General features: G+C 42.0%; 2 protein-coding genes across 4 annotated transcripts; both read left to right on the top strand.

Moving 5' to 3' along the window:
• The first annotated feature begins 22861 nt into the window (after nt 1–22861).
• On the top strand, nt 22862–24746 carry LOC147458260 (uncharacterized). Of its 3 annotated transcripts, XM_086512938.1 has the most exons (6): nt 22862–23083; nt 23164–23225; nt 23317–23348; nt 23487–23518; nt 24243–24272; nt 24349–24746. In XM_086512938.1, exons 1-6 carry the CDS (start codon nt 22921–22923, stop codon nt 24414–24416), a joined length of 387 nt encoding a protein of 128 aa, XP_086369064.1. In that variant the 5' UTR covers nt 22862–22920; the 3' UTR covers nt 24417–24746. The 3 variants fall into 3 exon arrangements, 1 of the variants encoding a protein (XP_086369064.1); XR_015188208.1 differs by lacking the exons at nt 22862–23083; nt 24349–24746 and having other exon boundaries at nt 23174–23225; nt 23317–23401; nt 23848–24272; XR_015188207.1 differs by lacking the exons at nt 22862–23083; nt 24243–24272; nt 24349–24746 and having other exon boundaries at nt 23174–23225; nt 23317–23401; nt 23487–23826.
• Nucleotides 24747–24901: 155 nt separating this feature from the next.
• Nucleotides 24902–57680, top strand: LOC147458259 (uncharacterized). Its single transcript, XM_086512937.1, has 13 exons — nt 24902–26016; nt 26101–26195; nt 26277–27096; nt 27207–27866; nt 27953–28043; nt 42516–43162; nt 53219–53358; nt 53447–54332; nt 55438–55783; nt 55889–56004; nt 56127–56217; nt 56295–56426; nt 56676–57680. Exons 8-13 carry the CDS (start codon nt 53601–53603, stop codon nt 57029–57031), a joined length of 1773 nt encoding a protein of 590 aa, XP_086369063.1. The 5' UTR covers nt 24902–26016; nt 26101–26195; nt 26277–27096; nt 27207–27866; nt 27953–28043; nt 42516–43162; nt 53219–53358; nt 53447–53600; the 3' UTR covers nt 57032–57680.
• The last annotated feature ends 14409 nt before the right edge of the window (nt 57681–72089 follow it).

The following is a 72089-nucleotide window of genomic DNA, read 5'->3' as shown; positions in this document are numbered from 1 at the left end:
TTGCCAATCGAGCCAAATTTGAACTTTTGTGCTTAATTTGTGAGTGTGTGCATTGATTGATTGGGTCAAAATCGTGTTAATTTTTTAAAAATTGAGCATGCATGCATATTCACTTATGCTTGATCGAGTTTGCAATTTGAGCATTGCAATGTGGAATTGATGTAATTTTTGCATATAATTTTGGCCTAAATTTGGGTGTGTGTGCCAATCAATGGCATGCGTAATCCAATGGGTGAATGAATATTTGGTATTTTTTACCAATTATGATGATGATTTGGCCAAATAGTTGATATTTGTATCACAAATTGGGTCAAATGTTGAGATAGATTGCTCAATTAATGTCCAATTGTGAAGAATTTTGTGTGTTGTCATGCTAATGATTGATCTAAATGATGAACATGGCAATCTTGCATTCATTTATGTGCTTAATTGTACCCAAAAATCACTCATGAGTAGCCACGCAAAGCAAAATGACAAGCCGATTAGGTTTGGATGATTAGGGTTATCAAATATGAGCAATTACTTTTACAATGATTGTTGAACCGGGTTTGAATTGGCTAAGGAAAATTGATCACTTATCGGGTGTGCATGCATTAACCAATTGATGGAACCGAAGTTAATTTTATGCATGCAATATTTCCAATTCAAAAGGTATGGCCAAGCAATCCTTAGTTGGAAGTCAAATGAATTGACATTGTGCTTGATGTTATTTATCAATGGGGTGCACTATTAATGGGGTCAAGAGTGGATCATGATAGTTAATTGAAGCCAAAGGAAGGATCGTTTGCATAATGTGTTTGCAAATAGTGTTTCATTGGTTGAAAATGGCATTCCAATTAGTTACTTGAAAATGATGAAAAATGGAGCCAATTCTGAATTCGAGAAAATATGCACATCTTCATTTCATTTCAATATGTGTGCTCAACGAATTATCATCAAGAGGATTTCGATGCCAAAACAAGAGTACTTAATGAATTTCTTGCAATTTGTGTGTAATGGATGCAAACCAAATGTGGAGTTCCAAAATGATAATGTGCATATGGTACATATATTCTTTGATTGGTGAAACTTTGAAATGCACACTTGCTTGATTGAGAATGATGGTAAGTTAATTAAGCGTCCCATAGTTGTGATTGAAAATTGATTTGAAGAACATTGTGCCAAGCTCTCTCTCTCGTTGAAGAACATTGTGCCAAGCCCTCTCTCTCGTTGTTCACAAACTTTCGCTCCCTTAATTGTCGTGGGAACAAGCCCCAAAGGGGATTTTTTTTCCACCCTGATGGCTCGCCACTTTTGGTGCTAGCATAATGACACACACACACGCGCGCGCGCAACTGCCTTGCCTGGCTTGGTGCACCTCACGCACACACGTGCGCTGCCCTGGCCCCTGTCGATTAGGCACATAATGACAAAACGAAACTAACACACCGAGGGCCTGCCTAGCTTGGCTCACAACATGTTCACTGGCCAGTTTTGGCGTTGACAAAACTCCCAACACACGCACACACACACACTCTTCTGTCGGGCAGCTTGCTACCACACACACATATGCTCCCTGCTTTGCAGCACTAGATTGGCTCACAGCACACGTGCACACACACACAGAGTTATGCTTGGGTCCCACCTTGCCTCGCAACACAAAACACGCACTTCTACTGCCTTGGTCTTCAGACCCCACACACACCCACTCCCTGCTAATCGTCCTTATCAAGGGAGTAACGGAGGCTTGTTGTCCCTTGAAAGCTGCATCAGCGACTACTATATCTCCCATCTCAAAAGCTTGAATGCCCAACTTGGTGGCCAACCTTATTGATATGAAGTTAAGAGTAGAGCCAGGGTCAAACAAGATGAAGGCATCATGCTCTCTTACCTTTCCCCAAGCATAGGAGAGTGATGATCCTTTGCAATGAGCATCCTCTTTTGGAGCTTCGATGGTGGAAGCTCTAGGAGTCTCATTGCGAGTATTCTTCTTGGGGCAAGAACGATAGCCATGTCCTTGCTCTCCACACTTGAAACACTTATGGTCCTTGCAAAAAGTTTCAAGCTCTTCAGAGAGAGTTGGTTTTTACCTTTGTAAACTCCCTTCTCCTTGGACCGATTGTTGTTGTTGTTGTTGGAAGTGCCTTGGGAATTATTTTGAGCATTGTATTTCCCCTTTGCATCATTTTTATCTTTGTTTTCCATGGGCTTGACATTACGTCTAGCCCCTTGATGGAAATTGATGCGTGAAGCAACCATGGTGTGGTGGATTACTTCGGTAATAGTATCGGGCCGTTGAGAGTTGATGTATTCGGCCATCTCTTCAGGTAATCCCGCACAGAATTGCTGTCTTTGCTCGGCAAAGTCTATCTTTTGAAAGACAGTAGCTTTGAGATGTAAATCCCAAAACTTGTCTACATACTTGTTGATAGACTCATGAGAGAGAAGCTTCAAGCCGCGCCATTCGGTAAGAACTTTATCTTTAGTATCGCTTGGCAGAAATTGCTTCATCATGGAAACTCGTAGAGTTTTCCATGTCTTTGGGGCTTCTCCATTTCCACGAAGGCTAGCCCACCATTGACGAGCTGATTTTTGGAAGTGCATAGCTACATGACGTAGCTTGGAGGACTCTGTGAAGCCCTCGTCCCCAAAGGCCGCGTCAAATTGCTGGATGAAGGCCAAGACTTTGTCGGTAGCACCAAAGGTGCCATCGTAGGTGAGAAAAGAGATACTCTTTCCTCCCTCCTTGAAATTCTTTAGCTTTTGTGACCTTCGCCATGCAGGAAATGATTTGCGATGTCCTCCCCTCTTGTATTCTCTAGGAGAATAGCCATAACTTTCATCGGAAGAGGAGGAAGGTGAAGAAGAAGGAGAAGAGGGTGACCTCTTCCTAGCCCTTTTCTTCCTTTGTTTCCTCTCTTGCCTTTCAGAGTGATGAGGAGAAGGACTATGGGTTGCTCTTTTCCTCTTGGGAGGAGTAGGCGATCGTCTAGACCGCCTTCTTCGTGGAGCCACATCTTCAGAAGAGCTTAGACTTTCATTGCTTTCTTTCTCTTTGGATTCCTCCTCTCGAATGGGAGAGAGTCTTCTTTTGGGGGTCTCTTCAAAAGGCCTCCTAAGCTCTCTCTCCTCTTGGAGAGGAAGGGAAATTCCATAGGCACGAAGTTGTTGAGTAACTTCGGCTTGCAAGGTAGGGTTGCCCATAGCTTGTTGCAATCTAGTCACAAGATAATTCACAAACATGGGAGCATCATCATTAGCACCTTCATGTGCAAAATCAAAGCTATCAATGTTCATTCTACTCTCTTGATTATTGTCAGCCATGCTAACAAAATTTTATGTATGTACTTAGTGTATGCTTTGGCAATTCAAAACCTTAGTTGCCACTCCTCTTAGCCTTTGAAAATTGGCTCTTAAGTATCTACACCCACAGCTCAAAGTGGTTAATTATAGAGAGTAGAGGAGTAGGTCTAACATAGCAGAGTTGCCAAGGGTTAGCTCCTTTCGGACTTCTTATGGCTCAATAATGGTAAAGCCGTAGGCAAGTCTAAAAAGACTCCATTATTAAGTCCAAAGCTCCCGAGGTGTGCACCATCCCCCACATAGTGGGCTTAACAAAACTGATATTAGATCCCAGTTCCACTTACCCTATTATAATTAACAACATCAACCATTTATAGGCTACTTAAGGACCTCTCTTCTTAAGCAAGAAAAGAGAAACCAAATGCTCTGATACCAATGTAATGGAATTAGCCTATTCAACTTGAGAATAGCGGAAATTAATGAGAATACTTTCGAGAAATAACTTTGTGAGCATAGCGGGTAGACATAATTGAAGATAGCAACATAATCATAGCAATTAGTTAACTTGGCATGAACAATACTTTTGCAAGAGAGAGAATCTAGAGAACATGACAACAGTTGAGGACCGGATTTATGTGGAGCTGGTCCCCCCTCCAATAGGCATTTGTATTATGATTTCTCCCATTAAGAGAGACTTGTTACAATACATTCTTTGTGTTCCTTGTGACCTAGGTGATGCAATGAAGATGGAAAGCTTCATGCATCACAATCATAGCATAGCATGAACTTGAAGAAAGCTTTAATTGTCCCAAGCCTCAGTCCCAAGACCTCAAACACCTTCGAAGGTGGAGAGAGCTAGCAGGGAATGAGGGTAGGGAAGAGGAAGAAGAAACATTTCATAGGAGAAAGAACTAGTTCCTCACTTATCATACTCTTGTTGCTAGCATACATAATAGCATAGTAATGAAGAAGAAGGAGATGGCAAGCTCAAGCATTGAAGCATGGCTCTTGGTTGGATTTGAACTCCATAGCCAAGAGTGTTGGTGTAGGCTCTCAACCTCTACTTGCTTGGAGAGGGAGCTCTTGCACTTTGCATAGCACACAATCAGAGTGATTGTGAGTGTGTGTGGGTGAGTATACCCCTCAAGCAAGCCCCTAGCTAGCTTGGGTCGACCCCCCCTTGTAGCTCATGCTTGAAGCTCATTGGACCCTAAAAAGTGGTAATCCAAGTCCAGAAATCACAAATAAGTGTATATTCATATACACAAGGTTACCAACTATGTATTGTGTATGTTTGGAATTTTTTGGCTTCAATTTGCTATTTTTCTTTATTTTATTTTATTTTTTATGATTTTCTTAATAAAAGTAAAAGAAAAATAAAAAAGCAGGTGAAACGAGATCAGAAAAAAGAAAAGAATGGATGGTGATGATCCTAATGACAAGGGCAACCCATGGTAAAAATTGGGTACAATTCTGAAAAAGTTACGGAAAGCCCGAAATGACAGAATTTTGGCAAAGTGGACAGATTTCTCAGAAACAGGTCAAACGGAGTCCAAAGTGAGAAATTTCAAATCCTAAAGTGCATTTCACGACGAGATAGGAGCACATGTCAAATTTGGTAACAAGTGATCTGGGAAGTCCGAAGTTAAGTATTTTTCACATCACTTTCAAGCTCATTTCCACTATTACCTTCTTGGAGAGAGCAAAGAGCACACAGGAGCATCCAACCTTCTACAGCCTTCTACGACTGCTACGAGAGCTCAGAGGACACCAGACATGAGAGGTAGACTCGTTGCCATAAGATTTTGATGCTTATCATTAACTATTGTCGCGAAAACTGACCAAAACCAAGAAACAAGAGCAGACGGGGAATGCGGTAGAATGCTAAGTAGTGGCACAACCGCCTAACCAAACCTTGCAAGAACTTATAGGTGGGTTACCCTAGTCTAGAAGATGGGTTTCTAACACTCAAAGCTCGAGAGGGAACGACTTGAAAAACCCTAGGTCAACAGAGCCTGCAAGAGGCAAACAGGAAAAAGTTGTCGAAACGACACAAAACTTCTCAGGAAGCTTAACAACATCGAGGGCAATGCAACCATGGAGTATCTCCGAGTTTGGATCACCAAAAGTGGGTCGGAACAACCGATTCGGCTGCGGACACACAAAGCGTCATTTTGGCATAACGGCTGAAATTGACGACCGAATGACATGAAACTTCACAAGCAGCTTCAAATATACATAGATGACTTATGTTTGCAAGCAAAACCCAAAAGAAAGCTGATTCACTTACCGGTGGTGAAAAAGACGCTTTCGGGCAACCAAATAGAGAAAGATGGAGAACGGGGAGCCAAAGTCAAGTTCAACCAAATAGATGGCTTCGCAACATATCCAATGAGCTGGAAATGCAACTCTCGAGAAGAAAAGTTGAAGAAATTCAACTCCAAGGCAAAGAGACGACTTCGGAGACTGAAATGCCTATAAGGGGGCTTTTTAGCTAAACTGATGACTTTTTAAGTTGAAAACTAGTTAGCAAGGCTTAAAGCACTAGCACAAAGCATTCTTTGCACAAAAAGACCAACATTTCAAGAAAAGACATCATACGCGTATGATGTCTCACAGCATGATTTTCACATCCATTTCAACATTTGAGTGCATAGCCTCATTCCACATGTTAATCACATCCTATGAACCAAGTATCATGAGAATTGGAGTTAGAAAACCCAAGGAAAACCAAAAAGACGCAAAGTAGGCCATAAAATTGATTTTTGGTCCTAATTTTGTCAAAATAACTCCAAACTCATTGAAACTTTGTAGGATTGTTGATTAACACATATACAAGCTATCTGGAACCAAAAAGCACCATTTTGACACAAAAGACATCATACGCGTATGATGTCTATTTGCACTTACAGAGCCAAAACTGCTCATTTGTCATCATACATCCATTATATATATCTAATACATGCTACATATGAAGTTTGGAACCATTTGGTCAAGTGGATCACCCCATTAGCCCAATTGAGGAAAAATCCTTCACCTAAAGCCTATTTTTGGCCAAATCCAACATACTCAAGTCCAAACCAAGATTTGAGTAGAAACAGTCCTTCACTAGTACATGGGGAGTCCACAGAACCAATCCCATGCAAAATTGATGAAAAAGACATCATACGCGTATGATGTCTCCAGAGCCATTTTTAGCCAAAAATCTATCCAAACTTCATAAATCCACTGAATAAGCCTATCTAAAGCCAAATCCAAGCTTATAGAGAAATTTGGTCCAAAAATACACTAAAAGACATCATACGCGTATGATGTCTCACTATGTGATTTTGGCACCTCAGGGCTTCAACCACCAAACAGAACTGATCTACATGTCGTTTGAAGGTGAACCACCAAGTTTTATCCAATTTGGATCATAAAATCCAATTCCCTTTCAAAATTTTGCCAAGAGCCTGAACTGGACTAAACTGGCCAAAACTTGACCAAATGGGATCCAAACTCAAATCCAAGCATATGATACTCATGTATACACTATCAGCTACAAGCACAACCAATATGAAGTCATTTTGACACAAAAGACATCATACGCGTATGATGTCTCCAACATGATTTTGAGCCTATTTTGCATATTTTTTCACCTACCTTGCATCCTTAGGCCCTGAATAGCTCATGTTTCAATTTTCAAGTCATTTGAATAGTTAAAAGCTTCATTTCGGCTTTCAGTACTAAAAAGACGCTAACTTCTGAAATTGGAGTTACAGGATCCATGGATTCCGCCAAGTCATCGGCAACAAAGAGAAAAAGACCGACAATCAAAGATGCTCTTGCAGAAGCAGAACCCTTTGACATTCCAGCAGAAACCCTCAAGCCAACCAAAACTTGGGTGGAGGAAGCAGTCTTGGAGAAAGAGGGAATAAAGATCTACCAGGGGACTTTGAGAGATCCTCAAGGGCAAGCGGTGGATGTACCGATGATCCCACAAGAATTGATGGATTATAGCAGGTCAGAGAACATCAGCAGGTACCTGGAAAGGGCAGACTTGCACAGATTCTTCACCTCGAGACCATCAGGTGTAGATACAAGAAGAGTGTATGAGTTGGCAACCTCCATTCAGAAGGATGGGAAAGCCAGATTGACAGCAATAGATGGAGAGAAAGTAGAGGTACAGATCACTCCACAGCTCATTGCAGATGCATTGAAGCTGCACAACAAAGGGAGCTCTGTCAGGGAAAGAAGGGAGGCCATAGAGGTCTATGGGTCCAAGAAACAGAATGCAACCTATGGAGATATGGCAGACCAAAGAGCGGCAACCCTTTGCCGACTGTACAACCAGTTTCTCCATGTTTGCAGTAAAAGACCGCAAAAGTATACGACACCACCCCATGCCATTGCGACCACCATAACATGGGCATTAAAGAGCAATATGCCAAAAGAGGTGAATTACGCTCAACACATCCATGAGCAAGTAATTGCCATGCACAACGAGAAGCCAAAGTACATAGGAAGAGCTGAAATTCTGACAAGAATAGCTTACGAAGCTATTGGAGCCCGAGATCAGTGGCCAAAGGTTCCCTCCCAGAATGAGTGGCTTAGAGAAGCCGATGAGGAGGAAGAACAGCCCGAAGTATCCAAGAGGGCGTCCACAAGAGCACGCAGGAAACTAGAAATAGTTTCAGAACCTGCAGAGGATGTGGACGAGCCGCTTATGAAGAAAGCAAAGAAGAAGGTTGCTCCCAAGCAAACCAAAAGTCAGAAAGCGGCAAGAATGGAAAGACTGGTGGAGTAGTTTAGAGCGGAAAGAGCTCTAAAGGGGGACTTTGAAGAAAAGTGGGTGCCAGACCCCACTAAAGTCGGAACTAGCTCAGCTAGGCCACATGTTGATCAATATGATCAATATATTAGAGCTTATGAGGAGTCAGAGGCTATACTGGAGCAGCAACCTGTCGAGCCATACACTGAAGAGGAGGTACAGCTTTTAAAAGCTGAGCTGAAAAAGGACGACAAGGGGAAGAAGAAAGTAGATGAGTCTACTGAACCTCAAGAGAAGGACGGGCAAGCAAACAAAGGGAAAGCCAAGATGACTGAGGACAATCAGCCCTCCTTTACTGATGTACCAAGCCCGAAGAAGACGGAAATCATTGTGGAAGAGACCACAGTAGAGATGGACACGGCTGGTATGGAAAAGCAGGAGGCCGGGACCAAAGAAAAGGAGATAGATCCAATTCAGCAAAAGAAAAACGATTATGAGGATTTGGTAGCGATAGGGTACACTGAAGAAGAGGCCCTTGAGGCAGTTTATGGGATCTCCCTACAAAAACGAGATGATCGGAGAGGGACAGAGGAAAATACAAAGAGTACAAAAGAAAGTGAAGAGAAACTGGACGAACAAAACGTACTAGAAGAGCCGAAGCCAGTGGAGGTGGTGGCAGAAAAAGCTTTAGAGTTGACAGATGAAGATGAAAAAGACATGCACATGGTGCATGAACTGCTCAGCAAGATCAAAGAAAGATCCAAGGCAAAGGAAGTGGAGATTGAGACAGCCAGACAAAGGGAAGCGGAGTTGCAGAGAAAATTAGAGAATGCTATGACTGAATCTGAAAGTCATAAAGCATCACTCTATGACGCGGAAAACGAGAGAGACGGCTTGATACTCCAGCTAGCCGAGGCTTCAAGAGAAGTAACAAGAGCACAGGAAGCAAGGGAGCAGATAGAGGATGACTTGGAGGCGGCTAAAGATGAGCTCATTGAGCTAAGGGAAAGAGTCGAGCTCCAAGAAAGAACAATCACTAGACTCAGGACTACCCCTAGAGCTAGCAGAGCAGGAACCGAACAAGAGGGAGCTCTCGTACCAGCTCTGGAAGACCAGGTCCGAAGTTTACAAAGAGAGCTAAGGTTAGAGCAAGTGCAAAGGTTGCACATTGCGGAGGGATCATTGGCAGCAGAGGAGAGGCTCACTTTAGAAAATCAAACACTAAGAACAGAGAATGAGGCCCTCCGCAAACAGCTCCAAGATCTACACGAGCAACAAAGAAGAGAGACAGAGACACCACAAGAAGAATCAGGTGGAGCAGCCATAGAGCTACCAGAAACTGGAGAGGCAACCACAACTTAAGATCCAGCCCCAGTTCAAGAGGTGGCCTCAACTTCAGGAATCTCTGAAGAAGAAGAACAAAGGCTCCATGACCAAATAGAAAAGTCAGTAGAGGAGAGTGCTAAGGCGGAAATGGAATGGGAGAGGAGACTCCTAATCTCCATTAGACTTCAGGGACTAGACAAAAGTGCTCCATGAACAGTGGATGCAACCCAACCTGCCTTTCCCTTTGATGAAATTTGAAGTGCTAAAGACGAAAAAGAGAATAGAGGAGGAGCAGTATGTCGCTCTTTACGAAGGTGACATCACAAAAGAGGAACAATCAAAGAAGATTGTAGATTCACAACCTAGATGGAGGAAAGGTTGGCTGAACAAATACCCAGCCTACCTCATCTACTTGGTAGAGGCACCAAAGGAGATTCGGGAGGATGCAACCTTCTGCCCGGTGCCAAGAGTTAGAAGCTGGAAAGAGCATGGCAGGATTGCAGAAAAGAAGCCAAATTGGCTTAATTACCCCAGGATGCCAGGACCAAAGGCAGGAGAGAGAATAGGTAAAGCCTACATGGTGAAAACCCTAACGGGCACCATCAAGCTCTTTACTGGCTCTCCTGACCTTTCATGTCAGATGCTCAAGAAAATTTGCAGGACTCTCTTAGCTTGCATTGAAGTGTTCGCGCCAGATAAAGCCACGACCTCGAGTCTACTATCGACGGCCGACACAGTGACTGATATGATGTATGATCTTTCATTGCAGCCTTCTCCAAAAGTGTTGCACCTCCTATACCAGAGGATTATGTTTTTGCCTAGCTTCCACATGCAAACATTCGAAGAAGCTTTCTACACCGGCTTTTTCACCCACGAAAGTAAAATATTCGGCCCCACCTTGAACATCGGCAACCTACGATACGAATCACATTTGCAGATGCTCACGACGACAGGACTTTATTGACCAAGCATAAAAGTCATGTCAGGGACGACATGAACGCGGAGGGGGGGAGTGTTGAGCCAGCAGAGGATCACACCCACATTTTGGCTCACACTCATCATTTTTGTAACCATTGATTGTAATAAATGTCTTTCGACATTGATTTTGATTTGAGCCATTCATTAAGTAACGGGACTCAATTGAGTTTCCAGCTTGTAATCCCGAAGTAATTTCACTTGCTGATGTAATTAGTTAGAAGATGTTCTCACCTCCAAGGCTGAGGTATATAAGCCAAAGTTTTTGTAACCTAAGGGGGGATTCAGATTATTGATCAAAGTGAGTTTTTGAGCGTCGTGACTGTGTCTGAGAGAGAGTGAGAGAGAGAGAGAGAGTCTCATCTACTTGCTACGCGAGCTACGGAGCCGCCATTGGAGAAGCGACACCGCCATTGTGTTAGCAACGGCGAGAGCTACGCACAAATACCAAGAGTGCGCGCTATCGGCTTCTATGTGTGGTAAGTTCCTACGAGCTTCGGTGTGAGTTTTCTTCCAACTCGTGTGTCGGAATTGAGCGTGCAGCATATCTATAGAACCACAACGAGTAGAGCTACACATTAGTACCATCGGGGTCGAATTTCGATCACCTGTAATTTTCGGCCTGTCTTCATACGCGTTTACCGCACGGAGTGGTTATAGGTTGATTTTGCAGTTCAAGTCTTTAGGGTGTTGTTCTTACCTAGTGTATAGACTTCCCCTTGAGTGTGAGATCGATTCAATGATTCTAGATCCTGTTTCGTATAGCATTCGTTCGTAGTACGGATTTCAGTCACTTGCGTATTTTAGAACTTAGATTTGATTTCCTTAGTAGTGATTGTCATTAGAAGGTCGAGTAGGTGATTTGACACCTACCTAGTTGTTTCCATGCGCCTGCGGGTCAAGCTCCGTCCTCGTCTGACAAATTCTGTTGTTGGTTGAGTTCTCGCTATTTAGCTTCCGCTAGCGGCGTAACCGCCTTAACAGATGGTCAATGAAAATGCGATTCATCATGCGTGTGAATGTAGCTGGTGCATTTGTCAAACCAAATGGCATGACAAGAAATTCATAGTGTCCAGTTTGTGTTCTGAAAGCAGTTTTGTAGACATCATGTTCAAACATTTTGACTTGGTGATACCCTGATTTAAGGTCAATTTTGCTAAAGATGTTTGTCCCTTTCAGTTTGTCTAGTAGATCATCCACTCTAGGAATAGGAAACCTATTCTTAATGGTGATCTTGTTTAAAGCCATGTAGTCGATACACATACGAAAGGTTCCATTTTTCTTCTTGACAAGAAGTACTGGAGCTCCGTATGGTGAACTACTAGGTTGGTCAAGTAAATCAGTGATTTGAGTTTGTATTTCCCTGTGTGCGGTAGGATTTACACGATAAGGTGCTCTACAAGGAGGTTCACTACCCGGTATGATGTCAATTTTGTGGTCTTTGGGGCGTGATGGTGGAATTCCAGGTGGCAGATCATGCATGAAACAATCTTTAAATTGTGAGAGAAATTCATCGTGTGTGGAATTACGTGAAGTTTCCATTTCAACAGAAATTTGATTTACCAATACTAGATATGTTTTCCCATGTTTTCGAGTTGCTCGTTTGGCTTGAGTGTGAGAGAGGAGTGGAAATTTTTGTTGTGCCAGTGTTGCTTGGATGGAGAAAGTTTTATTATTATGAGTGAGAGACATTGTATGTGTTTTATAATTAATCAACGGGTCAAATTCATGACGAAATGGCATTCCCAAAATCATATCAAGTCCATGCAATGGTGCTACGTGCTTGTGTGAATTCACCAATGCAAACTTCAACAGTGACTTGAGTTTTGCAATTAAAATGTTGATTATTAAAAACAGTTTTGACCTTGTGAGGTGATGAAATTTCAGAGAGTGATAGTTGCTATGCCAATCGTGTGGAAATGAAATCATGGCTACTACCATCATCTAGCAGAATGGTGACATTTTCGCCCTTAACAGTGCCTTGCACTTTAAACAAAGTGTGAGGAGATATAGGAGTACCTGAGGATGGGTTGTCATCGTTATCATAATCAGGATCATATCCCTCACCGTAGTTAACTTCCACTTCATTGTCGTCGGGTGTAGCATCTTCGATGAGGTTAAGAGTAGCTCCGTTGGGGCGGTTGTTGTTGAAGGGTTTCTGATTTGAATTCCCGTTGACTCCATTTGAATGGCCATTGGATTGACCATTGCCCTTAGCATGACCATTTGGGCACTTATCTGCATAGTGACCATACTGAAAGCATTTAAAACACTTCACCTTTTTGTTACCATTAGAATTTGGAGGAGAATGCTGGTTGAAAGAATTTTGGTTGCCTCGCTGCTGGGGGTTGTTGGTGTTGTTGCTCGTATGAGGTTGAGCAGTGGTAGGAGGATTGTCAAATCTTCATCTTTTGAAGAAAGTACGGCTTTGGTGTTTACTTCTGTTGTTGGGAGAAGAGGGGGAGATCGACCGCTTAGAATATTCAACATAAGCTTTCAAGCCATCACCATCAAACTGTCCACCTCTTCTTCCAATTTCCAAGCACACACACTCACCTAGACTATCACACACACACACACACACACACACACACACACACACACACACACACAGTAAACATAGAATTGACATAGACAAGCTTGTAAGAGATGTGTAAGAGATGGAGACTAGATTAGAGAGTACACAGCAAAATAACCATAGCAGAGAAGAGAATCTGCAAGAGAAAGGCCTAAATCTAGCCCCAAACTCCACGGAACCTCTCTTGTGGAGTTGGTATTTAATATATTATTTTGAGTTTAAGGTGCCAAAAATTGTGGCCCCTCTTTTACAACCACTTTCACTTTTGTAAATGAGTGAAGCTCATTAGTTCTTGCATGATCCATAAGGGGAGTTCCCACTACAACTATTTACAGAGCCATAGTGGCTTATTGAAATGATGTTCTAAGATACTGTGCAAATATAAAATGGCCAAGAGTAATTGCCGTCGCCTCTTCATCAACTCCGTGCATTCCACTCTACAAAATCATCATCAACTCAATTAGTAAAATAAATAGACAGCACATAATTAACCATTACGCCCAGCTATCCCAATTGCAGCTAACCACTACAACAGGAGGATGCCCAGTCTCGTAACATCTGTCAAAGTTAGGAGAAAAAAGAGGTCTCTTGTTGCGGTTAGTGTTAGCAGGTTGATCAGTGTGAGAGGAATGTCCACCTTTCTTCTTTTCTGCGTTGAGAGCCAAGTTAATGGCCTTTGACAGAGAATCTGGTTCGGACATATCTACCTCAGCACTAATTTGTAGTGCCAAGCCTGATATGTACTTTCGCTTCAATTTCCTGCGACTAACATGTTCAATAGCTTGCAATTGAATTAGACAATTCCAAAAACGATTCAGTGTAACCCTTGTTGGAATTAGGGTTGCAGAGAAACACACACAGCTTGAAGAAGACGAAGGAAGCTCAAGGTACACAATAGAGAGTGTATTCCTTAGTGTGCAATGGAAAGATAGATAGCCCTAGAGTGATGGGCGTATATACAATGCACGGGGGAAAAAACCTCCTAAAGAGGGAAAAAATGCCCCGGCGGTCCTAGTGTGTTCACACACATCACTACCACATGTATATGGTAACAAATCCCCCCTGGAGTGATGCGGTGAACGAGAGCTGGCACATGAGTAAAGGGAAGTGCCATGCCCTGAGGACAGGATCAGTCCACAAAGGGGAGTAAGCCCAAAGCTTTGCGGAAAGCTTCAAGCTTCTCACGAGACAATGCCTTTGTGAAAAGATCTGCAAGGTTGTCCTGTGTTGGCACATAAGCCAAGCTGATCTCTCCTGCTGAGAGCCTCTCCCTGACATAGTGGTAATGCACCTCAATGTGCTTTGTGCGAGCATGAAAAACTGGGTTCCTCGCAACTGCCAATGCGCTCTGACTGTCAGTGTAGATAGTGTTGGCAGTGTCCTGTCCAACACCCAAGTCAGCCATAAGGCGTCTGAGCCATACACACTCAACCGTAGCTGTGAAGACTGCCCTGTACTCAGCCTCACAACTCGAAGTGGCCACAGTAGGTTGCTTCTTGCTCAACCATGATATACATGAACTGCCAAGCATGAAACAAAAACCACTTGTGGACACTCGCGTGTCAAAACAACCAGCCCAATCTGAGTCCGAAAAAGCATGTAAGTCTGGCGGCAATGATCCCCCCTTGGGATAAAACAAGCCAAGATGTAAAGTGCCACTAAGGTAGCGGAAAATCCTCTTGACAGCCTGCCAATGCTTAGACCCTGGGCTATGCATAAATCTGCTGACCTGCGAGACTGCAAACTGAATATCTGGCCTCGTGTTGCATACATAAATGAGGCAGCCAACAGCAGTTTGGTAAAGAGTGACATCAGCAGGATCGCCAGCATCATGTAGACTCAACTTCAAACCTGTTTCCATGGGAGTGGCAATAGGTTTGCAATCCTCAAGTCCAAACTTACATAGCAATGTCTCTATGTAACTTTTCTGACACAAGGCAATACCACCATCACACTGCTTAAACTGTATACCCAAGTAATGATGCAACAGCCCCAAATCTTTCATCTTGAAAGTAGCATTCAAATCAGCCTTAAATTCAGCAATATGTCTCTCATTTGGTCCAGTGATCAGCAAATCATCAACATAAAGAACCACAATGAGAAATACATCATCCTCACGCTTTACATACAATGTGCTTTCTGATGGACTGTTACGAAAGCCTCGTTTAACCAAATGAGTGTCAGCTTTCTCATACCAAGCACGAGGAGATTGCTTCAACCCATACAAAGCCTTCTTACATTTGCACACTTTGTCCTCTTGTCCTTTTATGACAAAACCGCGAGGCTGCATTACATAAACTTCCTCAAATATGTCACCATTCAAGAAAGCAGTAACAATGTCTGATTGATGTACATCCCAACCAAAATGAGATGCCAATGCACATAGAAAACGCACAGTAGTCATACGACAAGTGGGAGCAAAAGTCTCTTCATAATCTATGCCTTTTTGTTGTGCATAACCCTTTGCAACAAGTCGAGCCTTATGGCGATCGATCTCACCATCCGGCTTGCGTTTCAACTTGTAAACCCACTTGGTACCAATGGCCTTTTTGCCAGGAGGCAAATCACATAAAGTCCATGTGTCATTCTCTATAAGTGCATCATATTCTGATTTCATGGCAGCAATCCAATTTTCTGAATTCTGTGCTTCATCAAAAGACAGAGGCTCCTCAACATCATGTAAACTAGACACAGCCAAAGCATAACAATCTGATGCATAAGATGCATGGCGAGAGCCTGAACGAGTACGACTAGATAAAGGTGCATCCAATTTACTGTCACGCAAAGTGTGCACCAGCCATTTTGGCATACCTCTAGCCTGCTCATTTTCAGCCCTTTCCTCATCAAGTACATCATGTACATCTGCATCAGTAATAGGCTGTTCTAAAACATTTTCAGAAACCCCCATAGGCTGTACATTTGCCTCATTGGAACTTACATTCGTATTTCCACCACTGAAAAGAGGCAACAAAGTGTCATAAATGTCCTGTGAGCTTACATTACTGTCTCTAGTACATGACAGCAAGGGTTGAACAGAATCTTCCACAAACACTACATCCCGTGAAACCAAAATACGTTTTGTTTGCGGGTGATACAACCTGTAACCTTTGCTTTCAGCACTATAACCAACAAAAATACATTTGACAGCCTTATCATCCAATTTTCTGCGCTGCACTTGTGGCACCAAAGCATATGCCAAACAGCCAAAAACACGCATGTGCTCAATAGAAGGTTTTCTATCATGCCATGCTTCATATGGAGTAATAGACTGCAAAGCTTTCGTAGGACACCTGTTAAGTACATAAGTGGCACACATGATGGCCTCAAGCCAAAAAGAATGCGGCAAAGCTTGACTTTTGACCATACATCGTGCCATTTCCGTTAGTGACCTGTTTTTCCTCTCAGCAACACCATTTTGCTGAGGTGTATAAGGCACTGTACATTGGTGTTTTATCCCACGACTAGCCAGAAATGCATTAAATTCATGAGACATATACTCCCCCCCTCGATCGGAACGGAGGGTGCCCATAGTACATTTTGAGACATTTTCAACCATAGCCAAAAATTGTTTGAAGCACATAAAAACTTCGGACTTCGCTTTAAGCGGAAATACCCACGCATGCCTGGAGTAATCATCAATGAAAGTCACGAAGTACAGGTAATTGCCCAAGGACGGAGTTTGCATGGGCCCACAAACGTCACTATGCACAAGCTGCAACCTGCATGTAGCCCTAACTGAACCATCCTTTGGAAACTTAGAACGCTGCATTTTACCCAGAATACAGCCTTCACAAACATGTTTGATAGGTGCTTCAAGAGGCGGCAAAGAAGCAACCATATCAGATTTCTGCAAACGCAGCAAACTGGCAAAATTCAGATGACCAAAACGTGCATGCCAAAGTTTTGCATCTGAAATAGCCCTTGAATCTGCAACAGCATTTGCAAAATTTTGTCCACACTTGTCATACAAAGTGAGCTTATACAGCCCACGACACAAAAGCCCAGATGCAACAATTTCATCACCAAAACTGAGATCATGAACTGTACATCTATCATCCACAAATTTGACTACAAGTCCAAGTCTAGCAAGTGCGGATACAGACAATAGATTCTTCTTGATCCCAGGTACATAAAGTGCATCAACAAGTGTGAAGGAACTGCCATTAGCAGCAGTGAGCACAATCTTTCCAACTCCCTGAACTGGATAAGAGGCGTTGTTGGCACAAGTGACTGAATTCCCATGAGGGACAGACTCGAGAGAGGTAAACAATTCACGATGTGAGGTAATGTGCTTTGTAGCACCACTGTCGAAATACCACACATGTGAATCTGCAGCAACTGACAAGCATGCATCATGGACAGCAGGATTGTAAGTGCACTCTGCGCTAAAAGCCCATTCTGCATCAACATCAGCATCACAATCTCCTTTCACAGAAGACTCAACAATGGCTGCATTTGTAGTGGAACCAGCATTTGCAGTGGAACCACCCTCTTTCTTCTTAGCCTCTTTGGCCTTCAACTTAGGACACGACTTGATCAAGTGATCATTGGCTTTACAATAATGGCAACGCATCTTCTTTTTGCCCTTATCACCAGAATTGCCAGACGAAGTGCTGCCAGCAGAAGCATTAGGAACAGAAATTTTGCCACTCGCAGCAGAACCATAAGAAGTGGCTGCATTACTGTTACCACCCTTTCTTTGAGAAGCAATAAAAGCCTGTTCAACTGCACGCTGCCTAGTCCTGTTTTTTCTAGAAAGTGACTCTTGCAACAGCAATGTGCATAATGCATCAAACTTGACAACTTCAGGATTTCCTTGGGTCATCAGTCTCCAAGTACTAGCAAAAGTCTGGTAGGAATCTGGTAAGGCATCAAGAACAGTCTGCACAAGGGAACTGTCAGAAATGACTTCACCTGCAGAAATGAGTTGCTCATTGATATCCTTGACACTAGCAAGGAAAGTGTCCATATCATCTTCCTCATGCATAATCTTCGACTCTAGCTCTTTACGCAGCAAAGCAATTTTAGCCTCATTGCGGCTTGCATAAAGACCTGCTAGAATATCCCAAGCCTGTTTTGCAGATTTTGCTGAACGGATGTGAGGAATAATGGTGCGCTTCACAGACAATGCAATCAATGCATGAGCCTGCGCATCCTTAACATCCCAACGAGCTTGTTCTGCTGTAGGCAAAACAACTCTAACAGCTGCAATCCTTGCAGCAAGACCTGCAACATCCTCAATATCGCCTACATCTTCAGAACCAGGACGTACATCAATGCCCTGCACAATGTTCCAGACACCTTTTGACACAAGAACGTGTTGCATCATATAAGCCCACATAGGGTAGTTGTCCCCATCCAACCTGTCCTCAGCAACAAACATCTTGAACACATCTGTGTTGTTGTTGTCAGCCATGGTAAATGCTGCACCTGATGTGAAAACTGCCCGAAAATAGGAGAAATGGAGCGGGAACAACTTGTGCTATATAGCACAAACCGTAGAAGACTATAAGGCACCTGTTATGCAGAAAACGGCACTGACAGAAAATCTGCACAAAATGACGAAATAGCCTGTGCAGTACTGCCCGTAGTGGAAACGGAGGCCGAAATGAGCCCAAATCAAAATTCTGAGCAGACCAAGCTCTTCGAGCTTACCCAAAATATTTGTCGACCTGCGAACGCTTGCCAAAGCTCACTGAAATCGGAGAAAGTGAGCAGGCGTGTGCTGGAGCAGCTGGCGACTAAGCCCGGGAGGACGTGACCTGCTCTGATACCAATTGTTGGAATTAGGGTTGCAGAGAAACACACACAGCTTGAAGAAGACGAAGGAAGCTCAAGGTACACAATAGAGAGTGTATTCCTTAGTGTGCAATGGAAAGATAGATAGCCCTAGAGTGATGGGCGTATATACAATGCACGGGGGAAAAAACCTCCTAAAGAGGGAAAAAATGCCCCGGCGGTCCTAGTGTGTTCACACACATCACTACCACATGTATATGGTAACAACCCTGTACATCTTCATTTCTACCCTGTCGAATTAAATCCCATTGACGTCTTGCTTTAGCTTTGTACTGTGTGGGCAAAAATTGGGGTAAAAACACTTTTTTAAATGCATTCCATGTGCGTGGTCTTCTTCCATGTTGTTTGGTGGCGTTCCACCACAATGCAACACTGCTAGTGAGAGGATTGGATGCACACTTTACCATTTCACGCTCGGGAAAGTCTTCATCATGAAAATAGTCATCTAGTTGACTAACCCATGCTAGAACCGTGCTAGCATCTTTAGTGCCATCAAAATCTTTGAAAGTGAAGGCCTTTCTGCTAATTTTGTTTTTCTTGGGTGCCGGTGCAGATTCGGTGCGTGCAGAATACAATAATTTATCTTCAAGTTCTTGCCTTCGCATGCGTTCATATGTGAGTGCCTGCTGCAAATTTTGAAGCTGCTCTGCAATCGTGGGTGCATGAGGAAGATGTGCCATGATGGCGTGCTTTTTTTTTAAAATAAATAATTAAGTGGTAATGCTTAAAAAGGCTATTTGGTGATATTTACAGTTGCAATGTGCGGCATAAAATAAAATAAAAAACAGAAATGTAATGTACTTAGCTGAAAAAGAGCGGTGGCGTCCAGTCCAAAATGGCGATGCGCTAGGAAATTGCCAGAGAAGAGACAGTCCGACGGTGCGTCACCGAGCCAGTTGAATTTGTAGTGTCCGGTCTCCCTTATCCTCCCGAAAGAAGCCAACAATGTCAATTGTAGAAGAGGAGTCCGCAGTTTATTCAATTGAGTGATAAGTTTTTTGATTAATTTGACGATGTTCGGATTCTCGCGGAATAAATTTGCAGCTCCATTGAGATAATCGGTGTCAAGGAGGAAGTAGTTGGAAGAGCCGATAATTTTCGTTGCAAAAATATTTAGCAACTCGGTGGTTGTCCTTCCACTTCTTGGTGGCACGAGTTCGATACCTCTTTGAAAACAGTAGCCCTTTGTGACCGAATGAGGGGGAGTCGATCGATTTGGGAAGTCGTCAAGTGGAGAGCACCATAGGCAGTAGGGGTGAATGGGAGTTAAGCAAGGGCGGCCGAAGTAACACGTGAAAGCCCTTTGGAGGTTTTTGGTAAAAAAAATTGGGAATTGCAGTGGGCGGTCGGCCAAAGAGTGCCTAGCCAATACATTAAGCCTCACTTTGTTTTTAAAGTGTGTAAAGGCTTTATATAAAGCCTTGCATGGTGGCGACGGGCGTGCAGGTTTCAGCAGGCAGCGCGATGAAGACAAGGCCGAGGGCGACCCACAGAAGCTCCTGCTGCTGACGTGCATGCACAGGAAAACAACCCTGAGGCCCAAGCGACCAGCTTTATGCAATCGTAGCTCGATTTGGCAGAGGTCGACAGGGCTAAGTAGTTGCGACTAAGGGCCTGCTTCCACGTAGATTGGAGAAGCCCGAGCCTCTTGGAGATGCTAGTTGAGGTCAGAATTTGCCTAGATAATAAGCTCTTGGAATCCTCTCGAATAGCTGCAAAATTTTCTCTTCTCTTCTTCGCCGCTTCTTGATTTCCTTCAATCTTCAAGTCTTTGTAGCAAGACTTCAAAGCTTTGCCTATTTCAAAGCTCCGCCGGTTTTGAAGTGTGTCGATATAGGTTTTCCTTGATTCTTGATCGAAATCTACAATTCCTTAATGAAAATTTTCACCCAAATTTCTAAGATGTACCTCTGCTTTTGCAACCATAGCTTCTTAATTGACGAATTGGAGTCTTCTTGTTCGCATAATTACTCCATTTGAACGGAACCTAGGCTCTGATACCATTGTTAGGAGAAGAGGGGGAGATCGACCGCTTATAATATTCAACACAAGCTTTCAAGCCATCACCATCAAACTGTCCACCTCTTCTTTCAATTTCCAAGCACACACACTCACCTAGACTATGACACACACACACACACACACACAGAGTAAACATAGAATTGACATAGACAATTTGTAAGAGAATGTAAGAGAGGTGTAAGAGATGGAGACTAGATTAGAGAGTACACAGCAAAATAACCATAGCTTAAGAGAGTAGAGAAGAGAATCTGCAAGAGAAAGGCCTAAATCTAGCCCCAAACTCCACGGCACCTCTCTTGTGGAGTTGGTATTTAATATATTACTTTGAGTTTAAGGTGCCAAAAATTGAGGACCCTCTTTTACAACCACTTTACTTTTGCAAATGAGTGAAGCTCATTAGTTCTTGCATGACCCATAAGGGGAGTTCCCACTACAACTATTTATAGAGCCATAGTGGCTTATTGAAATGATGTTCTAAGATACTGTGCAAATATAAAGTAGCCAAGAATAGTTGCCGTCGCCTCTTCATCAACTCCCCACATTCCACTCTACAAAATCATCATCAACTCAATTAGTAAAATAAATAGAAAGCACATAATTAACCATTACGCCCAGCTATCCCAATTGCAGCTAACCACTACAACACGAGGGTGCCCAGTCTCGTAACATTAACACTAACTATTGGAGGTCTTTAATGAAGCTAACCCTAAGGTCTTTTAAGCTCCATTATCTAGCCTTACTCTTCGATAGACCATCTCTCTTTTGGACCCCTTTACCCTTGGCCTCGTGTTGAGATAGGTTCGTAAGCACATGTCTATATTCTAACCCTTGTTCCCGTTTATTATCCCATATTAAGTGATCAGTTTAATATGAGAAAATCATTTGGGTTGCTTAGATATTAGATTTTATGAAAGCTTCCTTTCCATAGCCTAGCAAGAAACCCTCAATTTGCATCTGGTTAAAGCCAAGAGCTTCCTTTCCATAGCCATGTTGGGCATATCCTGCAATCAACATGCTTAGAGCCTTCTCGACCAGATTTGCTTGGCGGGCATATCCTCCCATAGGAGCACTCAAAGGATGTTGTCTGGTAATAAACCACTGGCAATAAACCGTCCCTTGGCATCTAGTTAAAACAACTAGGAGCTTCCTTTTCATAATGTGGCAAGAAATCCTCACTTCGCATTTGGTTATAATAGCTAAGAGCTTCCTTTCCACAACCATGTTGGGCATATCAAATGTCGCTTAGCATATTCCACAAGAAGTGTTGTCCAAGGGGTTACATCAAGTATCAAAAGCTCATCAAACACTAAGTGCGTTTATGAGAGTCCACAACACTTGGCATACATTGACATCCATAAGGGCATTCCAAGTATCTATATTAGGTGCTCGAAGCTCATCAAACACCAGTAGAGCATTTGAAAATGCTTCAAAGTTTGCATTCATGTGAACCAATGTAGTGCCAAACCCCTTTGCTTTCAAGCATGTATCTCAACACCTTTCTAAATTGACATTCAATCACAGATAAAGGCGATTGAATTTAGGGGAATACCTTGGTCCTACATTTGGATCCTATAAACTTCATCCAACAAAAAGGAATGACTGAATGCATCAAGAATCCTAGTGTAAGTATTGCACATGTGAACAAATCAATTTAAGAGTCCTTGACCAAAAATCTCATCATAAAGCTGTTTCTTGTTCACATTAATGTCACTGCCTTTGGCCTTGAGAAGGACGTCAACCACAACTCCTCAACATTGATTTGTTCAAGGTAGCAATGCACCTTCTGTGCGATGTGTCGACCTGCTCCATTTTTTAGCTTTTAGCGTAACTATTTTACCATGATCCAATTTTGTAGTTCCATGTGAAATACTATGCTTCATTATTCACCAAAAGCCTCTTAGATAATCACAGTAAAAATCACTTTTCGTCTTTTGTCTCCCTATCTCTCTTTTCCTCTGTATTAATTTCTTTCTTTCTTCTTCTTCTCTCTCTCTCTCTCTCTCTCTCTCTCTCGCACACACACACAACACACAGTGACACTTTTGACCGCCAAATTAGCCTTTGTGTGCTTTTAAAAACGAAAAATAATGTGCCGACTTTAGACGATGTGTGTATAAAGGGGTCCCAAAGCTACCAACCCTTGCCATACGTTTTTCGCGTAATACCTTCGAGGGCTTCGCTCACAGGTATGGCCGTTTGCGCTTCTCTCAGAGCTCGACCGTGCTGGCTTTTAGTTGTCTTGTCAGCAACTCAAGGTCGCGTTGTCTCGCGACCTCAGAGAGAAGGTTGCCTTGATCAGAAACGCCATAGCCATATCTTGCTCCCAACCCAATTTGACGGGGAAGCAACAGGTAAAACTCTACAGGGACGAAAGTGCAGTGTACAAGCACGTTCGGATGCAGGCAACTCGTCTCTGTAGAGTGCTTCTCAGATGGTAGTGTGCGATTTGAAGAGGGATTGAAAAGACATTGTCATGCAGCGATCTGCTTTTGTGTATGTTGCTGCCTTTCTTTCTTCTGTCTAGACCATTATCTTTCTGTGAACAAATCATTGGCGTGCTGATTGTTTCTCCTGTGGTTTGCAGGAAAGGATTCCACTGCTTGGCTCCATCTTCAGGTGTGGCTTGATCTAGAACTGGTGGATGTAAACCATTCATGTGTTTCTTTTGTGTATGTCGCTGCTTTTGTTTCTTTTGTCTTGACCTGCAATGAACAAAATCATTGGCGTGCTGATTGTTTCTTCTGTGGTTTGCAGGAAAGGATTCCACTGCTTGGCTCCATCTTCAGGTGTGGCTTGATCATTCTATGACTTAGACTGATGGATGTAAACCATTCATGTGTCAGATGTGATCCTTCCCCTATGGGTGCGCTCACGGGGTGGATCAATACATAATAGAAAAATATTTTTTGGGTGTCGGAGGGGGCCTTAACCCCCTCCATCGTGGTGTGCCTGGCTTGTGTGTGCGCTCTTCTTACATCATCATGATGTACAGAGAGAGAGAGAGAGAGAGAGAGAGAGAGAGAGAGAGAGAGAGAGAGAGAGAGAGAGAGAGAGAGAGAGAGAGAGAGAGTATATTGGTTGGTGGTTTTTTTATTCAACTTGGAAATCTCCACAGAGATGACTTTTAGCCGGATAGAGAGACATAATAGATAGTGATTGAAGGTTCCATGAATCGTGATTGTTTAAAAAGGTGGAACATTAAAAACCACTGCAGTAGTCCTCAGATCGCGCATCATGGTGTACTTGCCTAGCCTTGTCAGCAATCAAGCTGCTTTCTCTCTGAGGTTGAATGCAGGGAACACGCCGTCTACACTGCATACAATTATCTACTTTAGTGTACGTCTCTCAGGATTTACTCCTCTGATTGCTCCTCATGGTGTACATGTTTATCCTTGTCAATCATCGAGCTACCTTCTCTCTTGAGGTCGAATGGAGGGAACAGGCTGTCTACACTCCACTCTCGATTACTGCAAATTTTTTGAATGATGATGATGGTGCCTCGGTTTGCAGAAGACAGTCTTTTCAATTATCTGCTTCAGGGTATGTCTATTTCTTCTTGTTACTTGTTTTTTTTGTGTGAGCATGTGTGTTGATCATTAGAATTTGTGATTTGCAGGAATGGCTGCCTTTGTCCGGTCCATTTTGGGTGTTGCTCAATCTGAATGGCTTTACTGTATCAATTAGAAGTGCCGGATGTAAATCTCTCATGTGTCAAATGTGATCCTTCCCCTATGGGTGCGCTCACGGGGTGGATCAGGACATAATAGAAAAAGCTTTATTGGTGTCGGAGGGGGCCTTCAGCCCCTCTGCTGTGGTGTGTGTTGCTCTGGGTGGGGGCATTTGTGAGTGTGTGCCCGTGTGTGATGTGTTTTGTGTGTGGCTTGATGTTCTGGTGTGTGTGTGTGTGTGTATATATATATATATATAGAGAGAGAGAGAGAGAGAGAGAGAGAGAGAGAGAGAGAGAGAGAGAGAGAGAGAGAGAGAGAGAGATTTTGCTGGTCGGTGTTTTTTCCTTCTAATGTGAACATTCAAAAAATCGGTTGCACCAGGAAAGTAGTTAGAGAAATGTCTGGTTGAAATTTATGGACAGCTGCCTTTATGCGCAAAAGATATGCATGTGGGTGTATTCTTTGCTGTTGTCTTATTTCATTGAAACATCACTGGGTCAGTGATGTTCTCGGCGTTAATATCCATTTGAGGTCTTTTGCAAATGCCAGTTCTCTATGCATTCAGTATAGTCCAAGTAGGATTCTTTTTTTCCAGTCTCAAAGAGAATTAAATCTTTGTCACAGTGTTTATTTGCATCTCCAAGGCATCAATGAGCCTAGGAACTTTGTACTATATGTGATGAGTGTTTGTCAGTTTTTTATTTATAATTGCGGTAGAGCAGAGCTTTGGGAAAGAGCTTTGGATTTTTTGCATGTGGTGTGTGCAAAATCAGACAGATGCTAGGACAAGTTTTGAGTAGAGAGAGTTGCAGCTCTGGTCTCCTCTTAATGACAGCTCTCTGTTGTTGGCTCTCTCAATAAAGTGATTTGTTGGCTCTCTCTGTATGACTATAGTCGAATTACAGTCCTAAAATTGCATGTCATATGTCACACACTTTGAAACAGAACTAAAAGTTGACCTTAAAAATCAGGGGAGTATGCTACATGCAACTTGTGTAAGAATGTAAAGGGTAGAGGGTACAATTGAAGGGCCTTGCCATATGCTCTCTCTCTCTCTCTCTCTCTCTCTCTCTCTCTCTCTCTCTCTCTCTCTCTGGTCATGCCTGGTGCTACTAGAGCTCTCTCCTGAAGTGAAAGTAAGAAGGCCCCCCCCCCCCCCCCCCCCCCCCCAAACCGGTTGGCCCCCGAGCCGCTGCTGCTGGTCTCTTTCTACCCATTCAAGCTTCTAAAAGAAACCCAATACTCTAAAAGAAACTATAAAAGCAATTGAAATTGTCCGAACACTCTGCAACTTTAGGAGAATTATATACAATTATAAAACCTGCCATCAACTTATGTGTACATATGTGCAAGACAATGGAAGGCTGTTATTTGATGGGGGCCTTGAGTACCTTTGACTGCACAAGCAGCAGTATATGAATGTATTTTGGTTGCATATTTTCAATGTGTTGCAGGTAAGATGAAGGACCTGGATTTGTAGCTTCAGCAATTGATGCTTGCATCTCTGTGATTCAGAAGTCAAATGACAACTCTCTTATTCAGAGGCAGGATATTCAGAATACAAAATATTTCAGATGGTTGATGTGATATTATGAAGGTTGTTAACTAGTGAGGTATCAAACTGAGGCGATGGGCTCATTAGCTAAATGGAATTTAGCATCTAATGAAGACGACGATGTATCTATTTGTGTGTGCAGCAGGAGGTCAGAAGAAAGCAATTTATGTTGCAAGGTGGAGGTGCTGATGCTAAGCGATCAGTCTATGGGCACTGTAATTGATGACCTTCATCTGGGTATGCTCTTGGCTGCCTTTGTCGTTTGTTATGTTCTTCCATTGTGTAGCTGTTTCTGTAATGTTCAATTCTTCTGCATAGTTGCACCAGCTGAGAATCGCTGGTGTCCAGAGGTTTATGGAGTTCACAGCTTTGGAGGAATATCTACATTTTCTTAACGCTCAGAAGTTATTGCAGAGGGGTGGTGCTTTGATTTTCATCGAACAGCTGATGTTCTCATGTGAGGTGCTTCGAAGGATGCACACCTCAGTTGTCATATGCAGTGTGCAATTTTAACTTTCTTTTCCAGAAATTTGGCCTCTCTCTTGAGTAGTTGCTTTCTTGCTCCGTTTTGTGCACGTCGGAACATTCGAAGGAGTGTTGGACAGTATGAACCATAGCAGAGCAACTCTTTGTCCATATGCCGAAGTGATTCAAATATGGTGCTGCAAGTAGTCATGAATAACTGTCTTGCCATCCTCAATTTGCGAAGGGGCCAAAGGCAACAAAGTCCAACATCTAATCTATCAACCCCCTTGTGTGATGAATTTGTTCAAACTTGAATTGGTGGCAAGTTTCTATCCCTACAGTGAGTTTTGGCTGGATGATTTTGGTGCGAGGATGTGGGTATATGCTATAATATAGCAACGGAGGCATAAAGCTGGATCTTCATGTCACTGCATTGCTGACCTTGCCTGTGCTTGCCGGTTAGAAATAGACTTATGCATTTTATGCTTCAAACGGATTCTTCTATTGTAACAACCGGCCGGGAAAAGGCTCTCTCTCTCTCTCTCTCTCTCTCTCTCTCCAGGGTCTTGAGAGATCCCTCGGTATTGTTCAAATGGAACAGAATCACAAGCATATCCATCCAGATGGAAGATAGCAACCTAGTTGGACATATTCAAAACTGAATTTGGAAAGAGTAAGCGATTGTCTAGAGTTTACGAAGCTATTATAAATTATGTGTTCAAAATGTTTATGGTTGCAGGGTTACGAGTGAGATCTAACTTCTCCATCTTATTTCCTACACAGGCGATCTGCACCTTTGTTGGTATATTGATGTATGCATGCTGGTATATTGAGAGTAAAATTCCATGTAGCTATGCTCCTTGGTAGCTGAGCGGCAAGAGCTATTGATGTTTTGGTCAATAAGGTGTAGGTTCGATTCCTACCTCAGGAGGTTTGACATGTTGATGTGGATGCTCTTCAATTTTAAGATCCTATCATATTTGAAGACTAGGCACCTTTAGGAGTGCCCATTAGATAGTCATGTATCATACAAGGATATATTACTAAGGGCATGCCATGGTCAGTCTATATGCACTATCGCAGTGGAGGAGTTCCAATTTTGTGTCTTTCTTACGTTGTTAGCTTGCTCACATCCAAGCTCAAAGCTCTCCCAATAAGGACTTGGTGATAGAGGGGAGGTAAAGTAAGTGGACTACTACAGGAAATCATGTAGGTGATCTGATTCATGTGATTGTTAGTGCAACTCATTGTCGAAATCAGTAAGGAAGGTATGATGGATGAAGCACAGAGAGCTATTGAGTATTTTTGAAATACTTCGATTCAGCTTTGCACGACTTTCAAGCGAATTCTTATTGTTACCAAATGGAACAGAATCACAAGCATATCCATCCAGATGAAGATAGCAACCTAGTTGGGACATATTCAAAACTGAATTTGGAAAGAGTAAGCGATTATGTCGAGTTTACAAAGCTATTATAAAATGTGTTCGAAATGTTATGGTTGTTACAGGTTGGATGTGTTGGTTGCAGCGTTACAAATGAGGTCTAACTTCGTCATCTTATTTCCTACATAGGCGATCTGCACATAGGCGATCTGCACCTGACTAGATGTATTATAAAGGTATGGAAGGTTAAGTGAGATGGGCTACTAATGACTTTGGCATTGAAATGCAAGGTTATTGCACAATTGAATATTTTTATGTCCTGTTGTCTGAAGTGTATTTGATGACAAAAAAGAAAGGCATTTATGAATGAAAGAATCTAGCCTAATTTAATGGTTACCCTCTCTAAATCGCTACAAATGCAACACTCTAAATCTCCCTAATTCCTACAGATGGTATCAAAGCCATTAGCTAAATAAGCATTTTCTAATCTACTAAGTCCTAAGCACATAATCATATTCATCTATTTTGAAGTTCCTCTCGCTCACAAAATTGATTCAATTTCTTTGCTTGTGCACTAATTTTCCCTGATTACTCATATGTTGGGCATGTTCTTGAGCCACTATCCTACACGCAGTAATAAGCAAGTGCTTAGCATGTCCATAATAGGCTCTCTTAAGAGCACCTCAAAAGTGTGTGTGTAGTTTATTTCACCTTCATTAATCTTTTAACCTTGCATTTTATTTGTCCACTTTGGCCAATAATTGTAAGCCTCAATAATGTGTGCATTTATAAAATTGTAGAAGTTTGAGCTTATTTAAAACCTTGTGTATGTGACTTGCACGATTGTGCTCAATTTGACTACACGCCCCCTTCCTTTCTCCGAGGGCTATGGAGAATTCTAGAGAGCATTGAGGCTCTCTGACAGGAGCATTGAGAGGAAGAAAAAAACTCACAGCTAGATGGCAAAATGACTCTGCACGGATACACCTCACAATGGTCGTACATTGCAGGGGGAGGTGTCGTGTGTACTCTTTGTGGTGGACATTAGCTGTCCAGAAGGCGCCCTTCTCATCTCATGCATGGTGGCCTATTGAATCTGCTATCTGTATCTCCTTGGAAATAATAACACCCCACCATAGGAGAGCGCCTAAACTGCTATCTGTATCTCCTTGGAAATAATAACACCCCACCATAGGAGAACGATGATCATGCCTGAACTTTGAGCGCATTCTAATGATGATGAGCTGCAGCCCTTCATCCCTCTCTCCCATCTCCTTGGAGACAATAAAACCATCACAGGAGAGCGTCTCATTAGTAACAAATGAACGATGATCATGCTTTATTGTGAGTACATCCTCATGAGGATGAGCTGCAACCCTTCATTCGTCCCTCTCCCATCACTCATCTGCATTCCTCCCCTTCGTCAAGGTTGTGTGGAGGGAGACAGTAGATCCCGACCCTTCCATCTACTGTCCATTATTGGAGGTAATTTTCAATACTACCATTGGATGATTGCTAGCTTAGCCTCCAGAATCTCAAACACCAAACATTTAAAAAAAAAAAAAAAAACAATGTAAGGCGATAATATATTAGAAAAGAACTAAATAATTACATCTTTTTGCTCAAGGAGTGAGCTTGGGATTACATCACAAGGGCCGTTTAGGGCTTAGACAGACACTAGAATTCATGAGACCCTGAAGCCTTTCATCGGAGAGCATCCAGTTCTCCTAGCTTAGCCTCCAGAATCTCATCCTTCAATCATTGGCATCCAAAATAGCATGAGGAATTTATTGTACTACTGCATGCTAATCATTCACATCCAAATTAGCAAAAGGAATTTGTTGCGCTGCTGACATTCGTGTCCTTCGTAGCTCAGTAGCCCTTGGAATTCATGCGGATTGTGTAAGTGCAAGTGTCAAATGTTATCAAAGGACCATCGCCTTCAAACATTGTTGCTAGTTGGTTGCTTAGTATTGGCTCCCCTCTCCCACGACCATAGATGATCGAGAATGGTCATCCACAGACCATTCTCATAATCAACGCTCTTGGCCTCCACCATTCGCCCTCATTAGTGAGAATCGTCAGTGCAGGACCATTCCCTACCCCATCAAGGTCGGGTATCGAGGGGCAATGCATCGTGGCCCTCCATTTCTTGTCCCTCTTAGCCGAAATCTCAGCCTACAATCGATGGTGGCACCCCACCACATCAACACGTGTAATTTGTGTAGGCTGTAAGCCAATCATGCCACTCGAGGTCAACGCACAAAATGCACACACGTCAACTTCAGGAACGTTAGCGCAGCAAGCCAACCATAATTGTCGAGATTAGCTCATGGAATTGAGGAGGCTTTGTATTGTATCAGTTCAGTGTTGCAGTGCTCTTTGGCACCCCTTTACCTGACTGTTGATGGTTGGGAGTGATCATGACCATTCACATAATATGGACTCACTATGGCTCTCGACTCCCAATTGGTTGCCATGTGGTCGTCAATATTGTCATGAATATTACTTTCTCACCTTCTGAAAGTATATTTCAATTTAAATTGGCCACTTAAGTCCATGGAAAATAAAAAGAGAACTAGTGAAATTGATTAAGTGCTAATGGACCAACCCAGTCAAGGCTTGAGACCAAAAGGAAAGAAATCCATAAAAGAGCAAGGTTAATTGCTAACTAGTTATCTTCGTGAAATACACATGTCAAGGAGGGATAAATATCTCGGACAACCTTGATCAAAGGTACATGACAAAGGAGATAATCGAGAGCAATCATAAGAGTCTAAAAGTAGAAAGTGAGTGTGTTAAGCTCAAGTCATTAGAATAGCTTTTTAGATTCTAAATATGAAGTTTGGAAAGCCTTGGGTGAAATTTTAACTTGCCACAAAATGTCTTCGCGACACCTCCAAAGTATCATGCTAAGGTTTTGCACAGGAGGTGAAAGTTTTAAAGCCCAAAGGGTGAGTTTTATTTTACCAAAGATTATCCTAGTTTAGCACGTCCTAAATTAAGAGGTAGATTGTAGCCCCGTATCAGCTTCGTAAGCCTCCAAGGTTGTGCAAAGGTCTTGCACTCGAGCTAGTTAATAAAAGGGTAGGTTTATGGTTTTATTAAATGAAAGGGAAAAGCTAAAGACTAAGGTGGGATCATCCTTTTCTCATTTATTAAGTTGACTTTAGTCTTTGTTTACTAAGCTTGTCTACGCTTCATGTCCAAGGTAGCATATATTTGCTTTGTGTGAACTTAAACAAGTGTTGTGTGTGGTGTGTCTACTTGCCAATATGAGTCACAAGGGGGGGTGTACTCTTTGTGGGTGGACATTAGCTGCCCAGAAGGCGCCCTTCTCATCTCATGCATAGGGGCCTATTGAATCTGCTATTTGTATCTCCTTGGAGATAATAAAACCCCACCACAGGAGAGCACCTCAACCGCCAACAAATATGAATGATGATCATGCTTGAAAGTGAGCGCATCCTCTGATGAGCTGCAGCCCTTCATCCCTCTCTCCCATCTCCTTAGAGACAATAAAACCATCATAGGAGAGCGTCTTAGCCGGCAACAAATGAACGCTGATCATGCTTTAACGTGAGTGTATCCTCATGATGATGAGCTACAACCCTTCATCCCTCTCTTTCCCATCACTCACCTGCATTCCTCCCCTTCGTCAAGGAATGCAGTAGATCCCGACCCTCCATCCACTGTCCATTATTGGGAGGTAATTTTCAAAACCATTGGATGATTGCTAGCTTAGCCTCTAGAATCTCAAACACCAATCATTTTTATTTATTTTTAAACAATGTAAGGCAAGAATATATTAGAAAAGAACCAAATAATTACATTTGTTCACTCAGGGCTTAGACAGACACTAGAATTCAGGAGACCCTGAAGCCTTTTACCGGAGAGCATCCAGTTCTGCTAGCTTAGCCTCCAGAATCTCATCCACCAATCATTGGCATCCAAAATAGCATGAGGAATTTATTGCACTACTGCACGCCAATCATTCACATCCAAATTAGCAAGAGGATTTTGTTGCGCTATTGAAACCTCAACATTCGTACTCTAGCGTCTCCTTCGTAGCTCAGTAGCCCTTGGAATTCATGCGGTCTGTGTAAGTGCAAATGTCAAATGTTATTAGAGGACCATCGCCTTCAAGCATTGTTTCTAGTTGGTTGCTTAGTATTGGCTCCCCTCTCCCACGACCATTGATGATCGAGAATGGTCATGCGCATACCATTTTCATAATCAACGCTCTTGGTCTCCGCCGTTCGTCCTAATTAGTGGGAATCGTCAGTGCACGACCATTCCCTACCCCATCAAGGTCGGGTATTGGGGGGGGGGGGGGGGGGGGGGGGGGCAATGCATTGTGGCCCTCCATTTCTTGTCCCTTCTTAGCCAAAATCTCAACCTACAATTGATGGATGGCCACCATGTCAGCACGCGTAGGCTATAAGCCAATCATGCCACTCGAGGTCAACGCACAAAATGCACACACCTGAACTTTAGGAACATTAGCTCAACAAGCCAACCATAATTTTGAACTTAGCTCATGGAATTGAGGAGGGTTTGTATTGTATCAATTCAATGTTGCAGTGCTCTTTGGCTCCTTTACCCGACTCTTGATGGTTGGGAGTGATCATGACCATGCCCATAATATTGACTCCCACTATGGCTCTCGACTCCCAATCGGTTGTCATGTGGTCGTCTGTCATGATTATTACTCTCACACCTTCTAAAAGTATATTCCAATTTAAATTGGCCACTTAAGTCCATGGAAAATTGTTACCATATACATGTGGTAGTGATGTGTGTGAACACACGGACCGCAGGAGCATTTTTCCCCTCTTTAGGAGGTTTTTTCCCCCGAGCATTGGATATACGCCCATCACTCTAGGGCTATCTATCTTTCCATTGCACACTAAGTAACACACTCTCTATTGTGTACCTTGAGCTTCTTTTGTCTTCTCCAAGCTGTGTGCGTTTCTCTGCAACCCTAATTCCAACAATTGGTATCCGAGCAGGTTACGTCCTCCCTGGCTTAGTCGCCAGCTGCTCCAGCACATGCCTGCTCACTTTCTCCGATTTCAGTGAGCTTTGGCAAGCATTCGCAGGTCGACAAAAATTTCGGGAATGCTCATAGAGCTTATTAAGGTCTGCTCAGATTTTTGATTCGGGCTCATTTCGGCCTCTGTTTCTACTACTGGCAGGTTTGCACAGGCAATTTTGTCATTTTGTGCAGAATTTTTGTCAGTGCCGTTTTCTGCATAACAGGTGCCTTACAGATTCCACGATTTGTGCTATATAGCACGTGTTGTTCTCACTCCATTTCTCCTATTTTTGGGCAGTTTTATCATTGGGTGCATCATTTACCATGGCACGCAACAACACAGCACGCAACAAGACGTTTGCTGCCGAGGACAGGTTGGATGGGGACAATTACCCTATGTGGGCTTACATGATGCAACATGTTCTTGTGTCAAAGGGCGTTTGGAATATTGTGCAGGGCATTGATGTACGTCCTAGTTCTGAGGATGTAGGCGATGTTAAGGATGTTGCAGGTCTTGCTACAAGGATCGCTCCTATTAGAGTTGTTTAACCTGAGGCAGAACAAGCTCGTTGGGATGTAAAGGATGCGCAAGCTCATGCATTGATTGCCTGTCTCTGAAGCGCACCATTGTTTCTCACATTCATTCAATAAAATCTGCAAAATAGGCTTGGGATATTCTAGCAGGTCTTTATGCAATCCGCAATGAGACTAAAATTGCTTTGCTGCGTAAAGAGCTGGAATCGAAGATTATGCATGAGGAAGATGATATGGACACTTTTCTTGCTGGTGTCAAGGATATCAATGAGCAACTTATTTCTGTAGGTGAAGTCATTTCAGACAGTTCCCTTGTGCAGACTGTTCTTGATGCCTTACTAGATTCTTATCAGACTTTTGCTAGTACTTGGAGATTTATGACCCAAGGAAATCCAGAAGTTGTCAAGTTTGATGCATTATGCACATTGCTGTTGCAAGAGCCACTTTCCAGAAAAAACAGGACTAGACAGCGTTCGTGCAGTTGAACATGCTTTTATTACTTCTCAAAGAAAGGATGGTAACAGCAATGCAACCACTTCTTATGGTTCTGTTGCGAGTGGCAAAACTTATGTTCCTAATGCTTCTGCTGGCAACAATTCATCTAGAAATTCTGGTGATAAGGGCAAAAAGAAGATGCGTTGCCATTATTGTAAAGCTAATGATCTCTTGATCAAGCAATGTCCTAAGTTGAAGGCCAAAGAGGCTAAGAAGAAAGAGGTTGGTTCCATTGCAAATGCTGTGTTGCTGATGTTGTTGATGTTGATGCAGAATGGGCTTTTGGTGCAGAGTGCACTTACAATCCTTCTGTCCATGATGCATGCTTGTCAGTTGCTGCAAATTCACGTGTGGTATTTCGAAAGTGGTGCTACAAAGCACATTTCCTCACATCGTGAATTGTTCACCTCTCTCGAGTGTGTCTCTCATGGGAATTCAGTCACTTGTGCCAACAATGCCTCTTATCCGGTTCAGGGAGTTGGAAAGATTGTGCTTATTGTTGCAAATGGCAGTTCCTTCACACTTGTTGATGTACTTTATGTACCTTGGATCAAGAAGAATCTCTTATTTGTATCCGCACTTTCTAGACTTGGACTTGTAGTCAAATTTGTGGATGACAGATGTACAGTTCATGATCTTAGTTTTGGTGATGAAATTGTTGCATCTGGCCTTTTGTGTCGTGGGCTGTATAAGGTCACTTTGCATGACAAGTGTGGACAAAATTTTGCAAATGCTGTTACAAATTCAAGGGCTATTTCAGATGCAAAACTTTGGCATGCACGTTTTGGTCATCTGAATTTTGCCAGTTTGCTACGTTTGCAAAAATCTGATATGGTTGCTTCTTTGCCGCCTTTGGAAGCACCTGTCAAACATGTTTGTGAAGGCTGTATTTTGGGTAAGATGCAGCGTTCTAAGTTTCCAAAGGATGGTTAAGTTCGGGCCACATTACAGGTTGCAGCTTGTGCATAGTGATGTTTGTGGGCCCATGCAAACTCCGTCCTTGGGCAATTACCTTTACTTCGTGACTTTCATTGATGATTACTCCAGGCATGCATGGGTATTTTCGCTTAAAGCGAAGTTCGAAGTTTTTAAGTGCTTCAAACAATTTCTGGCTATGGCTGAAAATGTCTCGAAATGTACTATGGGCACCCTCCGTTCCGATCGAGGGGGGGAGTATATGTCTCATGAATTCAATGCATTTCTGGCTAGTTGTGGGAAACACCAATGTGCAGTGCCTTATACACCTCAACAAAATGGTGTTGATGAGAGAAAAAACAGATCACTTACGGAAATGGCACGATGTATGGTCAAAAGTCAAGCTTTGCCGCATTCTTTTTGGCTTGAGGTCATCATGTGTGCCACTTATATACTAAACAGATGTCCTACGAAAGCTTTGCAGTCTATTACTCCATATAAAGCATGGCATGTTAGAAAGCATTCTATTGAGCACATGCGTGTTTTTGGCTGTTTGGCATATGCTTTGGTGCCACAAACATAGCGCATAAAATTGGATGATAAGGCTATCAAATATATTTTTGTTGGTTATAGTGCTTAAAGCAAAGGTTACAGGCTGTATCATCCACAAACAAAACGTATTCTGGTTTCATGGGATGTAGTGTTTGTGGAAGATTCTGTTCAACCCTTGCTGTCATGTACTAGAGACAGTAATGTAAGCTCACAGGACATTTATGACACTTTGTTACCTCTTTTCAGTGGTGGAAAAATACGCATGTAAGTTCCAATGAGGCAAATGTACAGCCTATGGGGGTCTCTCAAAATGTTACAGATCAGCCTATTACTGATGCAGATGTATATGATGTAGTTGATAAGGAAAGGGCTGAAAATGAGCAGGCTAGAGGTATGCCAAAATGGCTGGTGCACACTTTGCGTGACAGTAAATCGGATGCACGTTTGTCTAGTCGTACTCGTTCAGGTTCTCGCCATGCATCTTATGCATCAGATTGTTATGCTTTGGCTGTGTCTAGCTTACATGATTTTGAGGAACCTTTGTCTTTTGATGAAGCACAAAATTCAAAAAATTGGATGACTGTCATGCAATCAGAATATGATGCACTTATAGAAAATGACACATGGACTTTATGTGATTTGCCTCCTGGCAAAAAGGCCATTGATACGAAGTGGGTTTACAAGTTGAAACACAAGCCGGATGGTGAGATCGATCGCCATAAGGCTCGACTTGTTGCAAAAGGTTATGCACAGCAAAAAGGCATAGATTATGAAGAGACCTTTGCTCCCACTTGTTGTATGACTATTGTGCATTTTCTATGTGCATTGGAAGCTCATTTTGGTTGGGATGTACATCAATCAGACATTGTTACTGCTTTTTTGAATGGTGACATATTTGAGGAAGTTTATGTAACGCAGCCTCGCGGTTTTTTCAAGAAAGGAGAAGAGGACAAAGTGTGCAAATGTAACAAGGCTTTGTATGGGTTGAAGCAATCTCCTTGTGCTTGGTATGAGAAAGCTGACACTCATTTGGTCAAACAAGTCTTTCGTAACAATCCAACAGAAATCACATTGTATGTAAAGCGCGAGGGTGATGTATTTCTCATGGTGGTTCTTAATGTAGATGATTTGCTGAGCACTAGACCAAATGAGAGACAAAGATTTGGGGTTGTTGCATCATTTTTTGGGCATACAGTTTAAGCAGTGTGATGGTGGTATTGCCTTGTGTCAGAAAAGTTACATAGAGACATTGCTATGTAAGTTTGGACTTGAGGATTGTAAACCTACTGCCACTCCCATGGAAACAGGTTTGAAGTTGAGTCTACATGATGCTGGCGATCCTGCTGATGTCACTCTTTACCAAACTGTTGTTGGCTGTCTTATTTATGTATGCAACACAAGGCCAGATATCCATTTTGCAGTCTCACAGGTCAACAGATTTATGCATAGCCCAGGGTCTAAGCATTGGCAAGTTGTCAAGAGGATTTTTTGCTACCTTAGTGGCACTTTACATCTTGACTTGTTTTATCTCAAGGGGGGATCATTGCCGCCAGACTTACATGGTTTTTTGGACTCAAATTGGGCTGGTTGTTTTGACACGCGAGTCTCCACAAGTGGTTTTTGTTTCATGCTTGGCAGTTCATGCATATCAAGGTTGAGCAAGAAGAAACCTACTGTGGAGACTTCGAGTTGTGAGGCTGAGTACAGGGCAGTCTTCACAACTACGGTTGGGTGTGTATGGCTCAGACGCCTTATGGCTGATTTGGGTGTTGGACAGGACACTGCCAACACTATCTACACTGATAGTAAGAGCGCATTGGCAGTTGCGAGGAACCCAGTTTTTCATGCTCGCACAAAGCACATTGAGGTGCATTACCACTATGTCAGGGAGAGGCTCTCAGTAGGAGAGATCAGCTTGGCTTATGTGCCAACACAGGACAACCTTGCAGATCTTTTCACAAAGGCATTGTCTCATGAGAAGCTTGAAGCTTTCCGCAAAGCTTTGGGCTTACTTCCCTTTGTGGGCTGATCATGCTCTCAGGGCATGTCACTTCCCTTTACTCATGTACCAGCTCTCGCTCATCGCATCACTCCAGGGGGGATTTGTTACCATATACATGTGGTAGTGATGTGTGTGAACACACTAGGACCGCCGAGGCATTTTTTCCCTCTTTAGGAGTTTTTTTTTCCCAAGCATTGGATATACGCCCATCACTCTAGGGCTATCTATCTTTCCATTGCACACTAAGTAACACACTCTCTATTGTGTGCCTTGAGCTTCCTTCGTCTTCTCCAAGCTGTGTGCGTTTCTCTGCAACCCTAATTCCAACAAAAATGAAAAGAGAGCAAGTGAAATTGATTAAGTGTAATGGACCAACCCGGTCAAGGCTTGAGATCAAAAGGAAGAAAATCTATAAAATAGCAAGGTTAATTGCTAATTAGTTATCTTCGTGAAAGACACATGTCAAGGAGGGATAAATATCTCGGACAACCTTGATCAAAGGTACATGACAAATGAGATAATTGAGAGCAATCATAAGAGTCTAAAAGTAGAAAGTGAGTGTGTTAAGCTCAAGTCATTAGAATAACTCTTTAGACTCTAAAATGAAGTTTGGAAAGCCTTGGGTGAAATTTCAACTTGCCACAAAATTTCTTGGCGACACCTCCAAAGTACTATGCTAAGGTTTTGCACAGGAGGTGAAAGTTTTAAAGCCCAAAGGGTGAGTTATATTTTACCAAAGATTATCCTAATTTAGCACGTCCTAAATTAGCAAGTAGGTTGTGGCCCCGTATCAGCTTCGTAAGCCTCCAAGGTTTGTGCAAAGGTCTTGCACTCGAGCTAGTTAATAAAAGGGTAGGTTTATGGTTTTATTAAATAAAAGGGAAAAGCTAAAGATTAAGGGAGGATCAGCCTTTTCTCATTTATAAAGTTGACTTTAGTCTTTGTCTACTGAGCTTGTCTAGGCTTCATGTCCAAGGTAGCACATATTTCTTTGTGTGAACTTAAACAAGTGTTGTGTGTGGTGTGTCTACTTGCCAATATGAGTCACACAGGGGGGAGAGGGGGGGGTAATACAGGGACAAGTGTTGGAACATGCTCGAGTTGCATTAGGAGGTGTTCTCACCTCATTGGTCAAGTGTGAAGCATTCTAATTCAAGTCTAGGTGCACACTTGCATAGCTATAAAAGAGAGGGCTCATTGGATTTTTGAAGCTCTTGCTCCTTTCACACACTCTCTCAAATGCCCAAGTTAGCAAAGCAAGCTCTCATCATACTATGTGATGAGTGCCGTTGCGGAGTGTGCAAGAGAAGGGGGAAGAGAATTGGGGAAGAAGAAGCTACACAGAGAGTTGGGTTAGTGGAGAGGAAAGTGAGAGAGTGGAAGTCAACTCTCACTTTATCTCCTTATATTCATTAGGAAGAAAATGTGAGTAAGGGTGGGTTTACCACGGCCACCTGGCCTACACCCAACTATCTCCCACTTGAAGGTCATGGTGGCCAATATTGGGATCAATATAGTTAGTCTATACAAGCTTAAAAAGCCTCCTTATCGAGTTTCCCAAGCTCAACAAGAGGAGATCATGAGGCAAGTACAAGAGTTGGTAGACAAAGGGACGGTGAGGCCTAGTTCCTCTCCCTTTTGTTCTCCAGTCCTTTTAGTGCAAGAGAAAGATGGTACACACAATATGTGTGTGGATTATTGAGCACTAAACCATATCACTATCAAAAAAAGATTTCCTGTGTCTTAGGTAGAAGATCTGTTTGATAAGATACAAGGCTCTACGTACTTCATTAGGATTGACCTTAAAAGTGGCTATCATCAAATAAGGATAGTGGATGAAGATATCCTAAAGACCGCGTTTCATACAACGTTTGGTCTTTATGAATATCTAGTCATGCCTGTTGGCTTGACTAATGCATCTGTCACATTCAATCGTTTGATGGAGAAAATATTTAGACCATACTGCAAGTTTAGTGGAGTGTTCTTTGATGATATCATCATCTACTCCAAGTCCTTGGAGGAACATAAGCAACATCTCCAAGTGATTTTTCAAGCATTGAGGGAGAACAAGCTTTTTCTCAACCAAAAGAAAAGCGAATTTTTCCTTCAAGAGATTCAATACTTACGTCATATTATTTCTCAAGATGGTATCCGTATGGATCCATCGAAGTTAAAGGTAATAAAAGCATGGCCTAATCCAAGGAATCTACATGAACTAAGAAGCTTTATTGGTATGTGTGCATACTATAGATGCTTCATAGCAAATTTTTCTCAAATAGCAGGACCATTACATGACTTAACAAAGAAGAACATTAAGTATTCATGGACTGCTAAGGAGCAAAATGCTTTTGACAAGCTCAAAGAGAAGCTTACCTCTCAACCAATCCTCATGCTTTCGGATCTTTCAAAGCCATTTGAAGTTCAATGTGATGCTTGTGGTGATTCCCTTGGAGCAGTCTTGCTTCAAGAAGGACATGCCATTGCATATGAGAGCCGAAGGCTCAATATAGATGAATGGAGAGTAAAATGCTTTTGACAAGCTCAAAGAGAAGCTTACCTCTCAACCAATCCTCATGCTTCCGGATCTTTCAAAGCCATTTGAGGTTCAATCTGATGCTTGTGGTGATTCCCTTGGAGCAGTCTTGCTTCAAGAAGGACATGCCATTGCATATGAGATCCGGAGGCTTAATATAGATGAACGGGTCTTGGACATTTATGAGAAAGAGCTTTTAGCTGTTCTACATGTCCTAGACACATGGAAGCACTATTTATTGGGGACTCCATTCCCCGGGGTCTTCACTAAGGATTATCGTATGATGTCACGTGAGTGTACAATAGGGGGTGTTTATAAGGACAAAAAGGTAGATTTTACAAATGAGGGTCCCATATATAGGGGGTAAAATGGCAGTTTTAGTGCACGCAGGTGACGTCTTCCTAGTACTACTAGTGAATGTATGAACCTTGTCAATGCTGCACTAGAGTAAGCAAACGTAAATGCTTTCCAAATGAACAATGTTTTTGTCTTATAAGACTAATCCTTTTTTGTGCACAATTTAAATAGTATGCATGCTTAGAATCATGTTTGTGATGATGACGTCACTCAAATACCAAGTAGAATTTGTCAGTCTACGATATGGACTAAAGACCAGACATGCTTGCGGCAGCTACGTCTTCCAACCACCAAATAGACTAGTCATCCATTCTGGAATGTTTTCGCAGGGTGAAAAGGGATCCTCTACCCGCTAAGAAATGTAGACTAATGACTAAGACTTTATCTCTTCTATCGAGGACGACTATGATTTCAAGAGAGGTAATGTCATAAATCTAATATCTAACCAACCCAAATGATTTTCTTATATCAAACTGATCATTTAATGTGGGAGAATAAACGAGAACGAGGGCTAGAATATAGACGTGCTTATGGATCTGTCTTAACACGGGGCCAAGGTTAAAGGGGTCCAAATGAGAGATGGTATGTTAAAGAGGAATGCTACCTAATGGAGCTTAAAGACCTTAGGGTTAGCTTCATTAAAGACCTCTAAAAGTTAAGTGTTAAAAAGTCCTTTGACCTTAGGCAAGCTAAGGCTGACCTTGAGGTGGGAGCCCTACCCAAGCATGAGGTGCTTGCCGGCTTATGAACTAAAGTGCTTAAAGTGTTTGTGGGAACCTTGTCCAAAGCTTGAGGTGATTTTTTATGCTTAAAATGACTAAGGTGTTCAATTCAAAGACAAACTCTCAAGAGACATCAACGGTTTCCATGCTTGATTGCGTTGATTTCCATGCTTGATTGATCAAGTACTTGAAATATTCAATTCAAGCCAAATGACTTAAGAAACATAAAAGACACGTTCAAATGAGCCTCCACATGTGGCCCTCATGATGTGCTCGAATCCTATTGGATGAGTTTTAAAAGGGTCCAATGAGAATTTAGATCCATAAACATAAGTAATTAAGTTCTTTCCCTCAAAGAGGAAAAAGAGGACACATTTCCAAATGAAATAATTAAATAATATGAGAGAGAGAGAGAGAGAGAGAGAGAGAGAGAGAGAGAGAGAGAGAGAGAGAGAGAGAGAGAGAGAGAGGTGTGGACCGAGCATGAGAGGGGGTGCAAAGTGTAAGAGCTCCACCTCCTTCTCCAAGCTTGTTGAGAAGTGGAGAGCTTACACTAACTTTCTTGGCTATGGAATGCAAATCCAACCAAAAGCCATGCTTCAATGCTTAAGCTTGCCATCTTGTTCATCTTCATTACTATGATATTATGATATACTAAGCAAGAAGAGTGATGATAAGTGAGGAACTATTTCTTTCTCCTATAGATGATTCATCTTCCTCTTCCCTACCCTCATTCCCCGCTAGCTCTCTCCACCTTCGAAGGTGTTTGAGGTCTTGGGACTGAGGCTTGGGATAGTTAATGCTTTTTGCAAAGTTTATGGTATGCTTGTGATGTATGAAGCTTTATATCTTCATTGCATCACCTAGGTCACAAGGAACACAAAGATTGTATTATATCAAGTCTCTCTTGATGGGAGAATCTATAATACAAATGCCTTTTGGAGGGGGGACCGGCTCCAAGTAAATCCGATCCTCAACTATTGTCATGTTCTCTAATTCTCTCTCTCTTGCAAAGTTATTGTTCATGCCAAGTTAATTAAGTACTATGTTTATGTTGCTACCATCAATTAGTTCATCCTCTATGTTCTCAAAGTAATCTCAAAAAAATGCTCACTCGAATTCTCTTAATTCCGCTATTCTCAAATTTCATAGGTCATTTCCATTATATTCCCAATGCTTCTTGCCAGGGTTTTCCATGTACCTAGTAACCACTCCCACTGCATGTGCAAAGACTGGTCTTGTGGTTACCATAGCGTACATCAAACTGCCAATTGTTGGGTTTCCAAGCCCATGGGAACATCGCCTAGAGCATGCAAATGAAGCTTCAGTTACTTTTTAGTTTGCATGGCAAGTATTGCTATATATTGTAAGTTTTGTTTTACAAAGATATACAATCAATCATCATAGGGTGTTTTCTCTTACTCTCTCTCTCTCTCTCTCTCTCTCTCTCTCTCTCTCTCTCTCTCTCTCTCTCTCTCTCTCTCGTTTCTTCACCTACACAAGCCATGGCCTGCCCACATCATCACTGACCATAACCGGCTCTGACACTTGGTATCACAGCCTCTTGGCAGCTTCGGCTTGAGTCGACACGGTGCGGGTTTGCAGAGGCAAAAACGAGCATGTCGACCTGCATCAAAGTGAGAGAACTCAATGTCAAGATCATCGCCTTGGCTTTTTGAGCATCTTCCAACACTGGAGCGTCTCCTAACTCAAACTCCTCAAACCTGCTGCAAGAGCATCTGTCGTCTGCGCTATTTCTACATTACAAAGAGGTACAAAATTTTATTTTTCTTTTGTTTTCACACTAGTTATTTAGTTGTCCACTTTTTTCATCCCTTTAAGAGCCCATTCACACCCTTATTCACACACTCGGTGATCGGATAGCAAATTGGTAATTAATCTTGGAACTGACAAGTCTTGGCTCGGAGCACAATTTGAACGACCTTAATTCAATAGACATCTTAAAAACGACTCGCATTTTTTTATACCAACGGTGGTGTGGAGAATCCAATTGATCATGGCATCAAAGGTCGGTAAATTTAATGGATCCGGATTCCACATCTGGCAAATTAAAGTGAAGGGATATTTGATGCGCAAGAATCTGTGGAGCGTCGTCAAGCCGCTATCAATCGACGAAGCAGGCACATCCGCTGCAGTTAATCGAGCGTTATCTGCCAAGAAAAAACACAAGGACGAGCAAGCATTAGGTATTATTCTGACATCTCTCAAAGATGATTTTATTCATTAACATGCAATCTGCCAACGCTGCCTGGATACAGCTAGAGAAGGTTTTGGTGCTAAAGCTAAGTATTCAATGATGAGTCTAAAGATGGATTTGTACTCTCTTGCTATGCGTGCTGATGAAAATATTACATCTTTATTTAATCGGTTGAAGAGTATTAAAACTCAACTTGTTTATGTCGAAGCCCCAATACCAGAAGAAGATCTCATAGCCGTTTTGTTAAAAAGTTTGCCTGATAAATTCCATCAGATTGTTACTGTTTTAAAGGAGAAAGATCCGTTGCCCTCCTTGGATGGTATTATCAATTCATTGCAGGAAGACGAACGAAGGGTACCCCATACCAATTCTACTATTATTCCTAGTGCATATACATTCTCCAATGCAGTATCCCCCATCAGTTTTTTTGATACTTCCAGTACCTATGGAGTCACTAATTGTGCTTCCACCTCAGCTTCATCTCGACCATCTATTGGTAACAGATCTTGTGCCATTTGTGGGTGCAATAATCATTAGACAAAAGACTATCTCAAGAAGAATCATTGTGTTCACTGTGGTAAAACAAATCATTCGTCAAATAGATGCTTTCAAAAGGGTAAAAATCAAATTCTTATGATTGAGGGAGACATCGAATCTCCAATATATTCTGTTGACAATGAAGCTTTTTAGTTCAACTCTTTTCATGTTTTTTTTAAAAGTCAAAATAAATTGTACAGGCTATAGACACTACCACATATGAGTGGTAAGACCTCCCAAATTATCAATTTTTGTTCAAGTCCATTTTTGTCCCGCTTCTCATGAGGTTACTGGGTACACCTTAAACCCAAGGTTTGGTAGTAAGCCAAAAACTCCATTTATTGGTAGCTAATTTTTTAACCTACACCCTATCTGTTCAAAGGGGGGTTTTACTATTATAGCACCAGGTTATGGATACACCAGAAATCCTTGGTTGTGAGAGAACCTAAAACTCACGGTTGCTGAGTATACCAAAAACTCGAGGTATCATGAGAGTGGTCTGTCTAGTTCGGTCTTGAGGGGGGGATTGTTGGGTTTCCAAGCCCGTGGGAACACCGCCTAGAGCATGCAAATGAAGCTTCCGTTACTTTTTAGTTTGCATGGCAAGTATTGGTGTATACTGTAAGTTTTGTTTTACAAAGATATACAATCAATCATCATAGCGTATTTTCTCTTATTGACTATCGACTCTCTCTCTCTCTCTCTCTCTCTCTCTCTCTCTCTCTCTCTCTCTCTTTCGTTTTTGCACCTGCACAAGCAATGAACTGCTGAAGAATATGGAACTTTTGCCATTTCCTCTTTCTCAGCCACTATCTTGGGAGAATCGTCCTTGCTAAGTTTGGAGTATGGTTGGATTGGGGTACTCAGTGACTTTCCCCCTGCATACTAAAACGTTGCAAGACTTTGTGGATGTACTTTTCTTGAGATGATTCAAGAATTCCACATTGCCTGTCTCTCTTGATTTGCATACCAAGAAAGTGATTGACATTTCCCAAATCTTTCATGGAAAAGTGAGTGCTTAGCATCTTTTTTAATTGATTGACCTCATCAATTGATTTGCCTGTGATAAGCATATCATCTATATACAAGATCAAGATGATTAAAGAACCATCATTCAATATTTTTGTGTATAAGCAGCGATCCTCTTGACTTCTTATGTAACCCTAAGAGTGCATGAATTTGTCAAATTTTTGATACCACTGCCTTGAACCTTGCTTGAGGCCATAGAGTGCCTTTTTAAGTCTACAAACCAATTCTACTCTAGTTGGATTTTGGGTTTCACATACAAAGCCCTCTAGTTGTTTCATATCGACATCTTCATCTAGATCCCCGTGAAGAAATGTTGTGCTCACGTCCATTTGGACAAGTTCCATGTCCTGGATAGCAACCAAGCCAAGCACAGTGCGAAGTGTAGTCATCTTGACTACTGGAGAGAAAATCTCATCGAAATCCACTCCTTTTTGCTGCTTGAAACCTTTGGCAACTAGACGAACCTTGTACCTCAGCTCGCGATCTTCCGCTGTATACTTCTTCTTGTATACCCACTTGCAAGGTAAAACATTTTTGCCTTTTGGTAATTCAACCAAATCCCATGTCTCATTAGCCACAATCAAATTGTATTCTGATTGCATAGCCTGCTCCCACTTAATGTTATCGTCCATTTGTATAGCTTCTTTGTAGTAAGTTGGCTCTCCACTGTCAGTGACCAAAATGTGGTGTATACCCGTCTCAAACCGCTCAGGCGTACGTGACACTCTTCCAGAGCGTCTAGGTGTCTAACTGTTGGACTCTGCTCTCTCCGGAGCAATAATCGTATCTTGCACTTTAGGATTAGGTGCAACACTACTGAATTGAGTTAGTTCAGAGGCTACATCCTCAAAACGAACGCGTCCGAAATCACTTGTGCATTTTTGATTCATTGAAAATCACATGTGAGCTACGAATGACTGATGGATTCGGGGTGCCAGAGATAATAGCCCATCTCTCCATTTGCACCATAGCCTATAAAAATGCATTTTTGTGACCTAGGATCTAACTTGCGACGACGAAGTTCTTTGGGCACTTGTGCATATGCCTCACATCCAAATACAGATAAATGCTCATAGATTGGCGTTTTCCCAGTCCATAATTTGTTTAGAATTTTGAAATTCAAAGGAGAACTAGGTCACCAGTTCATGATGTGCACTGCGGTTAGAAGAGCTTCCCCCGAAAACTCCGGAGTAAGCTTCGCCATAGACATCATGGAGATAACTCTCTCTTGAATCGTGCGACTCATTCTTTCAGTTATGCCATTTTGTGCACGTGTGTATGGAGCAGTAAACTGCCGATGAATGCCCCTTCAATAGTAAAAATCCTTGAACTCTGTGGAGACGTATTCTCCACCATTGTCCGTGCGAAAAGCTTTGACCTTTTTTCCTGATTGGTTCTCAACCATGGCGAGGAATTTTTGGAACATAGAAAAGACCGCTTCCTTACGCTTGAGGAGATACATGCACACCTTTTTGGTAGAACCATTTATGAACGTGAGAAAGTAGTTTGCCCCTACTAGAGTTGTTAAGTATGGAGCCTGATTTACCCCTTGTAATTTTCTGTATTAGAAATGCATATTTATAAGGCCCCCATTATGAGGAGAAGCCATTGTGCGTGAAGAAAAATCACTCGCCGTAAATCAAAATTTCCACGGCCAGCCATAATATTTCGCCGGAATATTATGGCAAGACGACGGTCGGAAAGTGGTCGAAAAATGGCCGGTCGTTTGGCCGGTTGGCTGATTTCAAAGGAGGACTTGTCTTCTCAAGGGCGACCACACATGGGCGGATTGGAGGGTCCGATTGAGACTTATCTACACAAGGGTGGCTACACATGGCTTCCTCTCATGAGAGAGGGCAACCCTTTTGGCCTATAAAAGGAGGCCATTTCTACACACATTTCACAGTGTGAAGCTGATACAACAAGGTGGGTGTGAGGTGGTGAGAGTGAAGCAAGGTAGGAGCTCTATTAAGGGTATAATCCCTTTGTAACCTACTTCTTGTTTGAAGTACTAAGCCATTAAGCGGTTGTTTTCCCGTGGATGTAGCCCACATTGGGTGAACCACGTATATCGTGTGTACTCTCTCTACTCTATAATCTCTTGTGTGTGAAAATTATCTCTCTCCATTAAATAATCTACTCAATTATCTACTTAGCTATGTCATATTTCCTAACAAGATTTTTATTTGGCATTGGACCACACAAATCACTATGCACTAAGTCTAGGGGTTCGCCTAGCAAGAGTGGTCGCTTTCCCGTGGATGTAGCCCACATTGGGTGAACCACGTATATCGTGTGTACTCTCTCTACTCTATAATCTCTTGTGTGTGAAAATTATCTCTCTCCATTAAGTAATCTACTCAATTATCTGCTTAGCTACGTCATATTTCCTAACAAGAGTTTTATGTGGCATTGGACCACACTAATCACTATGCACTAAGTCTAGGGGTTCGCCTAGTTCCTTGTTCAATGGCAAATATGTCAACTTAGTTTGTTTGTCGTATAGACAATGGTCACACAATGGAAAGTCCGTGTAACATAGGTAAGTAGCCAAAACGATGAAGTGTTTTCATTTCCTTTTGGCTAATATACCCTAGCCGGCTATGTCACAACTCAGTAGACGGCAGCTCAACAACATAGATAGAATGTTTGTCAACACTCAAAACAAACATAGAGTACATGGATTCGTTTTTAAGACCTTTCATCATGACGAGGTTGTTCTTGCGGATCATCCAAGAATGATCACCAAAAACTGTAGTGTAGCTAAGATCATCCAATTGCCCTATAGAAAGAAAGCTCTTGGTAAGCTTGGACACATGTCTGATATTCTGCAGCACAAAAGCAGTGCCATTATGCATCTGAAGTTTGTCAAGCTCATAGGAATCACCAAGCTTGACTATGCCATGCATGGATGCATAAAGAGGAAAACCACTCTCTATGCGGTGTGACATGAAAACTTGCACCAGAATCAAGAATCCAATTATGTGCATAACCTTCATCCTATGCAACCAAAGCATTTGGAGTGAGATCTAAAGTGAAAATGAGAACATAGGGATTTGCTGTCACCTCTACATGAATCTCTGTGGGCATAATGATCATCACTAGAGGAGGAGCATCCTTTACTCCAGTGGTAGGTATGGGAGACTCAACCACATTGAGCTCCTCTAGCTTTACAGTACTTTTTCCTTTGCCAGATATATTATTTTGCATGTTTTTCTGATCTATTAGGAAACTGCATCAATCCTTTTTGTAATGGCCCTTCTTGTGGCAATAGTAACACGACATTTTCTGGCACTGCAGTCTCTACTTGAGTTCCTGTGTCTGCTAGGACTAGAGGATTTTGCTTTTGTATTTGTTTCTATCACGGCCTCTTGCCTTCATTGAACTGCCAACCATATATGCATCTCCATGACTAGCATCGTCGAGAGATCTACGCCGAATATCTTCAATGAGCAACACATCTGTGACAACATTGAACACTAACTTTCCTTTCGGAGCCGAATTGCTAATGGCTATGCAAAAGATGTCCCATGAACTGGGTAGAGAGCATAACAAGAATACAGCCTTGAGTTTGTCGTCAAAATCCTCAAAGCCTTGAGATGTCAACTAATTGAACAAGGAGTTGAACTCATTTAAGTGACCAGAAACTGTGCTACCTTCTTTCATGTTGAGCTTCATAAGTTTTTTCATGAGAAAAAAATTGTTTGCTTCACTTTTGCTCTCCCATGCTGAACATAAGCTATCCCAAAGTTCCTTGGTTGTTGTCTTCCTTATGATAGTAAAGAACACTGACTCGGCTAGATGTAGACATATCATAACCATGGATCTTGCATGCAAAAGCTCCCACTGAGCTTGCGTATAGTCATCATCCTCCTCTGCATGCTCTTTCAATGGTTCTGATAGGCCTTTGTTTGTCAAAACATCTTTCATGTGCTCTTTCCACATGGTGAAGTTGCTACCATCGAACTTGCGAATGAAATACTCCTCCTTTTCTGAAGAAGAAGCCATCACTGACAAGAGGGTTTGAAAGGTGCCAAACTATAGTGAGAAGACGCATAAATTTGGGCAGAGTCTCCTTTGTATGAGGAGTCAAAACTCAACTCAAAATACACATAAATATGCTAACTGCACTAACTTTTCCATGAAAGATTTGGGAAATGTCAAAAGCACAAAAATCCATCCAGATACATATCCTATGGCGAGGGTACCGTAAATGGGAAACTCCAGCTACGTGTATCACCAAAGGTGTCGAGCACACCCCAGCTCAAAGAAAACCTCACGCTATCGACCCTCCAAAAGGCTAATGCAGACACAAATGGACTAGCAATAGTCTTCGAAAGGGCTCTTTTGGTCCGAGTTCCAAAAAGGGTCGGGAAAAACTACCAAAGTAGCCAAAAATGGCTCCACACGTAGTACAATGAACAATATCCACAACTCAACGTACATGAGTAAACCGCGCTCAAACAGGCACCAAGAACTATTGCATGTAGTAAGAGTGATGCCTGCGGTGATATCTTCTCTCAAAAGAGCTCAGTAGCACTAGGTGTGCTCACAACACAATGCATCTATCAATGCATCTGTCCGCAGAGAATCTGTTGTTGAAATGATTGCCAAATCACTTGTGAAAGCTCTATGTCTGGTAATCTAGAGAATCTGTGTGTGAGCAGCCTGAAAAAAACCCCCTGTAACCTGTAACCTGCATGTCGGTGTCGCTATGTGCCGATTTCTACCGTCGGATAGGAATATGCTAGTTGAATAGCCGCCAAAGAGTGTCGTAGCCAAAATCCACACCGTACATCGCGATCGATGTGCTCGGTGTCGATGTCGGGTGTCACTCCTCTATGGTAGAGGCATCTCACCCTTGCATATGGAAAGTATAGCTGTCGATCACGAGAAAATGTCGTTTGCATGAAACCAATGTCGGGTTGGATATTGAGAAATCTGGCACAATGTGTAAGAATGTCAAGCCGGTGTGCTAGAAATGGTGGCGTAAACAATGTGCTGATGGTGGAGCAATAAATCGTTGATGTCGGTGTCATCTGCCGCCGTTGGGCGGGAGTGGCTAGCTAAATAGCCGCAGATGCCTATGCTCGAAGCCGGTATCACGGAAATTCGCCGAGGTTGAGTCGATAGCAATGCCAAAAAAGTGCATACACAGTGTGTGTGTGTGTGTGTGTCTCAAAAATCGTAGATTTCCGAGCCGATGTTGAAGAAACTGTAGAGTTTCTGCTCTCTCTCTCTCTCTCTCTCTCTCTCTCTCTCTGCCTTGGAGTGGTGTCGAAGTCAAAAACTGAGAGCAAATGGACTCGCTATCAGAAGAGCTGAGAGTAAGTAGGCTCGATGCCGAGAAATAGAGGCTCAAAAAACAAAACCGATGCTGATCGAGAGAGCCAAGGAGAGGTGTGGGTGAGCGGGGTCATAGGTTTGTTTGGCGAGAGTCAAGGCTGCCGAGGGGGGGTGGGTGAACCCTCCCTTGCACACAAAACAAGTTAAAAGTTCATCTTTATAAAAAAAATGTCAAATTCTGAGTCTGTTGAGTTCTACAGAAAGTGATGAAGGTGTGTGTGTGTGCGCGCGCTATGTCGAGTTATTTTTTATGTCTGTCGGCTTGCAAATTTGACGAGCGAGAGCGTACGAGCGTGATTGTGTGTGTGACCGCTGTCGATGGGTGCTCCTGTTTGATTTCTCTCCCAGCTTGATCAGCTCCCTACCTTGCTGCACTGTGTGTGTGTGTGTGTGTGTGTAATACACCACCATCACAAGCTACGAGCTTGCAACCCAATTGCTTGTATCCCATTCAATTGTTTGCTCGTCTACTCGTTTCTTGCTACAGGTTCCACTGCCCACAACCCGAATGTGTGTGTGTGTGTGTGTTCAACACATTCACGAGCTTACCCAGAGTGTTTTTCCCCGATCTCGCTTGGACTTGCTTATCGACCACGAGCTCACCAAGACTGCTTTTAATGCTCAGCGCTGCTCAGCTTGCATCTCGATTCCAAGCTCAAGGCCGATTTCAATTGCATTCAATCTTCTGCTCGATTGCAGACTTGTCAATTTGCTTGTCCAAATTTCCCCTTTCCTTTCAACTTCAATTTTCCAAAAGCTACACTCGATTGTCAAAACTTTACTTGCTTGCTCCTTTGGCTTCTCCACTGTTATGCTGCTCACAGGCCTCCTGCCTTGCTTTCGATTGCTTGCAGTAATTCCCCTGCTGCTGCTCGGTTCTCCTCTCCCAATTCTGCTCGATGCCTTGCATTCGACTCCCCTTGGCTTGCTACAACCAGTGAGTTGCTTCTCCTATTGCTATGCCCCAATTCCAAGCTCTGTACACCTCGATGCAACCAGATTCTCCTCTGTCTCTCATCCTATAGAGCTTACCAAGCATTACTTGCTTGGGGTCATTACACACGGGGGTAGGGGGCGGGAGAGGTCAGGGCTCAGGAGTCGTGCTCCTAGGCTCTGATACCAATTGACGAGCGCTGTTGCGGAGTGTGCAAGAGAAGGAAGCATGCAAGAGGAGGAGGAAGAGAATTAGGGAAGAAGAAGTTGTTCAAAGAGTTGGGTTAGTGGAGAGGAAAGTGAGAGAAGAAAATAGTCGTTTCCCACGGCCATCTTGCCTACACCCCAACACTACGGTCTCTTCAAGCATTCATTTCCAATAGGGGACCAAGAAGGGCTCAAAGCCAATGGAAGCCAATCCATCCACCAAGCCAAAGGGGAAGAACAATGTGACACAGAATGTTGGAATTAGGGTTGTAGAAAAACACACAGCTTGGAGAAGACAAAGGAAGTTTAAGGCACACAAGAAAGAGTGTGTTACTTAGTGTGCAATGGAAAGATAAGTTAGCCCTAGAGTGATGGGTGTATGTACAATGCACGGGAAAAAAAACCTCCTAGTGAGGTAAAAAATGCCCCGACGGTCCTATGTGTGTTCACACACATCTATCACATGTATATGGTAACAAATCTCCCCTGGGAGTGATGCGGTGAACGAGAGCTGGTACATAGACAATAGGGAAGTGCCATGCCCTGAGGACATGATCAGTCCACAAAGGGGAGTAAGCCCGAAGCTTTGTGAAAAGCTTTGAACTTCTCACGAGACAATGCCTTTCTGAAAAGGTCTACAAGGTTGTCCCGTGTTGCCACATAAGCCAAGCTGATCTCTCCTCCTGGGAGCCTCTCCGTGACATAGTGGTAATGCACCTCAATGTGCTTTGTGTGAGCATGAAAGAATGGGTTGCTTGCAAGTGCCAATGCGCTCTGACTGTCTGTGTAGATAGTGTTGGTAGTGTCATGTCCAACACCCAAATCAGCCATAAGATATCTGAGCCATACACACTCAACCGTAGCTATCAAGAGTGCCCTGTACTCAGTCTCACAACTGGAAGTGGCCACAATAGGTTTCTTCTTGCTCAACCATGATATGCATGAGCTGCCAAGCATGAAACAAAAACCACTTGTGGACACTCGTGTGTCAAAACAACCAGCCCAATTTGAGTCCGAAAAAACATGTAAATCTGACGACAATGATCCCCCCTTGGGATAAAACAAGCCAAGATGTAAAGTGCCACTCAAGTAGCAAAACATCCTCTTGATAGCCTACCAATGCTTAGACCCTGGGCTATGCATAAATCTACGGACCTGTGAGATTGCAAACTGAATATCTAGCCTCGTGTTGCATACATAAATAAGGCATCCAATAACATTTTGGTAAAGAGTGACATCAACAGGATCACCAGCATTAGGAAGACTCAATTTCAAACCTGTTTCCATGGGAGTGGCAATAGGTTTGCAATACTCAAGTCCAAACTTACATAGCAATGTCTCTATGTAACCTTTTTGACACAAGGCAATACCACCATCACACTGCTTAAACTGTAGACCCAAGTAATGATGCAACAACCCCAAATCTTTCATCTTGAAAGTAGCAATCAAATCAGCCTTAAATTCAGCAATATATGTCTCATTTGGTCCAGTGATCAACAATTCATTGACATAGAGAACCACAATGAGAAGTACATGGCTGAAAGCATGAAATGGTGGTCAGTTTTAAGGGCTTTTCTAGGTGGTTTTCAAAGTAGTTCTCAATTTTTATTTGTTCCCTTCAAATAATTTATAGGGGACGTGGAAAATTGCAAGAAATGGAAAATGCCGCCACTTCAAGAATGCCATCATTTTTTGAACATCGTTTACGGGTAGAGGGTGACTGTGACTTCTATTGCATGCCAATCTACACAGCAGGAAGTTACCCACGCGCTACTCCATCTTCATGCACCCTGCGTGAACAGATCGAGGAAGAACTGTGGATGCCTACCCTCTCTGTGTGACCTCAATCTTCACCGGAGTACTGTCCCCCCCCCCACCCCCACTCTCTCTCTCTCTCTCCCCCCCCTCTCCCTCTCTCTCTTTTGTTGTAGTTGAGCAATGTGTTTGTTTGAGGACATTGTGAATCATGGATTGTGTTTTTTTGTTTTTATAGTGATATGAAGACTCCACCACAAAAGTGCACCATGGCAGCAGTTGATGGTGGTTCAGCCAGCATGCTTTCATCCAGTAGCAAGCCTAGGAGCTCCACAACATTGGGCATAAAGTATGAAACTATCAGTGACAAAAGCATTGGTACATTTCAACTGTGTCTCTTCAATTGTAGAAAGGTTCTTTTCAATGTTTGTTTATGTTTTTTTACTTTGTCAAATGTGGTTTGCAGCAAGATCTTCCTGGAGGATTCAATACCCCAAGCAAACTCGATTTTGCTACACACGAGAGGAGTTGCATGAGGAGTATGGCTTAAGCTTGGAGGGCAAGCTCTACCAGCACCTCGTGAGGCTGATGTCACAAATCAGGATTAGTTGTCGGTCTTCATGAAGAAAAGGGAGAAGGGCTCTAAAATCTTTTTGCATATGATGCTACATGAGTTTGTAGACGACTGCAGGTTACTATTTCACAAAGTCTACCAAAGCATGCCAGCCAACAAAGAGATCACACACAAGTTTGCAACGTTGTTTGTGTACGAGCAATGCCCAGATGCTCGGCAAGATCCTGCAGGTCAAAAGGTTGCATGGGCTGCTTTTTGTGAACGGGTTTTGGACCATTGCAAGAAGCTTCCAGGTGGCATTGACAAGAAAGTAAAGATTTGGCTGGAGAATAATGAGGGGACATCACTTCAGCCACTTCGTCTTAACAATGTTGGGGCAAGTAAAAAAAGTGGGCAAAATGCTCTCTTATCTGGCAACACTTCTCTAGTTAGTGCCTCCTTCATAAGCCAGCAAGTAAAAGCACAGGTGGAGCAGATTCTGGATGCAAAAAGGGATGCATTAAAGGTTTTGAACACAACATTGGATAATGTGAGAGTAGAGCTACAAGACAGGAACCAAAATATGTGGAAGATACAACGGACATCTTCAGCCGCGACAGTGCTTCAGGGGCAATTCCAGGAGCTCCAGATATTGCGGTCCAGCATGAAGGGAGCTGTCGATACTGACCCTGATTTTTTGGTGATTGAAGGCAAGATGGATGCTCTAACTAGTGCACTCACAACTCTTGGGACCGATGCAAGCAGCTCGAACATGAAAGATGAGGTGGATCGTCTCCAGGTATGTGTCCGACCACTCAAGGCAGGATTTTTGTTTATGTGGTAATGCCCTAGGTACTTGACATGGGTGGTTTTTTTTGCCATGCTAGTTATTTCTGTTTATGTGGTAATGCCCTAGGTACTTGACATGGTACTCTCTTCTATTTAGGTGGTTGTTTTTGTCATGCCAGTTATTTCTGTTATGGTGCTAAGTGCCCAACCTACCTGACATGATAGTTTTTTCTATTGTGGGGTTCTATCATGGTAATAGTGGCCAATGTACTTGGCATGGTAGTTTCTTTTAACATGGCTTTTTTGTTGTTACGGTGACATTGACCAAGTACTTTTCCATGGTGGTTTTTTTTGCTATGAGTGTTTGTTTTTTTCATGGAAGTTTGTCTATTATTGTGGTACTTGTCATGGTAGTTTTTTCTACTATGACAAGTGCAAGGGTCATGAGTATTTTTCCAGGTATCATGTAATGGCCAAAATGCCTATCATGGTACTTCTTTTGATCATGGTGGTGTTTTTTTCATGGCAGTATTTCCTGCTATGGTACTTTTCTTTTGCTATGGTTGTAGTGCTCAAGGTACTTTTCTACTATCCATGTATATGTCATTACCTTAGAGGTTTTTTGGAAAGCCATCTTTGTTATGGTGGCAGTGCCCAAGGTACTTTTTCATGGTTTTTTCTGCTATGGTTGATTGTTTCTTTAAGGAAGTTTGTTTACTATGGTGGTTGTGCCCAAGGTACTTGTAAAGGTAGTTTTTTCTACCAAGGTGGTTGTACGATCATTGTTGATTAGTGTGTAGTGTCCAAGGAACCTGTCATTGTACTTTGTTTTTTGTCATGGAGCTTTTTTATCATGACAGTCTTTCCTGTTACGGTAATAGCTTTTGCCTTGATGTTTTTAATGGAATGGCAATTTTTTGTTATGGTGGTAGTGTCCATGGCACTTTTCTACCTGCCATGGTATTTTTATTTGCCTTGGTGGTTTTTTGGAGTGTCCAAAGTACTTTTCAATGGTAGTTTTTTCTGTTAAAGGTACTTGTCATGGTACTGTGGGCTATAATGGTGCTTCTCATATCTAATCCCTATGGGCCTTTTGTTCTTCATTTGTCATGCAGAAAGAAGTGACTGACTTGGAAGCATCAACAAGTACGTGTGTGCAACATATCAACTTTTGTGAGAGCATGTTGGAGCAGGTGAAGGCTGGTGACACAATGTTACTACTTCCGACAGTTGGCCAGCACTTGAGGCACTTGCAGGCTATAGTCTCTGTTCCAGGACTATGTGCCGCATGTGGTCTTGAATTTATGGCTTCCCATGTGGTTTGTGTATACACGCTAGCATGTGGTCATGCATACCATGCTCTGTGTTTTGCTGTCTGGCTTTTATTAGAGACAGTATGTGCAGACGCCTCTTGCAAGAGTAGTATTCCAAATTCACTTATATCAATGCTCTTGCATACAGGTTGGTCGACGTTGCTTCCAATCTCATATAAATCCAAGAACTGTTCAGGTTGCCTTCAAGTATTTTCTGATTGCACAAGCCTAAACTTCACTGATGTGCTTGTAGGTTCTGGCTATATTCCTTGTGTGGCACCGATACAGGATGACGTGCCAAAGGTTGTGCTACAAGCTACTCCTGAAGCCCATAGTGCGGACTCCAGTGAGGGCACTCCAGATGTGAAGGTAGACCCCCCCTTGCAAGCACAACAGCAGTTGAGCCACAACCAAGCAAAAGCAATGCAAAGGAAGATGCAACGGTTGACAATGCGGAGGCAATAGCGCAAGAGGGAGTGGATGCAGTGCAGCGCATGGTAGCTGGTGATGAAAATCCAGATTCTTCCATATTTCTGAGTGACATGGTGAAGGTGTCAAAGAAGAGCAAGGAAAACGATGATGGTAAGTGGTAATGGTATTAGACTTGTCAACTTCTATGCAATGTCTACATGGGGCTGATGTGTTGTTTTATGACATAGGTGGACCTTCCAAAAAGAATAGACCTTCGGAGTCCACACGTTCAAAGCAGCATGCTCAGCATGCAGATAGAGATATGGGAGAGAGGGAAGCACCCATATCACCTCCAGCCGTGAAGAAGACTCCTAGAAAGAGTACTCCCCTCCGCAGTCCTTCTAATGTTTCCCACCCCCTCAAGCCTCGAGTTTGCAAGAAATAGTGACTCTTCAATTGTAATACAAGAATCTGTGATTCTTGATTTTGAATGCAAAAGAAACTTTTTTGTCGGCCTCTATGTTTTTGTTGCTTTTATGTTTCATAAGCGCAATGTCTATGTTTTTGTCGCTTTTATGTCAAATATTGCCTCGTGTTTATTTTTCAATGTTGAATGTTGTCTTTTACAGAGTGTCTAAAGGAAAAGGGGACCCTCAAGCTACCCATAGTGGAAATCATCATTATCAGAGATCCCCCAAAGTACATTCCCCCAGCTATCTCCTCCTTGCCATATGATGATCCAACCCGACTAGCCCTCATATTAGATCTTAATGGTGTACTTTGTCTTACATGTACACCTGATAAGTATGACCCTTTGTCTGTCCCCGATATTGAGGCTACATCATTTGTCAAGCATGAGGAGGCGGATGGCAGGTACCTGTTTGTTCCGAAAGATACACATGATTTTATTGCATGGGCTGTGACATGGGCAAATGTCTACATATGGAGTAGTGCAATGCTCAACAGAGTGGGCGCAAGAATTTGAAGATGTTTTCCCCAGGTTCACAGCTATATTAGTGGATGGGCTGGACAACAGTTATGTGATGTGGGCAGTTACTGTTTTGGTGGTGGAAGACCTGCAATTTTCAAGGTATTGCAGAATTTTTTGGCGAAGTTGCAACAGTATGATACCTACAATGTCCTTTTAATTGACAAAAGTTCTTATAAATGTCATTATAATCCATGTGGTACTTACATCATAGTGCTTGGTATTGAGCACCCCTCCAGCCAATACTTGTCAAAAGATCTAAAGGCCTGGCTAGAAGGGTGGCAACATGCTACAGATCACCGTGCCTTGGCGGACACATTCAACAAATCAAAACCTACTGATGACGACAAGTATGTATTCACAGCAATTGCAAAAGGGTTTGAAAAGACATTGTATGATGTGTACTTATGTGGGCCACAACTCATGCCCATAGAGTGCAAGCGATGATGACGTCCCTTGCTTTTTTTAGGATGACAGATACTTTATGTACCTTTTGTAGCTAAAATAAACCTGTGCCAGAACCTTGTATATTTATATGCTACTTTCCATGTGGAAACCAATTTTTTGGCTTGATTCTGATTGCCATTGTAACTCATGTAATGACTTAATGTCAAATTGATGAAGATGTAATATATTCCAACTGGTTGGATGACCTGTCTTTGTGTCCCAGCATTGAAGTGTTATTTTTCTGATTCAAGTAGTTTAAGACTGTTTAAGTGTCCAAGCATTGAAGTGTTATTTTTTTGATTCTGTTATTGTTTCCCAATTTTTAAGACAGTTAGAATGTAAGGTACTTTGGGTTGGCATACCAAAACTTAACAGATTGTTATGTACAGAAACTACCTGAGGACTACCCATAAGGTACTTTGGGCTGGCATACAACAACTTTTACAAGTCCTTGTTTCCTACATAATTTAACACTAGAATGGTAACCTAACAGGACATAAAAGTGTCCTTTCAGGGTTTTGGGAAAAAATTCCAAAACCATAGTAGATCCACTCATTTTGAAAAATCCTTTCATGAGCTTATAGTTCAATAACTACTACATATGGAAAAAATGAGAAAATTGTAATTTTTCTCATCCCTTGGTAACTACAAGCCTCCAAAGTTGATGGACCAGTGCATTTTTCCCAAAACAGCAATTTCTTACAGTTAATTGCATAAAAATAAGACTGGGGATTTTTGTAGGACATGAGATAAAATGTCCCGTTAACTTCAATGGGATGGTGACCAAAACATATGGTTGCTTTTACCTCACGATTTTTTTTTTGGTAAAAAAAAAATAGGTACAAAAAAGTTGTATTTTTTCCATTCTACGGACCTATCATCAAAGTTTCTATAGTCACGCTCAATACAGATACTATATACATGTTTTCTTAGTTTCCTTTTGGCCTTTGGATTCAAAAGGAGCCATGGAGCATGTCAAAAGGATAATGGATCTCTTACAATTGGAACCTTGGGGCCAATGATAAAGTGCTAAATACAGCAAACATGAAAAAATTGGGTTTAGCATTATGACCTCTAGAAACCCATAAAAACTACTCAATATCTAGCCAAGTTTGTAGTCTATGATTAGATATGGTTACTACCTACAAAATACACACAATTGTCTTAAAGAAACTAGCAATATTGAGAAAGTTATACTTGCTACTCTAAAATGTATCCTATTCTTCAGCAATAAAAAAAACTCAACCATCATCATATACTATGCTATATAGCATATTAGGTCCCCCAAAACTCAAGGAAGATTAGCTTTATGTTATACATTACACTTACACAATCAAAATTGAATTTGGATATCAAGAAAGCCACCAAAAAAATCATAAAAGTGCTAATTTTGGCCAAAAAACACGATTATGCAATTCTTATAAATTGGTCATAACTTTCAATTTTAACACTTAGCTCTCCCTACAAGCATCAAAACATGTTGATAACTATGAAGGCCAAACCTCTAGCCATCTAAACCTCACAAACATGAAGTTTAGAGTAGTATAGTTGCCAAAAATTGAAAAAAGGCCAAAAACAGGACCCGTTTTTTCACACAGTTTAGGTTCAAAAATGTTGTGCAAGAGTAAGGTTAATGGTGAGATCGATACTAAAAAAAAAATGCTAAGTTTTTTTCAGTTCATAAGGAAACTTTGTGGATATATAGCACCTAGAAATTCATTTACATACTCTTCAAATAATTCAAGAAAAATGGTCACTTAACAAGACACAAAAGTGTCCAAGGACATAAAAGTGTCCTATTACCATTCTAGTGTTAAGACAATTTCAACCTGTGAACTACTTGTAAGGTACTTTTGGTTGGCAGACCTGTAAACTACCTATAAGGTACTTTGGGATGGCATAAAAAAAGTTTTACAAGTGCTTGTTACCTACATATCTTAACATATAAAAACCACTTGAGGACTACCTTAAAGGTACTTTGGGCCGGTAGATAAAATTTTAGAAGTGCTTGTTTCCTACATATTTTAACAGAAGTGCTTGTGAATTACCTGTAAGGAACTTTAGGCTGGCAGACTGGTAGTTTGTGTTCCAAAATTGAAATGCTATTTTGTTACTCAAGTAGACAAAAGCGTTTACGAGTGCTTGTTTGGACTGGCCTGCAAGAGGTTTTGAAACCTATGATAGGCTCCTACAAAAACCACCTGTGGAATAGCTGCATGGTACTTTGAAGCTAATTACTGGTACTTCTACAGGTTACTTGGGCAAAAAACTATATCACTATTGGCATACTGTTGTACACATTTTTGTATACCTCTGCAGCGAGTTTGAACTTATGTGGCTATCCTTCTAAGGGTTCGAAGGGTATCTTGATCGATCTAACCAAGTGTGATGCAAGAAGCACTTTTGGTTGACTAGCAGGCATGTAATAGATATGCTCGACACCTTCCACTAACTCGTAATAGTACCCCTCAACCAAATAGCTCCCTGCAGAAAGTATGTTTCCCCAGGAATCACTCAAGGCTCTTGCTGTTTTGTTTTTCTCCTGTGAGCACCTCAAAAGGTAGAAGTTAGCTCCATCTTCATTGGCATTGGTGGCAAAGGTATCACCGATGCATAGAGCATCACTAATTGCATCATGATGCCCACCATACATCGGCATATCTGATCCTTCATCATCGCTAAAATATTCACTTTCTGTATTGTCACCATCCAATGCCTCAAGGGTTAGATACTCCCAGTTCTCAACATGTGTGTTGCTCAAGCATCGCTCCCAATGTTGGGACATACAAAATTCACAAAAAACAAGAGAGAATTCTGCAATGGAGTGCACACTTGTCACTCTTGGTGTATCCATTGACACAAAGTATTGATCGTGAGCCTTCAACTCACTTGCAGCTCCACTTCTTCTCCATTGGCACCTCAGTTGCTTGGACCTCCCAAAAAATCTGATTAACCCCTGTGTGACCACTGTCATCATTAAATTTATGCTTCAAGAATCCAATAACATCCTTGGCACACTTCATGTGCCATGCATCAACCTTTAACTGCTCATGTGTTAAAGCCCTCTTAACAACTGCCCCTGCCCCATCATGCTCCCCTTTGCCGTGGCCCGAGGCAAAGAAACTCCACAACATTTCAATGCCAGTCAAACCATAGTACCTAAAACAATGACCCACCTACAGTGTTGGGCAGAAACAAATTTCAGGAAACTTTTCATCAGAGGTGGAATAAAACCTGGCGTACCTTGACACGAAGAAGAACGGTCTAGATGACTTGAATTGAGTAGCACATCGATCTGACCACACCCAGTGCCGCTTCAAGAAGTTGAATTCGTGATTTTGAAGCCAAACACTATGCAGTTGCAAGCAATGTTGCACACAGAGCGTGTCATGATCTTTGTCATAAAAAATGTTAAAATGTGTATATTTTAACACCTGGTCTTTCTCGTCTTGAATGTATGTAATGTGCACCAAGATGGTGACTTGTGAAGAGTACCATGCATTGACTGGATTTCATTTCTCCTTAAATGAGTAATTTTCCATGAAGTCAATAACAGAGACCACTACATCTCTAGGAAACCCATTCAGGTATTCTAGACTCTTTCAAAGATCCAGAGTACCTAAAGAGCCTCTATACTGTCATGGTACTTCCATGACTGCCTTTGAAAGGAACTCTATGAGCTTTTTCTACCTCCAAAGTACCTAGAGAACCAATTTAAACTCGCATGGTACTTTCAAGACTAACTTTGCAAGGTATGGTAGACTTTTTCAAAGATCCAGAGTACCTAAAGAGCCTTTATACTATCATGGTACTTCCATGACTACTTTTGAAAGGAACTATATGACTTTTCTCTGCCTCCAAAGTTCCTAGAGAATCTCTTCACTCTCATGGTGAATAACTTCCTTTTGAAAAGAACTCTATGGTACTTTCAAGACTACCTTTGCGATGTATTCTAGACTCTTTCAAAGGTCCAGAGTACCTAAAGAGTCTCTTTACTGTCACTGTACTTCCATGACTACCTTTGAAAGGAACTCTATGAACTTTTTCTACCTCCAAAGTACCTAGAGAACCCATTTAGACTTGCATGGTACTTTCAAGACTACCTTTTCGAGGTATTCTAGACTCTCTCAAAGATCCAAAGTACCTAAAGAGCCTTTTGTACTATCATGGTACTTCCATGACTACCTTTGAAAGGAACTTTATGACTTTTCTCTACATCCAAAGTTCATACCTATGAAACTTTAGGAGCATACCTGTGAATCATCAAGCAAATGTATTGGATGCTTTATGTAAGATTTTCAACCCAATCGTTTTCGACACACATCTTTTTTTTTTGGCGACACTCTTGTCTCTGCCTGCCAAAAAGAAAAAACAAGGTCTTTTGTCGCTTGTGTGATGGTGGAACTTTGAGGTAGTTGATGACTACATAATTGCAAAGGAAATGCGCCAACCTCAGCCTGTTTTAATTGTGAATTGGTTGCTGCAAAGTTTCACCGATGCAATCCAATAAATCTGGCCATCTTGGAGTTGCTAATAGACCTTGATGGATCGCCTTCACTATTCACCAACATCATGCATGCCACTCTTTTAATCTTCAGCTCCTCTTCAGACATGGATGCTTTGACTATAGTAATTGTGCCTCGAATATTGGATAGTATTGACTTCTCAGATGCATGATGCAAACGTCTAAAAGCTGGCAGTCCTAGAAGACATTGAAAGGCCGTTTTCTTAGCATCGCAAGTCATGCCTTTTGTTGCTTCCTGCCAGCATTTTGAGACTTTCATGCAAACTGATTCACATCTTCTGTTGACCTTGAACCTGATGCATCACTTTCTCGTTGTCTCCTACGGCTCTCTCTTTTCATCATAGACCAATATTCTCGCATCCGATGGTTACCTTCGTGGTAAATTGTGACTAAGTCATCCCTATGGTAATTGTGAGTTGTGTCATCATGAAGTGGACTGTATTGCACATGCTGCTAAAAGTATTCAGAGCCCTGGAATGTAGTTGGAGGTGGCTCGTTGTTCACAATCCTCTCTTCAAAACATCCGACACCACAAGCAATGGCCGGCCATCCAACATGGCAATTGTGTGGAGGTTGTTGCTAGTGCGGAACGTGCTCTCCCAAACTGCTGAAATCGACATTCCATAAAAGGTGACAATCAAGTGGAGGCTGCTGCTTGGACACAACCTGTTGGCCAATCTCCTGCTACAGCATCTCCATCCCAATCTCCTGGACCATAGTCTCCACACCTTATGACAATTCTCCACAAGGTCCCTCTACAAGTTCCTGCTGCAATTTTCCTTCTTCTTGCAAGATAGAGAGAGAGAGAGAGAGAGAGAGAGAGAGAGAGAGAGAGAGAGAGAGAGAGAGAGAGAGAGAGAGAGAGAGAGAGAGAGAGAGAGAGAGAGAGAGAGAGAGAGAGAGAGAGAGAGAGATCTCGCAGGCTGCTGAAGGGGTAGGTAGAGAGTCTTGCATTCGACTAAATCAAGAACCGTTAAAGTGGTTGGCACAACGCCTTTAGAAATATTGAATATTTATTTTTGGCTTTTGAAAACTGCCAACAAAACACCATCCAAGAGTGCCTCACAAGAGGTGTCAAGGACTTTACTTTTTGCACCACCAACCCATGCTTTCAGCCACCAACCCATGCTTTCAGCCACATCACCCTCATGCTTTACATACAATGTGCTTTCTGTTGGACTGTTTATGAAAGCCTCGTTTGACCAAATGAGTGTCAGCCTTCTGATACCAAGCACGAGGAGATTGCTTTAACCCATACAAATCTTTCTTACATATGCACACTTTATCTTCCTGCCCTTTAATGACAAAACCGCGAATAAACTTCCTCAAATATGTCACTATTCAAAAAAGCAGTAACAATGTCTAACTGATGTACATCCCAACAAAAATGAGCTGGCAATGCACATAGAAAATGCACAGTAGTCATACGACAAGTGGGAGCAAAAGTCTCTTCATAATCTATACCTTTTTGTTGTGCATAACCCTTTGCAACAAGTCGAGCCTTATAGCGATCAATCTCACCATCAGGCTTGCATTTCAACTTGTAAACCCACTTCGTACCAATGGACTTTTTGAAAGGGAAAAAAACAGATAAAGTCCATGTGTCATTTTCTATAAGTACATCATATTCAAATGAGATGGGCAAACACTCTCTCACAATTTAATTTTCATATTTCTCACATAGCTGGTAAGCACAACCAAGTGGCCAATGCACTTTCACAAAGGCCAAGAGTGAATGTTGTATCAATAGCTACCCACAATGATCTATCCTCTATGATAGATGACTACGCTACACATTTAGACTTCAAAGATGTAATGTTAGCTATTGCACTAGGGAAGAAAGAGGAACCATACAATGTCCAAGATGGTTACCTTCTCTGTGGAAATAGGCTATGTGTTTACACATAATATACATGAAACGTTTAAGTACGAATCTCCGTTTCCATTTTATGCGGGACATAAAGGGATTCAAGCTACTCTCAAGGGAGTAGAGATGTACTTTTCTTGGCCAACAATGAAGGCAAACATATCAAACTATGTTGCCAAATGCATTGTATGTCAAAAGACAAAGTATGATAGAGGAAAGCATCTTGGCTTGCTTCAGCCATTGCCTATACCTAATTCCCCATGGGAAAGTATATCCATGGGTTTCATATTTGGATTACCCAAATCCATACATGGGAACACGGGAATATGGACAAGAGTAGATCGGTTTAGCAAGCAAGCACATTTTATACTGGTCAAAAAGACTAGTAAAGCACACCATATGACAACCCTCTTTATCTCACAGGTCTTTAAGTACCGTGGTTTACCAACATCTATAATATTAGAGAGAGATCCGGTACTAAGCTGAATTTATCCTTGGCCTATCACTCACAAATGGATAGCCAAGTGAGATAGAAAATGCAACTATCATCGATCTACTTAAGGCCTTTGTTATGGAAGTGGATCAAAGCGATCGATGGGAAAAGTATTTACCCTTAGTAGAGTATGCGTACAATAACATTGTACATACTTCTACAGGAAATGCACCCTTTGAGGTAATTGAAGGAAGAACCAAGCTCCCATTGATAGTCAAGAGACTTGGGAACATATTTTCTGCCGATGAGTATAGAAGAGATCTTAAAGAATCATTTTGAAAGATTGAAGAAGCTATATCCATCACACAACAAAAGCAAAGGCTGTTTATAAGCATAGACAAGCCTTGACCTTCAAAAAAATTGATTGTGTATTGCTCAAGTTTCCAAAAGCACGCGAAAGTCATACTACGAGCAAGGGAACACAAGGACACCCAAAAAGTCACGAGAAATATTATGCTAAGTAGCAAAAAGACATTATGACCCATTTCAAGTTCTCAGGCCTATCAATGATACAACTTATAGGTTAACATTACCAAGTACTTGATTTATTCATAATGCCTTTCATGTGAACCTCTTGAAGCCTTATAAAGATGAACCACCCAGAGAACCAGTAATTGAAGAACCGCCTAAGTTTGAGGGTCAAGAAGAGATTTTGCAGCCAAAGAGCATCCTATGACATGCAGACAAGGTTTTAAGAAGTGATAAGACTATCCGACAATATCTTGTCAAATTTAAGAATTATCCTTTTGAAGATGCAAGGTGGATGCAAGACATTTAGCTAAAGAATGTAAACCTTGTAAATACTTACAATGACTCTGTCAAAGTTAAGAATCATGTATGATAAAATTATATTTTATAAAGAATTTTGTCCTATTTTGACTCTAAGATTTCTTTAGAATGTTTATAAGTTTTAAGTGTATGCATACCATAAATCACACATGCGCCAACTTAGTCTCTCAAGCATCTAGTAGACCTTGCCACTATGAAAGATGATTAGGGATAAGTAAAGATATGCTTGCAACAACTAAGCCTTCCAAGAACCAAGTGGAATCATTCTCACCAATATGGAATAACATCAATGGGTAAAAAGGGACCCTCTACCCAAAGCAACATGACTAGCTATGACTTTATTTTCTCTACCTGCTTATCTATGGGTGAGGATGCTTTGAAAGGTTATATATGGAAGCCATGATAATAGGCTTTGTGGTTGGGTATATGTAATCTGGGTTTCTTGGGTATGGATGTACACAATAGTGGTTTGTAGATTGGGTCTTTGTGTTGTGTTAACTAGGCAATAGTGGTGTTGTGGAAGCCTTGGTCTATAGAGATGCAAGTGGTTGTGTGTTGGGTGTGTTCCTCAATACCCCTTTTTCGAATAACCAAAAAAGTTGTTGGGGGTTCCATCGTTGCATAGCTCCAATGACCAACAAAATTATCAATCCGGAGGGATGATCTACCCGGCTAGGGCATGGAAACACTCACATGATTAGTGAGCTAATCACGGCAACATGAATGGTGACTCTACGGGGTGAGCTTCTTGGCCTATGGAGGAGCTAAGCCACAATGAAGGGCAATCTCCACATCCACTTCCCTTCACCTCCAATCAACCCAATCACAGACACTAACGATTGCAAGACGCACACAACACTAATCCTATCATGCAACACACTAATCGCAAGCACACACACATAGATCTATTGAGAACCAACTCCAATCAAACCTATGTGCACACACAAGCAAAAGAGAGCAATCACACAAGATTAGAGAGGGATTAGCGACTAATTAGTTACGATCTAGTTGATCTTAGCAGCATAGGAAATCATAAGAAGCAAGAGAGAGGCATAGTGAAAGAGAATTAAGCATTGATTAGTGTTAACCAAGTCACATGAGCAAGGAGAAGCTCAAGGACTCCATATCCACACACCTCAAGAGCTCTCACCAAAGAGTGCTCTCAACAAATGAGCTTGAGAACCCTAATTTCTTTTACACACTGCCTGTTTTAATTAGAGTTGCAGAGAAACGCACACGGCTTGGAGAAGACGAAGGAAGCTCAAGGAACACAATAGAGAGTGTGTTACTTAGTGTGCAATGGAAAGATAGATAGCCCTAGAGTGATGGGCGTATATACAATGCTTAGGGGGAAAAAACTTCTAAAGAGGGAAAAAATGTCCCGGCGGTCCTAGTGTGTTCACACACATCACTACCACATGTATATGGTAACAAATCCCCCCTAGAGTGATGCGGTGATCGAGAGCTGGTACATGAGTAAAGGGAAGTGACATGCCCTGAGAGCATGATCAATCCACAAAGGGGAGTAAGCCCAAAGCTTTGAGGAAAGCTTCAAGCTTCTCATGAGACAATGCCTTTGTGAAAAGATCTGCAAGGTTGTCCTGTGTTGGCACATAAGCCAAGCTGATCTCTCCTGCTGAGAGCCTCTCCCTGACATAGTGGCAATGCACCTCAATGTGCTTTGTGCGAGCATGAAAAACTGGGTTCCTCGCAACTGCCAATGCGCTCTGACTATCAGTGTAGATAGTGTTGGTAGTGTCCTGTCCAACACCCAAATCAGCCATAAGGCGTCTGAGCCATACACACTCAACCGTAGTTTTGAAGACTGCCCTGTACTCAGCCTCACAACTTGAAGTGTCCACAGTAGGTTGCTTCTTGCTCAACCATGATATGCATGAACTGCCAAGCATGAAACAAAAACCACTTGTGGACACTCGCGTGTCAAAACAACCAGCCCAATCTGAGTGACATCTGCAGGATCACCAGCATCATGTAGACTCAATTTCAAACCTGTTTCATAGGAGTAGCAATAGGTTTTCAATCCTCAAGTCCAAACTTACAGAGCAAAATGTCTCTATGTAACTTTTTTGACACAAGGCAATACCACCATCACACTGCTTAATTTTTATGCCCAAGTAATGATGCAACAGCCCCAAATCTTTCATCTTGAAAGTAGCATTCAAATCAGCCTTAAATTCAGCAATATGTCTCTCATTTGGTCCAGTGATCAACAAATCATCTACATAAAGAACCACAATGAGAAGTACATCACCATCACGCTTTACATACAATGTGCTTTCTGTTGGACTGTTACGAAAGCCTTGTTTGACCAAATGAGTGTCAGATTTCTCATACCAAGCATGAGGAGATTGCTTCAACCCATACAAAGCCTTGTTACATTTGCACACTTTGTCCTCTTATGCTTTCTTGACAAAACCGCGAGGCTGCGTTACATAAACTTCCTCAAATATGTCACCATTCAAGAAAGCAGTAACAATGTCTGATTGATGTACATCCCAACCAAAATGACTTGGCAATGCACATAGAAAGCACACAGTAGTCATACGACAAGTGGTAGAAAAAATGTCTTCATAATCTATGTCTTTTTGGTGTGCATAACCCTTTGCAACAAGTCGATCCTTATGGCGATCGATCTCACCATCTGGCTTGGATTTCAACTTGTAAACCCACTTCGTACCAGTGGCCTTTTTGCCATGAGGCAAATCACATAAAGTCCATGTGTCATTTTCTATAAGTGCATCATATTCTTATTGCATGGCAGCCATCCAATTTTCTGATTTTTGTGCTTCATCAAAAGACAGAGGTTCCTCAACATCATGTAAGCTAGACAAAGCCAAAGCATAACAATCTGATGCATAAGATGCATGGAGAGATCCTGAACGAGTACGACTAGACAAAGGTGCATCCAATTTACTATCACGCAAAGTGTGCACCAGCCATTTTGGCATACCTCTAGTCTGCTCATTTTCAGCCCTTTCCTCATCAAGTACATCATGTACATCTACATCAGTAATAGGCTGATCTATAACATTTTTGGAAACCCCCATAGGCTGTACATTTGCCTCATTGGAATTTACAGTCGAACTTTCACCACTGAAAAGAGGCAACAAAGTGTCATAAATGTCCTGTGAGCTTACATTACTGTCTCTAGTACATGACAGCAAGGGCTGAACAGAATCTTCCACAAACACTACATCCCGTGAAACCAAAATACGATTTTTTTGTGGATGATACAACCTGTAACCCCTTTGCTTTCAGCACTATAGCCAAAAAAAAAACATTTGACAGCCTTATTATCCAATTTTCTGCGCTCAACTTATGGCACTAAACCATAAGCCAAACAGTCAAAAACACGCACGTGCTCAATAGATGGATTTCTATCATGCCATGCTTCATATGGAGTCATAGACTTTCGTAGGACACTTGTTGAGTACATAAGTGGCACACATGACAGCCTCAAGCCAAAATGAATGTTGTAAAGCTTGACTCTTGACCATACATCTTGCCATTTCCGTAAGAGACCCGTTTTTCCTCTCAGCAACACTATTTTGTTGAGGCGTATATGACACTGTACATTGGTTTTATCCCACGACTAGCCAGAAATGCATTAAAATCATAAGACAGATACTCCCCCCCTCGATCGGAACGGAGGGTGCCCATAGTACATTTTGATACATTTTCAACCATAGCCAAAAATTATTTGGAGCACATAAAAACTTTGGACTTCGCTTTAAGAGGAAAAACCCATGCATGCCTAGAGTAATCATCAATAAAAGTCACGAAGTATAGGTAATTGCCCAAGGACGGAGTTTGCATGCGTCCACAAACATCACTAAGCACAAGATGCAACCTGCATGTGGCCCTAACTGAACCATCCTTTGGAAATTTAGAACGTAGCATTTTACCCAAAATATAGCCTTCACAAACATATAGGTGCTTCAAAAAGAGGCAAAGAAGCAACCATATTAGATTTCTGCAAACACAACAAACTGGCAAAGTTTAGATGCCAAAAACATGCATGCCAAAGTTTTTCATCTGAAATAGCCCTTGAATTTGCAACTGCATTTGCAAAATTTTGTCCACACTTGTCATACAAAGTGAGCTTATACAGCCCACGACACAAAAGGCCAGATGCAACAATTTCATCACCAAAACTAAGATCATGAATTGTACATCTGTCATCCACAAATTTGACTACAAGTCAAAGTCTAGCAAGTGCATATATAGAAAAAAACTTCTTCTTGATCCCAGGTACATAAAGTAGCAGTAAGCAGTAATCTTTCCAACCCCCTGAACGAGATAAGAGGCATTGCTAGCACAAGTGACTGAATTCCCATGAGGGACAAACTCGAGAGAGGTGAACAATTCACGATGTGAGATAATGTGCTTTGTAGCACCGCTGTCAAAATACCACACATGTGAATCTGTAGCAACTGACAAGCATGCGTCATGGACAATAGGATTGTAAGTGCACTCTGCACTAAAAGCCCATTCTGTATCAACATCACCATGACGGTCTCCTTTTATAGAAGACTCAACAAGGGCTGCATTTGTAGTGGAACCAGCATTTGCAGTGGAACCACCCTCTTTCTTCTTAGACTCTTTGACCTTCAACTTAGGACACTGCTTGATGAAGTGATCATTAGATTTACAATAATGGCAACACATTTTATTTTTCCCTTATCACTAGAATTGCCAGACAAAGTGCTGCTAGCAGAAGCATTGGGAACAGAAGTTTTTCCACTCGCAGCAGAACCATTAAGAAGTGGTTGCATTACTGTTACCACCCTTTCTTTGAGAAGCAATAAAAGCATGTTCAACTACACGCTGTCTAGTCCTGTTTTTTTCTGGAAAGAGACTCTTGCAACAGCAATGTGCATAATGCATCAAACTTGACAACTTCAGGAATTCCTTGGGTCATTAGTCTCCAGGTACTAGCAAAAGTCTGGTATGAATTTGGTAAGGCATCAAGAACAGTCTGCACAAGGGAACTGTCTGAAATGACTTCACCCGCAGAAATAAGTTTCTCATTGATATCCTTGACACCAGCAAGGAAAGTGTCTATATCATCTTCCTCATGCATAATCTTCGATTCAGCTCTTTACGCAGCAAAGCAATTTTAGCCTCATTGCGGCTTGCATAAAGACCTGCTAGAATATCCCAAGCCTATTTTGCAAATTTTGCTAAACGAATGTGAGGAACAATGGTGTGCTTCACAGACAACGCAATCAATGCATGAGCCTGCACATCCTTTACATCCCAACGAGCTTGTTCTGCCGTAGGCAAAACAACTCTAATAGCAGCAATCCTTGCAGCAAGAACTGCAACATCCTCAACATCGCCTACATCCTCAGAATCAAGACATACGTCAATGCCCTGCACAATATTCCAAATGCCCTTTGACACAATAACATGTTGCATCATGTAAGCCCACATAGGGTAATTGTCCCCATCTAACTTGTCCTCAGTAGTAAACATCTTGAACACATTTGTGTTGTTGTCAACCATGGTAAATGTTGCACCTGATGTGAAAACTACCTGAAAAGAGGAGAAACAAAGCGGGAAAAACACGTGCTATATAGCACAAACTGTAGAAGACTGTTATGCAAAAAATGGCATTGACAAAAATTCTGCACAAAAATGACGAAATAGCCTGTGTAATATTGCCTGTAGTGGAAACGGAGGCCGAAATGAGCCCGAATCAGAAATCTGAGCAGACTAAGCTCTAGGAGCACTCCCTAAATTTTTGTCGACCTGCGAACTGCTCGCCAAAGCTCACTGAAATTTGAGAAAGTGAGTAGGCGTGTGCTGGAGATGCTGGCGACTAAGCCGGAGAGGATGCAACATGCTCTGATACCAATAGTTGGAATTAGGGTTGCAGAGAAATGCACACAGCTTGGAGAAGATAAAGGAAGCTCAAGGCACACAATAGAGAGTGTGTTACTTAGTGTGCAATGGAAAGATAGATAGCCCTAGAGTGATGGGAGTATATACAATGCTCAGGGGGGAAAAAATCTTAAAGAGGGAAAAAATGCCCCAGCGGTCCTAGTGTGTTCACACACATCACTACCACATGTATATGGTAACATTGCCTTATATACCTAGGGTAAAAATATGCAATGTCCGGGCATCCAAGGCCTTTAGGGCTCCACCACTTATTGAATCTACTACCTAGGCACACTAACTGACCTTTTCTTTACAGCTTGGAACTCCCATTGAGCCTGTAACACATTAGAAATATTACAATGGCCTAAAATAAATCGAGAATTTACAATATGTGACTATTTTGGAAAAACGTGAAAATGTGTAACTCCAATCTTCACTACTTCTTTGTATTCATTCTCGATGTGCATTCATACATCTTCAATCTTTTAGCAGCTTCTGTTAACTGATGTTGACTCAGGTAACATTCCCCCCTTCCAATTTTAGTGCCCGTCCTCGGGCACTGTTAAAAAGTGTCCGTGGAGGCTGTGGAAGGTTTTTGATTGGTTCTTGATGAGCTGATTGTCTTCATTTGTCGTTGGATTTGTTGATGAGGTTTAATTTGCTGCAGCATCTTAATTGTTCCGAATATGTCTGATGCGAGAGATGATGTTGCATTTTCCCGTTGAAATAGCATAATGATGAGGCTACTGTTTATTTATGAAAAGTATGTACAAGAGAAGTAGAATGATGAGGTTCTAAATTAGGGTCTAATAACTGGATGACTAAAGGGAAAAAACCCAAAAGTGCCTTTGGGATACGCGCATTATTGGAGTACTTATTAGCATTGGAAATATTAATAAAGTACTCAATGGATTATTTGCTGGTACATATGGAATTAAAAAGGCAGCAAATATGAGAGGGTATAATGATGGAACATTGGTTTGCCTATTCTAATCCACTCAAGGTGCATAGGTGGAAGCAAAACGAG

Source organism: Adiantum capillus-veneris, chromosome 5 (genome assembly GCF_014529385.1).
Source record: "Adiantum capillus-veneris isolate H3 chromosome 5, ASM1452938v2, whole genome shotgun sequence".
In the NCBI taxonomy this organism is placed as follows: domain Eukaryota; kingdom Viridiplantae; phylum Streptophyta; class Polypodiopsida; order Polypodiales; family Pteridaceae; genus Adiantum; species Adiantum capillus-veneris.
This window is presented reverse-complemented; position numbering and strand designations above follow the sequence as displayed.

What these genes read in the sequence shown, in the direction of transcription:
- LOC147458260 (XM_086512938.1), top strand. Translation starts at nt 22,921, where the DNA reads ATGGCCGTTTGCGCTTCTCTCAGAGCTCGACCGTGCTGGCTTTTAGTT. An exon ending in ATTTGACGGGGAAGCAACAG is followed by an intron (nt 23,084 to 23,163) that starts GTAAAACTCTAC and finishes AGTGCTTCTCAG; the next exon opens with ATGGTAGTGTGCGATTTGAA. An exon ending in TTTCAATTATCTGCTTCAGG is followed by an intron (nt 24,273 to 24,348) that starts GTATGTCTATTT and finishes TGTGATTTGCAG; the next exon opens with GAATGGCTGCCTTTGTCCGG.
- LOC147458259 (XM_086512937.1), top strand. Translation starts at nt 53,601, where the DNA reads ATGAAGAAAAGGGAGAAGGGCTCTAAAATCTTTTTGCATATGATGCTA. An exon ending in AGGGCACTCCAGATGTGAAG is followed by an intron (nt 56,005 to 56,126) that starts GTAGACCCCCCC and finishes GATGCAGTGCAG; the next exon opens with CGCATGGTAGCTGGTGATGA. An exon ending in GAGCAAGGAAAACGATGATG is followed by an intron (nt 56,218 to 56,294) that starts GTAAGTGGTAAT and finishes TTTATGACATAG; the next exon opens with GTGGACCTTCCAAAAAGAAT.